Here is a 72,089-nt window from a genome sequence, read left to right as displayed (position 1 = left end):
TTGGTTCTATCGGTTGGAGTCAAAATTAAAAAGTTGATGACGCAATGAGTACTATGATGAACATGAACACCGCTAGCTTCGGTCATGCTAACCAAAGCTGTTACCTTAGCTGGGGTGGCTGTAGCTCAGGCGGTAGAGCAGGTCATCTACTGATCGGAAGGTTGGTGGTTCGATTCTTGGCGTTCCCCTAGTCTACATGCCAAATATCCTTCGGCAAGATACTAACCTCAAGTTGCTCTCTGATGCATTTATCAGAGTGAGAATGTTAGTTAAGAAGTACTAGCTCAAATTCAAATTTTATTTCTCACACACACACAACCATACACAGTATGACATAGGGGTGAAATGCTTGTAGCTGTACAATGCCCGACCATTAAATGACAGAAAAAAGTTTTACAGTATTTGTAATTTACAAGTTACTACAAAATTTACAAATTAACTTAGAAATTTACAGTAAAAAATGTGCAAATAGCAGAAAGAGATTATAAAGATTATAAATTATAGGAAATGTGTGGTGGTGCGTGTGTTAATGTGATGTGTGTGAGAGTCCAGTCTTATAGTGATGTGATGTGTGTGGGAGAGTCCAGTCCTACACCTGGTTCAGGGCCCGAATAGCCTGGGGGAAGAAGCTCCTCCTTATTCTCTCTGTTTTGGCCTTAAGGGAGCGGAAGCGCTTCCCAGACCTCAACAGTGAGAAAAGTCCATTGTTGGGATGGGAGAGGTCCATCATAATCTTCCTAGCTTTGGACTTGCACCGCTTGGTGTAGATGGACAGCAGGTCAGGGAGCTCTGATTGAATGATGCGTTCGGCCGAGTGCACCACTCTTTGCAGATCTCGTCTGTCCTGCTTGGTGCTGTTCCCAAACCAGGTGCAGATGTTTCCCGTCAGGATGCTCTCGATGGTGCAGGAGTAAAAGTTCTTGAGCACCTTCAGTGGCAGATGGAAGTCTCTAAGTCTTCTGAGGAAGAAGAGACGCTGACGGTGACAGGACCATGACAGGTCCTGAGTGATGTGAACACCCAGGTATCGGAAACTGTCCACTCTCTCCACTGGCGTGCCACTGATGATGAGGGGTTTGTAATTCCTCGCCTGCTTTGTAGTGAAGTCCACGATCAGCTCCTTAGTCTTGCTGATGTTTAGGAGGAGGTTATTCTCCTGGCACCAGGTCTCCAGGTTCCTAATCTCCTCCAGGTAGGCCGTCTCGATGTTGTCGGAGATCAGGCCTACAACAACAGTGTCGTCAGCAAACTTGACAATGGAGGTGGTGTCTGATGTGGCTACACAGTCATAAGTGTACAGTGAGTACAGCAGGGGGCTTAGAACACAGCCCTGAGGCACTCCAGTGCTGAGTGAGATGGAGGGGGAGACTTGTTTTCCCACCCTCACTGATTGGGGTCTGTCTGTGAGGAAGTTGAGGATCCAATGACACAGTGATGAGCTGAGTCCTAGATCCGTCAACTTGGTGAAAAGCTTAGAGCGAATTATTGTGTTGAATGCTGAACTGTAGTCCACGAACAGCATCCCAACATAATTCCCTCTGCCAGTGTCCAGGTGACTCAGGGATGTGTGGAGCAGGTGAGATATGGCATCATCTGTGGAACGATTAGTCCGGTAAACAAACTGAAGTGAGTCGATGGTGGCAGGAAGTGAAGAGGTGATGTGATCTCTCATCAGTCTTTCAAAACACTTCATCACAATTGAAGTCAGTGCTACTGGACGGTAGTCACTGTGGCAAGCAGGCTGTTGTTTCTTTGGAACAGGAACAATAATGGACTGTTTGAAGCATGTGGGAACCACTGCTTGGGCCAGGGAAAGGTTGAAGATCTCCGTGAACACTGGTGCTAGCTGGTCAGCACAGGCTCTCAGGACCCGGCCAGGGATTGCATCTGGTCCTGCTGCCTTCCTGGTGTTCACCCTCCTGAAGGTGTTCCTCACGGCATGCTCTGTGATGATGAATGCATTGTCTTCACTGGTGCACTCTGAACGCGCGCAGCCATTTGTTGTTTTAATTGCTGCGGCGTCGAAGCGAGCATAAAAAGTGTTCAGCTCATCAGCCAGTGAAGCATCGGCATTCATCATTGAAGAAGCTGGTCGTTTATAGTCCGTTATAGTCCTCAGTCCTTTCCACAGGCTCCTAGAGTCGCACTGTCGTAGCTGTGACTCTAGTTTTTCCCAGTAGCTCCGCTTTGCCTTTCTGACCTGCTGCTGCGCGCGTTGTAGGACGCAGCCTTGTATAGGTCCATATTACCGGAGACGAGCCCTTCATTGTAGGCAGCGGTGCGTGATCTCAGAGCGTCGCGGATGTTTTTATCCACCCACGGCTTCTGGTAGCTAACAGCTTAGGCGAAAGTGCTGGTGTGATTGGGTGAATGTGCTTTGAGTGCTCATGATAGAGTAGAAAAGCACTATATAAAAACCAGTCCATTTACCAAGTGATTGGTTGTTGTCACCATGACGATCACACCAGTAAAGAAAGCCATATCCGGTTGTTAAGTGATGGTGTGATGAACCCTGCTTCCAGGTTCAAACTACTCTGCGTTTATTAAGGCTGTTGTGTTTTTAACATGTTTTAATGCTTTGTATCTATTTAATCTGAACAAGCTCCTAAAAAAGTCAGTGATCACTGTCGGCCTCTCTTGGTTTTTATTACCACTGTTCATTTTAAAACTCAGTTTATAAAACAGCAGTATATTAATAACTAACCTCGTATTGTGGATGGATTATCTCAGTTGTTCTCCTGACTGAAGTTTGGTCCATTTACAGCTTCCTGCCATGTGATTGTATTTGTCCCTAACCATTGGGAACCCTCACGTTAGCTTTTATTGAGTGTAAAAAAGTTAGTGTTCATCCTCCAGCTTCACTGTGTTTATATTATGCTAACCATAGCTGTGTAGCTAGCCACCACATAGCACATGATTATATACCAACTAGTCCAACTTCAGTAATCCTACAAACGTCACTGCTGTTTAGTTTCCTGTCTTCATTTATGTTGGAAGTGATAGCAGATGTTTGAATTTGTACGTTTGAATTTGTTTTCATCTTTAGATGTAAACTAGCGAGCTAACTCCCTGCTAACTTCTAACTCAGTTAAACTTCATAAACCCTATTTTTCGTTGATGCCTGGATGTTTAACTTAATCGTTACACCTGGTACAGCAGCCACACTGAGCATTTTATTAAAGATGAAAGAATTTAGACAGTTTGTAACTCTCAGTGATGCTGCAGTGTTCGTTTGACTTTGGTACCAGAAGCGGAGTTTGGACCTGGAAACGGCTAATGATGTCAGACTTAATGACCGGATAGACACGGCCACGAAGTGTGGAAGCAGCACGTACATGTGAATCCTGCCCATCAGAAGTGTCTCAGAGGCGTCTCTTAGCTCTGATGTTTATTTCTGACAGAGCAGATGATGAGTGCAGGACGACAGACACAACACTGAGAATTTGGACAGTTTTCAAACTAAAAGATGCACCAGGTGTAAGCAGGATCGGGTCTGTTTGTCAAGGACACAGCTTGCTGCAACTTTTTTTATAGAGTTACTAAAGTTTTTCAGAACATCAGGTTTTGAAAGATATGGCACCTTTAGCTGAAGCCACAAACAACAAAGCCGTTAGCAGATGATTTGCAACAGGAATGAAAACTGTATTGGTTACTTTCACACACACACACACACACACACACACACACACACACACACACACAGGTAAAACATTCACCTGGAACAGCTTACCCAGATGAACCTGAAAAATACTTTAAAAAGAGTCACTTCTCTTCCACTCGTGGAGTGACCTTCCAGCAGATTTTCTTTCTACTCAGAGAAGGTGAATGCACTGCTGCTCAGAAGTAAACATGTTCAGTATGATGTAACATTTTCTATATTGTATGTGTTACTTTTTGATGCTGTCAAAAATCATTGATTGGTTCAGACACTGGGAGATAACCACATCTTTCATTTAACACATTTCTTCGTTCATTGGCTTTTTTCTTGCCTAAAAGTTTTAAATCTATGCAAAATGCTGCTTGTTATAGGATTTTATTAAAGTAGAATACAATACATTTTAGCAACATGTTTTATATATCTGAATATATTTGTACACAACAAAGACACAACTAAAGGTAAATATTATATGTACTCTGTATAAAGTGTCTCTGAATTACTTTTCAGATTAAAATCTTTTAATATTAGTCTTTCAAGGACTAAAAAGAAAGTGTTGCATATCTTTGTTCAAAATATCTGACTGTGAGAGTTTCTTTTTTTATTTTTGCTAATTAACTTTATGAAATAAAAGCAGAGAGCATGTAGGAGGAACTGCAGCTTTCTGAACAAGCGGCCTTGATGATGATGCAAAAAGTTTTTTATTCTTCTGTAAGAAAAATAGATGATTAAAGCTTGTTTTTAATCAGTGTTTACATGTGTACATCCAGTGAGATGTAGGCTTGATGAAAAATCATTATGTAGAAATATTATGAATACAGAGAAAGCAGCAAAAGAACAAATGGTAAAATTTAGTGTTTCTCTTGCTGTACAGATGCTTTGTCTGAAGGCTGAGAAGTAATTTAAAAATATGCAGTGAAAGAAATTTGTTCTTTTGGGTCAAAGGTTAAAAAAAGAGAAACTAGTGCGATAATCTGCCTCCTGAATTTGAATTAATTCTTGTTTAAATTGGGAAATTTTGCCCTAACCCTAACCCACTGTTGGCACTAGAGCAATGGGGTCACCAGAGTCATAAACATCCATCCTCGAGTGACTATGAATATGTACAGAGAATTTCACCCATAATTACAGCAGAATTTTATGCTAATTATTAATTTTATTACCAAATACACCATGAAAATGTATTTTCTCCCCTCTTTATTCAGTCTTCAATTTATTCATATAGCAGTTGGCTGAAGGTGCTTAATGTTGTCAGGTAAAGACCCAACAAGAATACAAAGAAAAGCACTTTAAAGTGCAGCAAACGCCTATTAGTTTCCTTTGATGCCCATGCGAACCAACCGCAACAAAGTTGAACAGTCAGGACCACAAAAGGTTATAGATTAAGATTTCCTAGTGCAGTAATTAAAATTCAAAGGTATGGTTTTGTTCTAAGAGAGCAGCAGCAGCAGAATCCCAATCTTTGACATCTCACCTCATACTGACACAGAAAGAGCAGGATAGGATGCGCTATTGTGGAGCTGGGTCCCAATGATTGCAGGGGGCAATAAAATAGTGTCCCCTCTGGTTTTTAGTTTTAGGTCATTGCATCTCAAATCAACATGGGCCTTCTGCTCGACCACCTGTGTTTTGAAGTTTTATTTTCTTCCACAATTTCAGGTCTAGCGTCCTCTTTTGTCTTCTTGGTTTGATTACTTTCAGCTGTGTCTCATTGCTAATTATCTCCTGTGTATCTCTTTTTCCTTTTTGTCGCATTGTCTGCTTGGATTCAATCTCATGTTCAACCATGTATCATTTGGTGTTTTTGGACTAGGTTCCTTCTTTCATTTGGACTTATTTTTGAACTTTTTACCGGCTATAAAGCTCTTTTTCCCTTTGCAAATTCAACCTCCTCAGATCTGAACCTTTGGTCCTCTGCAAACCTACAAACATCAGCAGCTTGTGATATTGTGTCCTTGATCTTTGAAAGTTTTCAGCTCTGTTTTAGGAATTCGTTTCGTTGCAGTGGTAATTACAACATCACAGTACTGCCACTAATTGTATTGGCTCTCATCTAGGATCTATTCAAACTTCTATAAAAATGAAATTTGTATTCATATTTGGAAATACACCAACAAATGTAAAGAACGAAATGTGGACATACATTAGGAATCTGTATGAGGTTATACTATACAGCGGCTGTGTCTCCATCCTCTTCAGAAAGGAGGTTCTGATGGAATCAAAGCAGCATCAATGTCGGCTTTGAAGTCGAGATGGAGAGATGAAAGGAGTTCTGACCTCTCCTCCCTCCGACACCACCTCCTCCCTGTTCCTCTCTCGCTTCTTCTCTCCATTTCCCTCACATTTACTCTCTACTCCCCTCATCAAACCTACAATTTTCCTCTCTTGCAGGATATCATCATCATCATTTTTCCACCCACAATAAGAGTCTGCGTCCCCGCCCTTCGCCAGTCAAAGGTGGAAAATGACAGTAATAGGTGTAGTTCATCATTCTGGGGGGTATGCGCACTCTTTGGTTTGTGCTGAGCTGCTTCTCTGGCACTCTCAGTTCAAAAATACAACTACCAGTATATTCAAAGCTTACTGATAAATTAATTGGAATAGCATAACTAAGATAGAAGGTTCATTCAGCGTTCATTTCCTAATATCTGCAGAAATGAGAGTTTCTCCCGGGCAGCAGGATGAGCTATTTTTTTAGTCCAAAACACAATTTCCCAGTAAGATTGGAGAGTGTTGTTTTATTCTTTGGCAGCGTACCTGTGTATGATAGTATTCTGAACAGAGGTGTTATGCAGCGATTTCTTTCCAGCTTTTGTCTGTTTCTCCAGGTTTCTTTTTTATCCTCACTGAGTCTGAGTATGTTTTGTGGCTTTGGAGTCACGTTAGCGTCACAGCTTTGCTTCACTTTGGACTGTAAAAACTGAAGACTTGGAGATCACTTTGTAGATGTTTCCAGCTTTGTGCCAATCAAAAGCTCTTAATTATAAGAACTTTGACAGCTCCTTTTGCTAGGCACAACTCGCACCAGCAGATGCATCTTGTAAAGTGAACTCAAAGTTGCTCTAGCCCACACCTCCAGTCTTATCTTATCAAACTGGGTTTGTGAACTTCTGGCTTTCGTTAGCTTTCGCAGAAGTCATTTGCATAGGCTTCACATGCAGTTTCCAGCCTACACTGCTAAGAAAGATGAATCTGTTTATGCTGAACAATAACAACATGTGATGTGAACGTTCATAATGATTACCTATACGCAGTTTTTATCCCACTACAGTGCATCTGCATATGTCACGTTGTTGCTCGGATTAGCACGTCCCGACTCCCACACATGATAACGCAGTGTAAATTCCACAGGTACTTTATCTTGGAGTTGTTGGAAAGTGTGTTTCGTTACTTTTGATGAAGCTGAAGCTTCTGCCGGCCTCTCTAGAAGAACATTAAAATCTAATCATGTGTGCCAGCACAGGCTGAGCTGTTCTGTTACATCGGATGGCTGTGTCCTGACCTGCACTGAGGAAGACTCTCCTCCGTAAGAGATGATGATGTCCAGCCTGTCTGTCTGTAATTGTTTGATTTTGTTTTTCTACCTCCCTAACAAACCAGATTAGCACCAAGAGGCCGAACTCCGAGCAGACCTCGCTCACAGCTCTGAAGGTGTGTGTGTGTGTGCGTGTTTTAGCTCTGTTAGCGAGAGTGTTAGCATTAGTTCGTGTGTAGGCGGGACCTGTGTGGGTTGCAGGGCAATGTCTCGTTGGCTGCCGGCAGGTGTGTTTTCTGAGTGGCGGCTCTCTAATGAGAGCTCGTGGGAAATGACTATAGACCTGTGCTCTAACACGGCTGCAGGCAGAAAGGCCTTCATCTCCCATCATGCCCCCTCACACCTCATCCAGCTGCGGCTCATGCTGCATTCAAGATTTCTTGGAGCGATAGTAAAAGACAGTTTGTTCTGTGCAAAATGTCTTTTAGCTTTCAACTTGTTCAGACATACAAACTGCAGCAATATTGTTGAGCTCAGCTTTAGGACAATCAATGCAGCAGAAGGTACATTTCACATCATGTTCTGAATAGCAAATACACCCAAAAACCAGTCTGGCTCATTTCTAGACAATAAACACACACATTACTTTGGATTCCAGAGGAAAAAACACTGAAGAATTAACCAATTTTATGGTTATTTTATTCGATGCACAAACCAGTGAATGTCAGTTTTCTAATATTTACTTGCTGTGTTTGTTTTTATGACAGAGATGGCCTGGTCCTGGTGAAAACATGTTTGGGATGAAAGGGTTTTAGATGCTCAGTTTAAGCAGAACTGATGTGATGAATAAGTCGTGACACTGCCAGGCTAAATGCTGCAACTTGACAAAAGAATTTAGGGTCATGGTTAGTTCACTGTCTGTCACAGCAGACCCATCAAGTGTAGGTTGCCCTTCAAGCTAATTATCCTAAAATATATATTGTATTAATAAATATTGTTAAAGCAGAGTTTATCCTCGCGTGTGCTTGGTGCTTAGAATTCTGGGAGTTGAAGTTTAGTGCTGTCTTCTTTTATAGATGAATAAGAGCAACACTTTTGTTCTCCAATGAAAGCAGAGATTCATGCTGCCAGTGCATCTTCACATGTCAACTTGACAGAATTACATTTGCTGAGGATCTCTCTCTCTCTCTCACACACGCACACACACACACACAAATCACTGCCAACTTTTCTCAGAGTGTCACATGATGACTCAATCCACCACAGAGAGCTGTCATTCACCCAGACACCCGTGTGTGAGTGTGTGTGTGTGTGTGTGTGTGTGTGTGTGTGTGTGTGTGAGAGAGAGAGAGAGATAATTTGCATTTTAAACATCTCTATAAGGGTTTTTTGTGTTTTATGTTAAACAAGCTGTTTGAGAATTTATGTCCAATCTACAGAGGCATACGTGTCTTTGTTTTTTCTTTTTGTTTGTTTTTTGGTAGTTTGGATGTCTTTTTGGTTTTGCATCATCAGTTAAAAGTATTTTCTGTCACTGAAAACGTATTCTGCAGTCAGGCAGCGCCTACAATTTAAGTCAAAGTTGCAGGACTACAATACTGTTGCTCATAAATGTTTGACCACTGGGCCCAGTGTTAGGTAACCTTTAAAACTTAAGACTGATTTTCGTCAGCGATGTTAGCGATACACCTGTCTGCGTGACAACAGCATTATTTCCTGCCCTGAGTCATTGGACCTTTTTGTATCTGGTAAAACTGAGGCCTTAATGTGCCATAACTGTAGAAGGAGTGTTTGAGGCAAACCTTTATTATGGATGTTTTCTGTTTGATAAAGCGTCTCAATTGTACCGTTGACACTTTTTGTAACTATGTCAAATTCATAGCAATAATTGGTAACACTTTTATTCAACTGGACTTTTATTGTGAAACATTTCCTGGTGTACCATGGGTCATGGCAGCCGGATGGAACTAAATGGAGCGAAAGCAGAGTGGATCCAAATGAATCAAAGACCTATTCATTTTCTTCCACTTTTCCAATTTAGGGTTGCAGGGTGATTGGAGCCTATCCCAGCTGCCGTGGTGTGGGAGACAGGGTACACTGTGCACAGGTTCCCAAGAGCAACAGACTCACGCCCAGTTAAAATAACACCATCAACAGTGTTAGGTTTCTCCCTCCGGAGAGAAACAAACTCCACACAAAAGAGTGGATTTGAACCCAGGACCTTCTTCCTGTAAAGCAGCAGTGCTCACCACCACAACACCTGTGCAAAGACCCATTCACGTGCACTTTCCCAGTTGCAAATATGCACAAACCAGCAGCAGCAGAGGCAGCTTTGACAGTCATTAAAAGTTTTATCAGCTTAGAGATGCTTGAGTTTTGTTAAAAATACAACCCGGCCTGAAGACTACAGCCAAAAACTGCAAACTGGACTGTTTGAAATAACATGAAGGTTATTTTTTTAATACTAACACAAAAATATCAAAATAGCAAAATGAACAAAGTGTCCTTTGCACACTTGTATGTCACGGCAGCTGGGATGCTCCAAAAACACAGCCAGTTATTTTTATTTGGTCTGTTGCGTGCTTATTCTTAATGTGGCAGCCCTTCCAGCACAAGTGCACGCTGTTTCTTCTCCCCTTTTCACTGGCTGAATTATTAAAGTGCGTTCACCTGAGAAGAACCACCTACTGTCAGCCGACATAAAAACTGCTGTTTGTTTACAGCCTCCTTACGGCACTCAGACTGCAGCTCGTGTCAGACTTTAAACCTGCGTGTCTGCCGAGCTGCGTGTTTCGGCACAAACCAGCTGTGAACATTTGAAGTGGATTTGATGAACTTGTTAGCAGACAGGTTTATATTGCCACATCGAACAAGTACAGAGAGACATTATCAGTGATTTGATCACACTGTGACTTGAAGGAAAAGCAGACAAAATGTGAACAAATTGAGAAACAATTCTAGCCAACTCAGCAGCACATTCGAATACAAATACAGGAAAGATAACTAAATAGAACAATAAGCTGCATTTCTTTGCGTGTGTGCTGAATTATTTACCGTGTTTTGTCTTTTTGCATAGATTTTCTCATGTCGGGATTTTCTGGGATCTCAGAGCCACTAAACAAACAGTTACCGGGTCAAAGTGAACCTAACTGACACCTGAGCACTGAATGTACCCGAGAGACTCTGCAGTTGTTATGCTTGCTGCTATAATTTTTTATCTTATTTTTTCTTCATTTATATACTCAATCATATTTTTAAAGGGACTGTTTTTTATATGGCATATACTTCCATTTCTTCTGGGTCACAAATATTTGATGTATAGTCATTCGTGCAGTGAAATGCTTCTTTTAATTGTTATATGAGAGAAACTGGCCCCCCACTGGGATATTTCATTTTCAACCACAATCACTATCTTTATGTATTTCATTTGTATTTGTCAAAAAGGGACGTTAGTTTTACCAACTGTGATATGATTGGTCATCATGATATACAAAAGCCTACTGAGAAAAATCCCAGAACAGAAACATAGCATAAAGATTTAAATTAGATCCAATAGATGAAAAAGTACAGTTTCAAATCAAGCCTCTCCAGCATGCAGAGCACATGTTGTAGTTCCAGTCTGTGCAGCTAAAGGATTTCATGGAACAACAAAGACGGCACAGTGCTAGCACTCAGTGAATAACACTGTAAATAGACATATTTTCTAACCTGATGGTTATTGATCTGCAGTGAATACAGTTCATTCCTGCATGACCACAGGAGAAGGCTGAAATAATTTCAGTTAAACACCTCACTCTGTTACATCATGCCTGTAATGAGTGGGTAATGAAGTTTCTATAAAGAAAATGCACAATTCAGTGAGATCAAGGATGCTCTTGAGAATCCTGATCTCAGTGTCAATGAAACAAGAGCCCTCAGAAGATATTGATGAGGAATATTTAGGTCATGGCACATGGCCACTCACTATTCATCAATAATGTACTCAAAAGATACAAAACATCACTACCACTCTCTGCAAATGAAACTGAAGAAAAGGAACCAAAGCTGTCTTTAATAGGAGAAGTGTGTCGGAAGCAAAAATACTGAAAATGATTCATTGAGTCAAATAATATTTTTAATTAGCAGCTTTAGTTATAATATCCATGGATGGTGAGAGTCTATCCCAGCTGTCATAATGTGCTCTGTGTGTGTGAAACAACTCGGAAAATATCCATCTTGTCATGATGTTTAGTCACTTCCTATTTTATTTTGAAATTCTTCGTCCGTTTACTATAGACAGTATAACAGATGGACACCGCTTCCAGGACATCAGCCGCTGGTTTCTGAAGTCTTGTTTTGAAGCCTTGAGATGAGTTTCCATTGCACAAAACCAAATGTGATGACGAGGGTGGGTCTGACTGTAAAACTGTATGCTCATTGGCTAATGACTTGTATGACCAGGAATTATAAAAATGATTATTTTTGTTCAGTATGATCCAGATTGAGTAACTAAACCCACAAACTCAACAGAAAAGTGTCAGTTTGTCACTAATTGTCTTTTACAATGTGAATTTTTTTATTTGTGTGTTCTCAAACGTGCAGCTTTACAGGACAGCCTGAATATTTTTATTCATATTTAAACTAGCCAATACCCAGACATATTACACATCCTGATTCATTTCAGTGGAAAACTTCAGGCTTTTATAGTTTCTGATTTGATATCCACCCTCGCTTTCTGTTTCATATCAGCAGCAAAAGACATTTAAGACTACTGTGCCCTGCCTCTGTCTTTGCTTTTACTGATAGCAACCAGCAAAAACACATCCCATATTATGTATTTTGCTTGAAAGGGACTTGAAAAGGCTTTTTTTTTTTTAATAATTGTGAGAGATAGATATTAGTAGATGCAACCTTCTTGAATAATTATAAATAATAATTAATGTTAATCAGCCCTCGGTTGGTGGTTGACCTCACTGTTACCATGGAGACTACAACACACAAACTCAATAATAGTGGATGCTAAATAGGTGTGTTGCCCTACAGAATGCTGTGTGTGTGTGTGTGTGTGTGTGTGTGTGTGTGTGTGTGTGTGTGTCTCAAATTTCATTTGAGACAAACATAAGGGTTTTGTATTTGGCAGCACATTAGTGTATGAATTAATGAGAAAGGATGATGACACACACACACACACACACTCACACAGAGAGTTAATGTATCACTAAATACTCAAGGGTGTGTGTGTGTGTGTGTGTGTGTGTGTTGGAGTCAGGGCTGCCTGATTGATTGGCAATATTTTCCAAAGCGGTGTGCTGCTGTGTGATGTCGAGTAGAGAGAAAGTGAATCGTCCCTTTATTGTTCAGCTTTGAAAACACATCTCTCCTTGTTCCTCGCTGCTCTGTTACTTAGTTCACACCATGCCAGCGTATCCCACACCTAAATCCAAAGCTTAAAATAATCTCAAGACAGGGAAACATGTGATGTAGATGTAATGTTAAGAGAACAAGTTTCTATCATCTCATAATTCACTGCCAATAACAGCAGGAAACGCTGCTGTCAAACATGTACAATATTCCACTCATGTAAGATGAAGACAAATAAAAACCAAAAAAAAATATCTAAAGAGTTGCAACAATGATAGACATGTAAATAAATGTAATATAAGGCTTTGTTACCATGATTAATTAATAATTATTATAACTTTAGTATTAGAAAGGTGAACCCAAACCTGGATTCTTTCTGATGGCCGGAAGGGGGTGACTTCTTTTGTGTGACTGCACAGGAGTCTAAGTGAAAACGACCCACTGATCCCTTTACTTATGACCTCAGCAATCACTCTCCTGATAAGTTAATGCTCTTTTGTACCTGGCATCAGGCTTCTTTTGTGCTGAATTTCTTCCACGTCAAAGGCTCTGAGTTTAAAGATGGACCAGAGGTGCTGATTATCAGTATTATGATTATATGAACGTGCATTCATCAACTTAAAAACAATAAAGAGAGCATGCCAGTGAGGGAGCGAGCTGAATGGGAGGACGACCAAAATGCATCTGATGATCGTTCTGAAATAATAATAGTTCCCAGTGGAGCCGCGCAGCCGTGTGCAATAATCACGTTCCAATAACTATAAATGTGTGAATCAAATCACTTACTGTGATGACTGATTTACACTTGGGTGGTCTTACTAAGTGGACTGTGTGCTATCTGAAAAAAGAATTATTGTATAAGATTAATATAAACTTTTTAGTTTTAATTTAACACTATTATTCATTTCACAAGAAATGTTATTTCAATGTATGTTTTAAACTCCCCGAGTTTCTACAGAGCCAAGGTAATACAGCATGTAGGACGCTTTGAATAAAACCTCCTACATACGTACTCACCTTGAGTTCCTGAGTTTCACTAGAATAAATAAACTAACTGTGTCACCCTGAAGTTCAGTTTCATGCAGCAAAGAATATAAATATGAAAAGTAAGAAGCAGTACATTTGTATGATGACATAGTACTGGCAGAGCTGCCTTATTTATTCCATAAGGGGGCAAGTCTGGAACGTGTTCCACACTTTCCATATACATACGATATTTTTGCTGGGCTGGAATGTTACATGAATAAATCCAGTATGCAGTGGAGTGACTTCTCTTATGTGTCGAAGCAGGTTCTGAATGAATATTGTTCGGTCTTTACAAAGCAAGACAGCGAGATGACTTACTACTCATCTCGCTGTTCAAAGTGAGGTGCTGTGAAATGTCTCGTTGCTCCCTGGATTAGAAGGAAATAAAAGCATGCCATATTGTTTTTCGAGATTTTAAAAGTGAAATTTTAACATGGTTCACTGAAAAGGTCCACATGAAGAAATGACAGATTCAGAAGTGAGTGAGCTTTTCAGTGCTCAAAGACACACACACACACACACACACACACACACACACACACACACACACACACACACACACATGTCATCTTTAGTGTTATAGAATATGATGTATATCAGTCACCGCTCATTAAATGAATAACCCACCCCTGCCAGTTCTTTCCATTAATGTTTATTCAATTGATTCAATTTAAACCTGAACTGCCTGAAACTTACATTCTCTCTTTGGACTGCTGTGGATGCTTAAAGAATTTAGAAGTCTGTAAGATCACACACCCACTTTCACACCTTGGCTCATGTGATTAGGTAGATGATCATCAGGGGGTCCTTTGTCCCTCTTTGGGGGGAAACTCCCACTGGGTTTAAATCTGGGACTCTCCACCATTGACCCTTAGAACTGAAGAAGCTTCTCGGATGAGAGATGAAACGTCTTCAAGCAACTCAAAGAAGTCCAGATGCTTTTCTTTCCAAGCTCCTTAGACTACGATGACCTGGATGACTGAGAACCTTCACAGACTTTCTGATGACATGCAGTGAGAAACCAAACGTTTTCAGAACTGGGTCCATCTTTGATATGCAGTCTTTTATTTGTAATATCTTTAGTAATTCAGAAATAAATTATTTTTCCCTGCCATGAACCTAAAACAGAAAACAAAAAGAAGGAAAAAGAAAATTATAATTGTTTTATTTCAATAAGGAGAGATCATTTGGAAGAACTGAACAGGATTTATTGAGCTGCAGAAACTAAGTCTAGATGCTTGTAGTGGTGAAGATGAGACTGAGGCTTGGATGGAGCTCCTGGTTTCTCAGGTGAGGTGGAGCTGTGTGTGGAGGTGGGCTGCACAAATGAGAGTCTTAAAGGGAGAGCACACAGATTTAAACCACGCAGAGTGAGGGCTGATTGGCTCAAAGACGGCAGGCAAGAAGATGATTGGATTAATGTAATGACATCACTGACAGTGTGGTAAAGTGGTAGTGATGTAAACAAAAGAATAGCAGCTGAAGATGCAGGAAAGCAGGCAGATGAGTGATTACAGATCTTCTTTACTAAACTTAAGCATAAGCTTCACTTAAACGCCCCCCCCTAGAAATCCCCATCGGACTACCTGTAGATCTGCTGATTTTATGGAAGGAACCAAATCTAGTGAGAGAGGGAGGAGCGATTGTGATGGAGGGGACAAGAAGCATCAGTTTTTTCAGTGGGTCAGAGCCAAAGAGCAAGCTGTCAGGAGCAGGGATCCTCAGTGTAAAAAGTTGATATTTGATCTTTGTGCATGTCCAAAGTTTCACATGTGGGATACTTCGGATGGGAGATGACCAGATTTATCACTAACTTTCCTAAATGTTTTGATTGTTAAGGGTTTAATAAACTGTGGCTCTTCAGGCAGAGTCAAAGGTCACCTGACAAGCAGCAAAAGGTGAACCATCATGTCTTCGCCTTCCCAGACTGCAGCACCGCCTGATGATGTCGCTGTTATGTCATTGGATGATCCTCCAACGCGTTGATGAAGCCACTTGCACCCCAATTAATTGCAATTAGGCTAAAAGCTCCATTCAACATACACGAAAAACCCGCTGCTAAAATGATCCCCATCGCCGTGGTTACTGTGCCAGTAACAGTCATCGCCTTTGATTAGGTTTGCAGTCTAACTTTGGGTTAACAGATTAGAGGTCCATATATGCTGATTTGTTTTTGCACAGTTTATGTGATTAAATGCCGTGTGCACTCAGTTACAGCTGAGCTTTGGAAGTTAATGAGTTTCTAGATTGAAATCAAATTTTTCATGATGTCTGTTGTTTTACTTCCTTTGAAAATATAAAATCAGCTTGAAGGAATGAATGCAGGGAATTTTTGGCATTATCTACTTGGAAGCAGGTACAGATTACGAGTAAAACTTTTGGTATGTTCAAGGACAATTTGACTTTTGGACTTTGAGACCACAATAATGAGTTTTACTATTACAAAATCAAATATTCTACAAATGATTTTTTTTTCAGTCATTTGTAGATTTGGATCTCTTCAAAAGCCAGATCCAAAACCAACAGTTGAAATTTGGTACAAGCTGTGAAGCGAAGGCAATTACAAAAAATATTGATGTTATTTTGGTTGCTTTTACATTTACAATGGCTTTCAGGCTACTACAAAGAGTGATGTGTAACAAATAACATGTTATATGAACCATTGTTGCAGACTAAATAAACTCTTTGATGGACAGTTTTCTGTGATGAAAACAATGTTAAAGCCTCATTGTGACACAGTGAAGGTAATCACAATTTTCCAAAATAAAAGTAAAATCAGGCCACCAAAAGATAGAAAAGACAAGAATGAGAAACAGAATAATAACAGAAATTACCGGGAAAAAAGAAAAATACATCAACAAAAAAAATTCACAAGCTGAATCTGAAGACCTCCTACTCAGACTCAGAAAACTAAGACTCAGTCTTACTTTTCTTTATTGGATTATAAAACAACGCCCCTCAGAGCTTCATTCTCCAGCCTCAGCTGTCTGTCTTAAAATAATGTTTCACTCCTGAGTGATTTGGTGACCCCTGTAGCTCTTAGTGGTAAATGCAAATGCAAAAGTATTCTGGGAATGGAAAAACAAACTATTGTTTCTTAATAAAGAATTCAAGACCTTTTCACTTTATGCTGCATGTGGCATGAGTCAGTATAACGCAGGTCACAGTGGAAGTGACGAGTGTGTTCCACGATTCCCTGCAAATGTTCAACTGTTCCACTGTTAAAGAATGCAAAAATGATTCTTTTACTGATTTCTATTTTTATTCATTTTGAATGAATGACGTGTAAACTCTGACAGATTTCTGCATTTCTTATTCTTATTTCATAGCTCAAGTCAATGTGGTGAGGATGTAATCATGCTGGGTGTCTTGGCTCACCAATGTGCTGCAAGAATACCCTGGCTGCTTTTGGATAACGAATAGACATAATCCCATTAAATTTTCTTTCTGAATTTCCAGCAGCAGCCACCTCCATTGTAGGTTAAAGACCCTAAAATATTAGAGAGAAAATCCCAACAACCAAACAACCCAGAATAGGTAGCACATGGCAACAGTGGGAAAGAAAAACTCCCTATTAACAGGAAGAAACTTCCAGCAGCACCAGGCTCAGGGACCAGCAACCAGCAACTCAGAAACCAGCCCCAACCAGTTGGGGGTGATGGAAGGAAGACAGGACAAAACATTTACTATGGAAGAGATTAACTAACAATTAAATACAAAAGGGGAGGATTAGGCAGCCTGAGCCTATGGTAGCATAACTAAAGATGGTTTAGAGTCCCCTGATCCAGCCCTAACTACTGTATATGCTTTATCAAAAAGGGAAGTCTAATCTTAAAACTTTCCTTTTTTCCTAATCCTCATTCTTTTTTTTAAATATCCTAGGAACCACAAGTAAGTCCGCAGTCTAAGAGCGAAGTGTTCGACTGGGGTGATTTGGTACTATAAAAATATGATGGGCCCTGATGGTTCGAGACTTTGTACATGAGGAAAAAAATTTTAATTTAAATTTGTTTCTGGATTTATGTTCTCTTTGGTCCTCGTAAGTACAACCTGCTGATAATTCATTATCAGCAGGTTGTTATAAAATAAGTAAATGTCTAGAAGTAATAATAATTTAGTAATTCAGAAGCAGGATATTATTAAGACATTCCTGTATTTTAACTGATTGATGCATGTTATCTGCCTACATGAGTTTCTTCTTTAAGTTAATTTAAAGAAGTCCAGAATGACTGAGAACCTTCACGGACATAATGACTGGTATCATCTGCATAGAAATTAAAATGTATGTCACACTTTCTAATAACACTGTTTCAGAGAAGCATGTATAATGTAAACAGAATTGGTCCTAGCACTGAACCCTGTGGAACTCCATAATTAACCTTAGTGTGTGAGGAGGACTCTCCATTTACATGAACAAATTGGAGTCTATTAAATAGATATGATACAAACCACTGCAGCACAGTACCTTTGATCCGGTCTGTTCTAGTCTCTGTAGTAAAATACTAAGGTCAGGAGTATTGCATGCTGCACTGGGGTCTGGAAGGACCAGCACAGAGATGAAAAGAAGATAAGAAGATCATTTATAAACTTAACTAAAGCTGTTTCTGTGCCGTGATGCACTGACTGAAAATCCTGATGGAAACTCTTCAAATAAACCTTTCCTCTGCAGATGATCCCCCAGCTGTTATACAACTACTCTTTCAAGAAATTAAGAAGAAAAGGTTTGAAATTGGCCTGTAATTAGCTAAGACAGCTGAGTCAAGTAAGGGCTTTTTAAGTAGTGGTTTAATTACAACCAACCACTTAAAAGCCTGTGCAAGATATCCTGTTAATAAAGATAAATTGATAATATTTAAGACTGAAGCAGTAATTAATTGCAAGACGTCTTTGAACAGTGTTGTAGGAATGGGTCTGATGTCTTATCTGGAGAATTTATGTAGGAGGGATTTGTGAAACTGTGGGAGATCAGAATGTAAGAACTGGATCAGTTTGCCTGTTGTATTCATCACCATCTCCCAAACTTTTATTTCTGCACAAGGGCAAACACGGCCTCATTATAAATTCCATAACAGCTGTTTATCTGCAAAAACAATGTTCTAACTTAAATATTTTTGTTACCTAATCTGCAGATGGGTCGCTAGCCCCGGTCTCTTTTGTGAGGGTTATGCAATTGAAAGAAATTATATAAAATACTTCGAATTTAGTCTTCTATAAATATCAGGGATCTATCTCTCTATCTATCTGCATGTGAATAACACACAAACTCATAAGACTGGGCAGCGTGATTGTCCAGCTGCTCTTCTGTCACACTGTTTTTCTCTCTCCATCTCATCCTTTCTTCCTCTTGCTTTTGTGTTGCAGGTCATCCGGCTAACGGGTTAATTAGCTGAATGAAGTGCTTTGCAGTGGAAATGTCAGGCTCACTGACTGCAGTTTGACTTCCTGGATGGAAGGTTAAAGGTCGACGGCAGGTTTAGTGAACCTTTTCCCTGTCACCTTTATCGAAATGTCACCCGGGAACCATTAGCGCGCGCTCTGCCGGGAGACACTTCATGTGGTAGACTGAAGAACGGATGACTTTGCAGACGCTGACAGAGCCGGCGTGCAAAAAGGAGTCCTCCCTTCGAGATTCTGATGATGCTTCTGGATACTGACGCATTTGGGACACCTGGAGACAGAAGATTAAATTCCTCCTGCTGTGGCAAAATTTACTGGGAACACTTCAGATTTTTTTCTAAACATTCTCACTGACGCTCAGAACATGATGAAACATTTCCTGTACCTCTGCTGTCAGTCCCAAATCTCTCCTTGCAATGAAAACTTCCCCATGACCAGGCACATTGAAACATAATTATTGGATTTATGATATTGTAGAGTCATGATCCTCAGAGGATAAACTGTGATGTTTTACTGACCTCCTGACTTTTTCCCGCTAGTATAACCATCAAAATTATTAAACCTTACAGCTCTAGCATTTCAGTTGCGTTCACTTTGTCCTTCTTGACTCGTGTCAGTATGTAATTATTATTACCTATGTATACACGCAAGTTTCCAAAAAACATATCTCTATATGAAATACAGATGAGAGGAACCATGTTGGTGGGGCAGTGTGAGCCTTATTACTCTCAAACAGTAAGGCTCAAACGCAAATCAAACAAATATAAAAAATCTAATTTTATGGTTGTTACTCTTAAATTAATCCCAAACAGAAAAACAGAGTAAACAATTTAACTAATCTGAGGTTAGTTGGGAATGAGGAGAGGCTGCAAAGTGTAAAAGAGGTGATATCAGAAACGCTCACACTCCTGCCAGAAAGTTTGTTTGTACGAGGTATTAAATCAGAGTTTTTCTTTCTCTTGTAAAGACGAACAGATGGCAGGCGGAACATTTACCTTCTTATACTGTCTGAGTCACTTCAAAGACTGACTTTGGTCACCTTATGACGCACAATAGTTTGTTATCTCCAATTGTTGCTGTACTTTACAGATATATTGAAATACCTTCAAGTCAGAATGCTGGAAAGTCACATTTTGTGTTTGCTGTTTGCATGCGTTCAGAATTGAATGAGGTGTTATTGTGAAACCCTGCGGCTCTTCGTTTCAGACATGCCTGTAAACCACGCGCTGATAATTAGTTAATATTATTTTAAAACATCGCCCTTTGTAAGAGATCCTTTTATTTAGGCCTAGTGAGAAAAGACAACACTTGTAAACATACAATGCAAAAATCCACCATATTAAGTTCAATCAACACCCTGCTGCTGCCCATGGCGTCACATTCACTTCAGCGACGCAGGGAAAGAATAAAGCTGATTGCTGCTGCTCAAAGTTTACTGCGTCCTTATAATGTGACTCATTAGGAGCATTTTCAACTGTTTTTCATAACAAACGTTGTTTGGTGTTTCTATAAAAGAGAGAGGAAATCATTCCACTGAGTAATGGACTTGTACATCACTGGCGGCTAGAAAACACACAACAGGATGGAGAAAGAGTAATTCCACAGATCCTGAATTCACAAATTCACAGCTGAGCAATTTGTCTAATAGTTGTTGAGACGTTCCGCTCAACAAGAGAAATGTCAGCTTCATGGTAGCAAAAAACGTGTGTGTGTATGAGCGTGTGTGAAACCAGCAAACGTTGGAAATAGTCCAGGGGAGACGCCCGTGCTGGAGATAGAACAACGCACAAGGATGTTTTCATATTCTCCGAGTTCTGCCATGTATGAAATGGATTTTTGTAAGATGTCGTTTGAAACAAGAGGGCAACATTTATTTAAAATGAAATGTTATCGTGGACGATTCCCAAATTTTGGCAGTTTGACTCTGGTGAGAAATTCTGGAGCAGAATCCAAGAAGCCAGTCAAGACAACCTGGATGGCTCTGTCACTCAGCCGTAAACTGAGGAAGGAAGTGGGACTTGGCATGAAGTGGCTAGAAGAACTCGGGGAGGCAGATTACTGGACGGAAGATTTTGACAGCCTAGGGAAATAAAGCAGCAAAAGAAACGAGTTGATTGATCTGCACACTTACCTAAAACCTGCATTAGTGAAAAAGCGGTTTAAACCATTGGGGGGAAAGGTTACAGTACTTGTAAGTGGAAATCTCAAATATGATAACTTGTGTTTTTATTTACTTTTAGACATTTTTTGCTGTGAGTTTCCCAGAAAGACTAACAAGGACGTGTTGAAATAGAAAGACTAAAGCACTTGTGCGAAAACATGCTGATGATTTTAGAGGGAAACCATTGCCTGAGTTTTTTATGATTCATCCTCTAAACCAGTTATCCAGCTTAGAGTCGCAGGAATGCTGGAGCCTCTGTCAGCTCCCCGGACAGGTCACCCCGGTCCTCATATGAAAGCTCAGGTTCCATTTGATGTTTGATGGGCTGTCAGTTCATGTTATTATTTTTGAAATATTCATTGAAATATTGCTAAAAATTGATATGTATTGAGCACCGGCCTGGCCTACTCTACTGACCTATCAATAAACTGAGGTAGTAAATAACGGAGGAGGACACTAGAGAGCATAAGGAACAATGGCCAAAGAAGCTGACAATTTGCCTTTGGTAATTTAGGTTTTCGATTTTCTGCCCAACACCACAAAGGCGCGCATTATCTCTAAACGACACGCGTATTTCGAAGTTATTTCGAGTTAAATTGGACAATTGTTGGTTTGTCACAATATTTCAAGCTCTTCATTACAAAGTATAAAAGATCGGGCCATTGGCTTAAATCGATCAGGATACACCTAGTTTTTGTCACATTCATCCTCGCAGCCCTCCCCACAGGTGAGGTTTGACTCACCAGCACTTTGCATTCAAAACGGTTTGAAAGAGTCAAGTGACAACACTCAACTGGGCCAAACAGGCAGCCCGACTGACCAGCAGACATCCCACCAGCACGGCTTAAAGAACAGAACTGATGATAGCTCACACCCCGCCGCGGGAGAGCTGCACACTCTTCAATATTATCAACTTCCAGCAGAGATTCATTATTTATGCTCTACATTTCACACACATGCGCGCGTGCACACACACACACACACACCAAAGAAACCTCTGGAGGTTAATCTAATTTGTCAACAGTGTGTGTTTGTGAGTCTGTGTGTTCCAGCAATTTGTCACTCTTTCATACTGCAAATAATTCATTAACTGTCACAGCTTTGGTCTTTTTTTCATGTCACTGTTCCTCCTCTGTTACTCTGAACTAAAAGCTCTGACTCACATTTATTTACCTCACGTTTTTTGTTTGTTCATTCCCGCCGCCGCGGTGCCATGTGTCCCCCGCTCGTTTCTTCTTCTGTGGTTTCCCGTTAACATTTGCCGCTACAACCGCTGATTTCCCCTCAGGGATCAATAAAGTTTCATCTGATCTTATCAATTGATGTTTACTGTCAGCGTCTAATTAATTTGGCTTGTTAGCAGCAGGTAGATTACAGATTACAGTCTATTTATTAAAGCGGGACGAAACGAGGCCGTTGAATGTAAAGCAGCTCCCTGATGGAGAAAACGAGCAGGTCGGCTAAACCGCGAGGCTGCTTTCTACGTGACCTTTGACCTCTACATCAGAGGTTCCCAAAGTGTGGGGCCCGCCCTGTGAGTACAAGAAAATAATTATTAGAATGTAATGTGTTAAATTTGTTTAGATCACAGTAATAAGGAAGGATTGGTCTGTGTTTCAGTTTGGCTTAGCTGTAGGCTTGAGAGTGTGTGTAATTGTTTAGAGGGAAAGGAATTTATTGACACTGGGGGTCTGCTGTCATAAAAGGAGACAGGAAGCTACAGTTGGGGGTTGCTGATGCTGATGCTTGTACCTTTAATAAAAACTCATAATTGCCATAACTTAGAAGTAGGCTTGCAGGAGACTCTCCACCTCGTCTGTAAATGTAAGACAACAAGAGGCCAATGGCCCAGTGGATGCAGAGTGGGGGTCTCAGTGTTTGTAATATGTTAACTCTGTTTTCTATGTTGTGTAGAGGAATTTGGTTTAACCTGGGTGAGGAGATTACTTTTATGACCCCCAGGAAGTCACGTATACAGAGACACACACAAATAGTGCTTTGACTGTTACGACGCACCCACACTTACATGCACATTCACTCACGTGCACAGACATACATAAGGGTACGCGCACACACAGGCACCCATGTGCTCGTGCACATAGACACAGAGTTTGTAGCACACCGGGGGGTTTTATGATGGGGTCCCTTCTATAAAGCTGGGTGTAACTAACAAAGAGGTGAAGATTGTTTCAGAGGGACACCGGCCTTGTCTTCCCTTCTAGAAGTGCATGCTTAAATGAAGATGAATAAAGATTTTGTAAAAATAACTACTGAGTTCCGGTGCCATCTCTGGATCCCTCGACGAATAAAAGAACCGGGGTAAAACTGATTTCGCAACAGCCCCCTAGAGGGGGCGCAGAGCCATTGCAGGGGGGGCGCAGTATGAAAAGGAAAAAAAAAAAAAGAGCGCTTGGACACTGTGGACAGGTTTTTGACGGGGCTCCCACATAAACGCAAAGCAGGAGATGAAGCATCGCCAAATATGTTTCCAAACCAACTTCCTTCCAAGTAGAGCTGGGCGATAAAACGATAACGATATGTATTGCGAAATAACTTTTTCTCGATAGAAAAATTAAACTATTGCGATAGGCCTCATCACTCTTGTCCTCTTAAAAAAAAAAAAAAGAACAGCCAATCCAAATTGGCTGTTCTTTTGGCGCAGAGCCGAACCAATCACAGCCGCAGCGTCACGTCACGTGACTTGTTACGTACAGCACAAGCGCCAAGGCGCACATGTGTATTTGTTTTGCAGCCGTGCAGCCCGGTAATGAAGGAAATGAGTTTGCCGACTAGAGAAAAAATCAACCAAGAGCGTGAGCGAAGGTTACCAAGAAAAACAGATGATGGTTCCAATGCCGGAGAGCTTGTCGAACGGAAGGGCCACAGAAGTTCCGTGGTGTGAAGGTATTTCGCTATTTCAAGTCTGACAAAAACAGAGTAGCGCGACTGTAAATTGTGCCGAAAGCAAGTCTGGAAATACAATAAAGCGGTGCATGCTCAATCTCTGACTGAAAGCGCTAATTAAGTCATTCGGCTTTTGTCAGACTAAAGTCACTGTTAAAACTGTTTGAAAAGCTAAGCTATACAACAAGGAGAGATTGAGAATTTCCTTTAGTTTCTCAGTTTATTTGATATTGACAAAAGTTAGTCAATTTTGTCTGTTCTTCTGTAAAACGACCTAAGATTTATTTTTAGAATTAATATTTTGTTTCTAAGTGGAATTGACAATTTAATAGTCTGTTTTGTTTGTTCTATTTTGAAACTTAAACGCTTTAGCGGCTGCCTTTTGTGTAGTTTGCAATATTTGCCTTTATTTATCTGAAACTGAAGTCTCATGTTCCTTAAGTACATCTACCCTGTTGAACTTATTATGGGAAATAAATATTTTAATTAAAACAAGCTGCTAATTATTTCACATTTTATTTGTGAGCAACGGCACATTTAAATCTTACAAATATAGTTATTTGGCTTATATCGTGATATATATCGTTATCGCCTGAAATGAAAAAAACATATCGTGATATGAAAAAATCTTATATCGCCCAGCTCTACTTCCAAGCCAAAGACTAGAAAATATGGTGAAGCATATCTTCCCTTTGGCTTCACCTGCACAAGTGCCGAGGTAGGTCTCCCCTGCAAAATTAGTTTCCCTGCGTCGGGAGCAGTGCTGGGCTCTCCAAATCACGGACAAACAGTATCCAACATTCTTGATTTTTAGTTCACAAACACTTCTTGTAATGACTAACTACTCCTGACATTTTGGACATGTTAGCTCTTTATGCAGTAAAGTTACAGTGGGATACAAATAATATCAGGCTGATCCTGCCGTAATTTGTTCCCCGGTTCAAATCACTGACAAACAGTATCCCACAGCTGTTTATCTGTTTAAACCCATTTTGCACAGAGAGGCATTTTTTGAAAAATGTATTGATAGCAATGTTGAATATTACTACACAGGAAAAAAAACAAATACACGTAAAATAATCACACCGTGATGCTTTCTAAATGGAGGGACAGTAACTGTGTGTAAAACCTGAAGATAGTCAGATTAACAGTAACAGTATTTTGTCTCTATCTGCCATTCTGCAATTCATCTCATGTAAACAATAATGTGGCGCACAGCGTGATGTGAAAAGAGGCACATACCTTTGACGTTGCGTGACGAACTCTGTAATCCTCGTCCACACATAAACGCAAAAAAGGAGTTTGAAATAATCTCCGTTTTCGGTGAATCGCAACGCCGTTTACGTGTTGACGAAAAGCCCAAACGCATAGAAACAGCTGCGTTTTCAAAAATACCCGTGTAGGTGTGGACGTAGCGTAAAAGAGTTAGTAGTATATTTTATTACTGCCTGTAATTTATTGCCGTTTACTTGTATTTGCTTAATTGTTTACTAAATGTTTGAGGTGTGAAATAAACCGCAATGGAGTTTGTAAACAAAATATGGGTGTGTGTGTTTGGAGGATGTGTTTGTGCGGGGGGGTTAGGTGGTGGGGGGGCGCGAACATTTTTCTTGTAAAAAAGGGGGGCCTGGCAAAAAAAGTTTGGGAACCACTGGTCTACATCCTTCCTGCTCCCAGGGATGCATTCAGCCTAAATGTTGTATATGAAACCTATATATATATAACCTATATATAACATGGATGTGATGTGATGATGAACTCTGATGTGTTTGCACAGCTCATTCAGAGTGTATATCCTCAGGTGTATATATAGTTAGGTCCACAGTTTTTGTAGTTTCACCTTCGTCCACCGACACAGTGGATTTTAATTCAAACAAGCAGGTTGTGGTTGAAGTGCAAACTTTCACTCAAGAGGTTTTATAGAACTTTTGCATTAACTACAAAGGATTTTCATCGCAGCTTTAAAGAAAATCCTGATATTTAAAATTAGTTCATCCAATTCATTTTGAACCTTGGAAAATTAGGGATGCTGTTTTCGCTCTCCTCAATGCAAAAACTCTGTTAAACCCCCTGAATTAAAGCCTAAAGTCTGCATCTCAGTCAGATCTTGACAAACAGTTTGTGTCGCTGCTCACAGTGCAACATTTCTAACACACTAATCAAACATGAGCAAATGCTGTCAAATTAAGCACGACCCCCTGCTCACCATAGCACACTGTTTCTAAGGTTTAAACTTAGATCAACGTTTCACACATTCCTGTTTTGTGGAAGTTTAAGAGAAAGGCTCACTTCGATCTCCATTTGTCCAATATAGAAATCCAAAACAGCTTGGCCTGCATTAGCAGAAAGACTGGAAACATATGAAACAATCAGCCTTGTGCAGTTTGACGGTACTCATACTTTACTTGAGTCTTTTAGATTTGACAAGTTTTAGTTTAGTGCTGCAACAATTCGAAGGTTTAGAAAGAGGCATACAGACTCAGGAACAACTGTATTAACAACGGCAAACTTCGAGAAGAGAACGAACTTCTAAACATGTTCTCCTGGGTGCAGAAATGAGACCAGCAGACTAAACTCACTGTCATGCCCATGACACCAGTTGATTGAGGTGTTGTAATAGTAGTAGATAGTAAACTGCTGATAAACAGATGCACATGGTCAGCAGCAATACTCAGCCAGGACTTGGCTTCGGGAACATGATTGATTGGCATCAAGGAGCATAAAGTGAGCCAAGTGAACCATTACAGCATCACCAGCAGGAGCCTGGACTGCTTAAAGGAGGCAGATTGGATTCATGGATTCATGCTGTTGATGCCAGCGTCAGCAGAAATGAACATTTATCAGACCAGGTTATGTTTTTCCAGGATATGCTGTTCGATAATATTGTGAGGATGTACTTTAACTCTGCAACAGTTCATTGGGAAGTTTAGTACTTTTTAACCGTATGTATATTTGACTGCTGGTGATATGTATAGCCAGGCATTAAAGAATATTAAACTGTACAACAGTCACTGCTGCCAGCTGCAACTCTTATCAGTTAGTTCTAATGTTACATTATGCTTATATACCTTTAAAATTACTTTAAAGGTACTTTTCAAGCCTTTGAAATATCAAGAGTTTGAAATGTTAATTTAAAGGTTCAAATAATTCTGCACTTTCTTTAAACCAGACATTACTCTTTCTTGTCCATACAATAATGAGCAACCACATTTCCAGAATCCAGCTTTGGACAGCAAATATCGTGGTTCCTTCCAAGTTTCTGAAGATTGTATTTGTTTCTTTGCTGCCTTAAAACAGCAATTTCCACTGAGTGGTTTACCCTAAACCAATCCAACACCCTAAAATGAACCATGATACTATCTGTGATGCTAACAGTGTACAGATCGCAAAGTCCAACTCAGTCACAGTCTTGGTGGACAACCTGAATTCAGTTCAGCGGATAATCTTCTGAGTATTCAGTCCGTGGGTCTTAATAAGCCATGCTGTTTAGGCTGTTTCTGCACATCTGCAAGTTGCTTTGTAGCTCACCTCCACCCCAGCTCCTCCTTTCATGTGTTTCTGACTTAATCATTGTTACATTTGTTATCATTAGTCATCCTGCCTCTATGGCATTCCTGAATGACAAGCTGTTCAAAGCCTCTGAGCATCTATGCTAAACGTCTGCTGGAAGCACTGAAGGGCGACGCCATCATTAAAAGGCTGGAATGCTCATCTGTCCGCATACTTTTGGTCACGTGCACCAAACTGCATCTCGAGGATAAGCTGGAATCTGAGCGTTCGGCCCAAACGGGTCTGCTGGGCCCGCAGGTGTCTGGAGGGAAATTTTTAATAATCGTTCCGTGGAATGAGTCATTTGTGCAGCTGAAATTACAAATCATTCCTGCAATTTCTCATTTGTCACTTTTATTTTTTGCCTTACTTTTGTGTACAGTGCCATTGAATTACTTCATTCATTCCCTCGCATTAATAATTCAATAATTCAGTTGAATAATTAATATCCTTATCAGCTTCTTTCCATTTGTCCCTGCCCCCCTGACACCATCACTTTGGACCACTTGGATTAATGCAGTTTAACTTTGCTGAACTCTGATTGGATGTTTCGTGCAGCACAGCTCTCTGGGACTCGTAGTCGACTTCTGCCGTGAAGCACAGTCTGGTACTATTTTTTAAAATCAATGAAGCAGAAATTTTTTACAGCACAGTTTCTCTTTGTTTGATGATTAATGATGATTATCTGCAGAGGACTGTGGGATTATAATGAATCTTGTTGTTCTTCTGCCAGCATAATTAACTTCATTTCCTAAACAGTTAAGAGTCCACCCGTGTGTTTCCTGCTCACACGTTGCTTTCAGCATATCTCGAATGAAAGGAAAAGTTTCCTGCACTCTTTAAACAGCAGCCACTGTGTATGGAAACTAATAAAACAGTCAGTTTCATTCAGTTCACGTTTATCTTATATAAAAAAATCGCAACAATAGTTGAAGGCAGACAAGGTCAAAAACATGGAAGAAAAGGTCACATTTTTAGCATATTGTCTCTGTCTCATGATTTTAGCGTGACACTTTTGCACCTTTATTATCAGTTAATACTTTATAATAGATTTTCACCACGGGACTACAACATGGCTGTCACTGAAACAAAGACAGCTCTTACACATGAGAAAAACTGTGCCCATGGTCTCGTCATCCTTGGACAATAAAAGCTGTGCTCTCTCGCCTTCATTACTATGTACATAAAATCAGATACACTTCACATATCAGTAACAGCATATCACTTTAGTAATATTCTATTGTGAGTAAAAGCAAAGAAAATATTAATTAAAATAAATGCATGAGTGGAAAATGCCATTAATGTCGAGCATGTTTATTTCTGGATCTGATTCTTTTTCTCAGTTAGTTCTAGGTTGTGCACGATATTGGCTTTGTTAAAAAAAAAATGGGTCAAAAATAAAATTTTTAAAAAGTAGCAAATGGTCAAATTTCAAAGACAATATCATAAAATAAATTAGAACATAAGAAACGAGCTCCACTTCTGTTTACTGTTAAGTTGCCTAATCTACAACATCGAATCGGAGTTGAGATGTTTGTGTAATCCGGTGTTTCCCTACCAAATGATCAGGTGTACCATGGAAGATTATCTGCTTCCACCTGATTAGTACTCTAAGCGACCAGCGTGAGTAACGGGCAGAACAATTACATTATCTACCACTAGAGAGCGGTACAACTACCTGCTCTAATTAAATGACTTACCAACTGCCAGTAAAACAGAAGACGAAGAAGAAATTATATAATAGTCATGCTGCGAGAGAGACGGCACAATAGATAAATATTTGAAAAGAATAAGTAGTCAGTCTGACCTGGGTCCTGGAGAAAACTCCGACCCAGATGAAGGCCCGAGCATGACTAGTGGTCAGAAGAAAGCAAAAAGGTATACTGGGGACAAACCGAGCCAATTCCATAATGGCTGGTGCGCAGGCAAAAATGATCAATATGCTTTTTGTGACATTTTTGTTTGGTGGTCTGCCGTCTGATTTTTCTAACGTGAAATATGTGCCGTGGCTCCAAAAGGTTGGGAAACACTAGTGTAATCTGTACAAGCTAAAGGTCTCAAAATGAATGTATTGCAGTAAAAATACCATTTGTCAGGGAAATGTAGAAGAATAAAAGTATAACCCCAGCTGAACTCCTCTGCTGCCGATGACGAAAATAATATTTTTATGATCACACAGGTCTGAATCAGAATTAATAGAAATTCAGTAACATGACATCAGCTAGAATGAGAAGGGAAACGCTTTTTGGGGGCTGCTGATTTAAAGGGAACCACTCTTGATAACACAGTGATATGTTTGCATTTGCTGTGAAATACTACATTTCAAAATGTGTTATTAATCTCCAAACACAACGCAAACAGATCAGCTGACCATCCATACTATTTAAGTTTCTTTGGTCTGCACACAGTAACTAATACACCTGCAAGGAGCTTTGCACCTCCAGCCCAGCTCTTTCTTTTCATGCCTTTCTGCTCTGGTCAGTGTCCACCCCCTTCTCTTAGCAAAACAGCAAATAGTCATGAAAACAATCTGATTTGTGTCCCAAAATGCATTTTTAAGCAAACTGGGCAGAAAAACACCTTAAACTAACAAAGTTGAATTTGATCAAACTCCAGTCTGTGCTATGACTGATAAAACGATTCCCTCCACCACCGGCTCCGGATGTGGGCTTTTTTTAAAGTAGAAAATATAAATTGTATAAACATGGACACGAATCACTACAAATAAGGCCAAAGAGATGATAAATTCTATCTAGAAGCACAAATAAACAGATCAGGGGTCATTACTCAGCGCTGTGAGGCCGTGCTGCAAAGTCACATCCGTTGTAAGTGACGGCTGCTCCGTTCTGTGCACGGATGCACAGCCCTGTGTTTCCAGTGCATGTACATAGAGGGGCAGTGAGGTCCCAAAACAGAGCCCTACGCCAATTATACACGACTGCAGATGGAAATAACCGTCATCCTTTGACTGCTCACACGTTTGTTTGTCAAAGCACGTGGTTCTTTGGGTACTTGGGCCTGATTTCACTGCAGGTCTAAAGGATGCTATACAAGTAAATTAAACTGAATTGCAGTGGTTCTGGCCGAAATTACATTTCTGCACAATTAAATTTGCTTCCTCATCATGTTTACATGTAAAGAAATCTGCGTTTGGAGGACCGGATGGACAAATGAATCACTAAATCTATCAATCCAGTGGCTTCAGCTAATTATTTTCAAATCAAATAATCTGTTCCTTTTCTTGTTTAATTGTTTATTATTTCAAGATCAGTCAGGCCATATTGAAAGGTTCTAGCTATTCTAAGCAAAACTCCTAAATCCAAGAATGCTATTCCTACTTTGGATTATTCTGTACCAAGACCTCTGTTTGACCAACATGGACAGTAAATCTGTAAATAACAATATTCTCTTTTTTTTAACCTTTTTTTTACAGCTATGACTAACATAACTAACAGCAGATCAATGTAAGCAACAGCAGAGACATTACCATCCATAACTCCTGCAAACACTTTGGTAACTGAACAAAGGGAACTTTTATGTCTGAACTAACTTCATAACTGTGATTATGAGTGTGAGTGCAGCAAAGAGCAACAGAGGACAGACAGAGAATATTGATAAGGATATTATAGCTGATCAGCGGGGTCCACACAGGCTGGAGGGTTAATTACTGAGAGGGATGCTGGGAGACGAAGTCGACCGCAGAGGTTTAAACTCCTCTGGAGACAAACCTGCTGTGGCATGTCTTCAGGAAGAAGAGGAGGAAAAACAAACCGAGGAAACAGACAGAAACTAAACAGTATCGACAGAGCTGCTGGCTGTCTTGTTTTAACTCAGAGTCGGTGCCAGACAACCGAGATTGGCTATCAGAGAACAAAACAGATGCTACATATTGAAACTGCTGACAGTTTTCGTTAAAACCTTTTTGCTTTTTTTGCGATATTGCATTATATCCTTCTATTATCTGTAAATTTGCTTTTCTTAGTTTAAACCAAACAGTTTAAATGCTGTGTCATAAAAATGTTGGACCCCAGTCGCACAGGTGTACAGACTGGTTGGTGAGAATTCCCTAACCAGTTACAAGTGGTTGCTGCCGGTCTCTGCAGAGAGGTATACGGTGCTGCTTCAAAACTCTCCTTGTGATTGCTTTGTTTGTAGCATAGTCACGGTCACGGTCACTCCTAATTTGAATGGAAGATGCTGACGTGTCTGCAAACACTCTGCAAATTCAAGTGAAGCTTGAAAAAGAGCAACACAAATGGGAAATGGTGAAATAAAAGTCATGTCTTAATTATGTTAATGATTAGTTATGTTAATGCGACCTCTTAGCCATTGTTGGACTGAGGTCACCTCTTGTAATCGTGTGTTTCTCATCTTTATCTGTCTCTATGTTTCTATTTACGTCTCTCGCTTGATGACTTTTTTGTTATTGTTTCCTGCCTTTATTTCCTCTTTTAACTTTCTGAAGAGAAATGACCCCTGACCCCTGGGCTCTGTGCTCGGTTTTGGCGACATTTCCTGCACTGCCACAGCCACATGGACTAATGGAACAAAATCAAATGCAGGTGACTGACAGCAGCTCGGGGAGCTCTTTGAACCTGGTCTCTGTTTGTCTTCCCTGGTGTCACAAAGACTTCAAGAATAAATAATTGATGATGATCATCATTATTAGTCAGGACTACAACTTGACTGCATTCATTAACAAGCAGGTAGAAGCAAGTTGGAGCATAAAGTTTGGCGTGAACTATATCTCTGTATCTCTTTCCAGAAATATAGTTATAAAAAATGTTAATAATAACAGTTCTTAGATTAAAAAGTGGATTTACCAGTAATTCAGCGTCTTTTAAAACCATGCAGTGAACAGGTGGACGATCAGTTCTCTTTTAGATCACAAACTGCTTCTTTTGAAAATTCTGGGGAGCGCTTTACAATCTACTGCCTTAATTTTGATAAGACAGTCAGGAGAGAGCGAATGGGAATGAAATACAGGAAGTAGAGGCCTTTACACATGAGTGTGTTGACAAAAATGATACAAAATTCCATACTTTTAGGATGCGAACCTGTACAAAGTATAGAAACATGAAAAATGTTGTGTTTTTACAAAAGATTCAAACCCAAAAATTGCACTGAAAAAAAGAAATTAGGATTATTTTCCTATTTGTACATTACTGTACATCACCCTGTGTGTTGAGTGAAATCCTGCAAATTTTTCCTGTGAAATTCGTGTTCGGTGTGAATGGCTGCAGCAAGAATAGACAAATTTCTGCATAAATTTAATGTGTCTGGTGTGTGAACGCGTCTCACAAAGAAGAATTACAAGACTCCATTCATGTTGTCATGTTGTGGGATTTTTATATTTCTGCATGAAGGGTCAGAGTGATGCTTTCTCGTGATTTTCATTATCACCTTTTATTTGGCTGTTGACCCCGTAGAATATAATAAAAATAATAACGTGCTTTCCATTTTATATAAAAAATCAGACATTTAGTTAAGAAATGTGCTCATCCCAGCACACAAACATACATTTAAGCATTTGGGTTTTTATATATTAGTACAGACATCCTCACATACAAGCAAAGGCATGCACCGCGGACAAATCGCATCAGCACATGCATGTTTGGGTCTTTTTATTTCCTCCCTTTCAGAGCTAATTTAAATAATCACGGTGAGAATCAGATGGAAACCTGTCCATCCTGTGTTCCAGCTCTGAGGAGCATCCAGCGTTGGCCGGTTTGGTGCTTTTGCCCTCCAGGACTCTGAGCCAGTCATGTGACTGAAAACTATGGATTGCTCCGGCAGCCAAGAAGCCAGTGGCATTTTATTATTGTGATTATTATTGTAATGAAATTGTGTTTTACTTTGTATTTGACTTCCTTTTGTGAACTGAAATAAAGACAGGCTGAGAAATAGGCCCATTCATTTAAAACATTTCTTCTGGGAGGTAAGCTTATTCAGCACTGAAACCACCCTTAAGGGGCACATTGGAGTGGAAAACAAAATCACCATTGTCTATCATAACGCTATCTCTGTATATCTTACATCTCTATCCTGGGAGAAAACTGCTGAGCTTATTGTAACAGATTCCATAACAGAAAAAATGAAATACATCCATCTGAGTGCAGCAGAAAAAAGAAAAATGGCTGCAAAGTTATAAGGAAGCAACTAAAGTCTGAAAGGCAACGAGCGTGTGTGGGTCCATGCTGCGACTTAGTGATATTCATTGTTGTTGATGACCGCAGCACCTTGGAAATGAAACTGAGCCAAGCTGAAGCGTTATCTGTGATGGTTTTTTTCATTCGCAGCCCAGCAAATATGAATGTGATGACATGACATGTTATGTAAACCCTCATGTTTAATTTGCTAATTTATTTGACTGCAGTTGTTTGAACTTGCAAATCTGCAGTCATCAATGTCTTTATTACAAACACCTGTACACCTGTTTAGTCATGCAAATCTCCAATCAGCCAATCGTGTAGCAGCTGCACGGCATAAAAGCGAGCAGCTAAAACTTGAGAGTTGCTCGTCTAACATCAGGCTGAGGTTTTTGCTGTTTAAGAATTTCTGAGCCTGTTAATCTCGCAGTGTTTACTGTGAGTTTACTGACAGTGCTGGAAAAAACAAAAGGCGTCCGGTGAGTGGCAGTTCTACAAACGAAAGCGCCTTTTTGACGAGAGAGGTCAGAGGAGTATGGGTTGGAGCTGACAGCAAGGCTACAGCAGCTCAGATAACCGCTCTTTATGGCTGCACTGGGCAGAAAAGCAACTCAGACCCACAACATGTCAAAGTTTGAGGCAGATGGGCCGCAACAGCAGAAGACCATGTCAGGGCTCTCTCCTGTCAGGAGCTGCAGTAGGTGCAGGCTCGCCCAGACTGGACAGTTGACTGGACCCCCCCAAAAAGAAAAAGAAACCGTTACCTGGTTATCATGTTTATGCAGATGGCAGACTCACAACTTGGTGTCAACAGCGTGAAGCCATGGAACCTGTGCACACAGTCCTGCTGCTGGTGCACTTGGTTGTTTTTAATACCAGTCACTCACGAGCGTAGTTTCTGCGATGTTTACCGTCGTCTAATGACAGCTTTAACTTGATTACTGGTGTCACTGAACTCCCTGGGTACCAGATCTGATCAGTGGAGCAGTGATGCGGTGATTCATGTTAACACGGAGGAGAATCTCGCCAAACACCCCAAATCCAAGATCAGTGACGATGATGACGGTGCCGCTTTGTACCACTTTTTTTCTTTCTTTTTTTTTTAAACTTATGTCAGTGTTCATAGTGACATCCATCATGATTCATGCTATTCCCACAGTTTACATTCAGGAGAAATGACAGCAATCAGCAAAAACAGGGCTCCCTGGAGAGCTTTAACTGTCAAACAACGCACGCTGAGAAGTCTGATATGAATTTATGTACAGCACAAACAAAAACAGCCTAAAACTGTATACAGCATTTTTAATTAACTCATATTCAATTCAGTTGTATTAATACAGCCTCAACAGTCACCTCAAAGACCCTACAATAATACGTACAGAGAAAAACCCAACAATCATATGACCCCCTGTGAGCAAGCACTTTGGCAACAGTAGGAAGGAAAAACTTCCTTTGAACAGGAAGAAACCTCCAGCAGAACCGGGTATTCAGCTCGTTTCCGTTATTACGTCTTACAGCGAGCAGCACATCCAGGTCCAGTTTATCACAACTACCAACCTTTCTGTGTAAGCATGTGTTTTAGATTTTGAAGATAAAGGCAAACAAAAGAAAATCACAAATATTCCAGAGTAAAGTCAAGCTTTGATTGTTAATCAGAAGACGTTATCTCAGACATGGCAAAGTCGATTTGTATCGTGGCCACTTTGATTGGAAGTGGGCTGGACCAATGAAACTACGTGATAAATGTGGAAGTTCATTGCCCAGACTGTCCTGTCATTATAAAATATATATTTTCTATTGTTGTCTTTTTTTATATCTAGTATAGAAACAGACATTTCTGTAGCAGATAAAAGTTATGTTATGAAGATACAGTTAAAATGTCCAAATCTATTCACTCTTTCACATCTTCCAGTCCAGTGGGCCATATTGGAGTCTTTGCTGGGCTAATTCTGGTTCCTGGGCCTTATGTTTGATATCCCTGTGTTAGATCATATTTTGCAGTTTGCAGAGTGTTTCAGACAAATGTTGCTACCAGGAGAACCCATTATCCCCAAAATGCAAGTGAGTGTGTTAATATTTCACTGTATAACCTGAATCCAGGTGCACCAAAGGAATCTGGGGGAGGGTGATGAGCAGCCCATCACTACGTCCGCTGCAGTGCTGTGCATGATGTTCAGTCGGGAATGTGATGTTAAATAAAGGCTCCGTGGATCCTAGCACATGAGCTATCCTCTACTCTGCTCACCAACCCTCCAATTTCTCTGATCTTAATGTCTCTGTAATTAACCAAAAGTGCAAACTGCTATTTACAGAGACCTTGATTAGCCAGGCAGCAAAGTGGCTACAGTAAATATAGCTCATAAAAGTCAAGCAACATGGAAAATCAACCCTTGTGCAAACAGTTATTAATGTTCAGAACGCCCCAAATAATTAATAGAGCTCATCGGGGAGTTCAACAACTGGTCAACAATCCAATAATATTACAGAACATGTTCATCCTGCAGATGGGACTTTGGCTCGCCGTAATAAAACAATACATGCATCAACTTATTGGACAGGTTTTTCACCCAATTACTGTCGCATGCCTCTAATATTTCCATTCCAGAAGCATACAGCAAATATAGCTCTCTGTCGCTATACCCACAAACAGCCAACGGCAGCGATACCATCAGTGTACAATCCAGCTTCATTCCACTCCACACAGGAACACCCACAGGAGAGTGAACGCTTTTTATTGAAAACTGTGTTGTTTGATCATTTTGTGAATTTCATGGGTCATTTTTGTATCTGCAGGTACTTTTTGTCCCTTTGTGGTAGCTTTGTGTGAGTGTGTGTGTCCATTGTTATTTGTGTGTCATTTGTCTGTTTGTAAACTTTTCATGTGTGTTTTTTGTATCCTTCTTGTTCTTTTCTGTAAAGTTGTGATCCTCTCTGTGGTGTTTTGTTAGAAATCTGTCAAAGTGGACAGGGTACACTTTGGTTGAGTCCAGTATTTCAATGAATCAGCTGTGTTATTTATGAACTTTAAAGAATATTAAAATTTCACAATACAAATACATATATATATGATATTTAATAAATCCAGCAGTGCAGCTATTTTAGATTAGCCATTCTTCAGTAATCCATTCTGCATTATTAGTATGTTTACTTTTAATACTTCAACAAATGCTTGCTAATAATTTTCCCTTCTGTAATATTGCTTCTAATTGATTTTTTATGCAAAACTTGCATCAGTAATTTTACACAGTGCAATTTTAAAGGTATCTGTAAGTCTGCACCACTTACAGTCCAGAGATGCCAGAGTAATCAGAATAAATGAGCATTTCACAGACGATACTGCAAAACATGACAGTAACTCGCAGCTTTTCTCTGGGGAAAATTATTAATTAAAAGAAAATTATTTTTTAAAAAAAAGATTCATTCTAATTTTGCGGCCTCTGCGTGAGAAAAAGGAAAGACTTATTTGGTGTTTTGCGGTAACGGCCTTCCTCATACATGCACGTTAAAGACTGTTTTCACTGCTTCGGGATTAGCTCGTAAGCAGATGCACAAAAACTGAGGCCGGCATATGCAAAATCATAATCCATATGTGCACTGTGTAATATCAGTGTTCAGTAAGCTGCTTTGGATAACAGCTTCCCCTCCACCACATGCTGCGCCGGGTTCATGGGCTCTATCGGGCGTTACGTCCAATAAATAAGATTTCTATAGATTTTCCACTACGGGCTCCATTTTGTTGCCTTTCCCGTGCTGCCTCTGCTGCACGGCGGCCGGGAAGCAGAGCCTCCGCTGGCTCTCATCCGCTCACGTGCCACTTGCCGACTGTAGGTGGCGCTCAGAGCGCGAGAGACGGCAGCTTTCCTCCTCTGTGGCCGGACGGAGCCGAGCGAGAGAGGGAGAAGGAAGAGAGACCCCTGGATATAATTAAAGAGAGAGAGAGAGAGAGAGAGAGACGCGAGAAAACAGAAAGAGGTAGAAACATTAATTTACTGTATGTGCGCGTGAAAATGCAGAGACAGGTTTAAATGCGAGGCTCACAGCGTGTGCGCACTTTGGTCTGTCGTCTTGGGTGCGCGCAGGCTCGGACCTATGGCCGAGACACGACACCTCATAAAGATACATTAAATATAAGATCAGGTGTATTCACATAGAACACGGGGGTGACGGCAGCGAGGAAGTCGCCAAATCTTTGATTTAAAGAGAGAGAAAAAAATGTTGGGAAATCCACGAAGTTGTTGGGGTGGATGCTCGCTCCGCCCCCGCCCCCTCCGGTGTAGTGTATAGAGTGTATGGGTGAGGGAGGGGAAGGATGGGGGAGAGAGCGAGATAGAGACCGGGAGGGAGAGAGAGAGAGAAGCGCGAGCGCACTCGTTTGGATTCACTCCACTTTCTCAGCACTCACGGTGCAGTCGCGCGACCTGCTCCGTGCTGAACCGGGAGGCGGACAGAGTTTGAGGCGGCTGAGCGGTGACCGCGCGTCGGAGTGGGAACTACCCGGAGACCCGCTGCTGACAGCTCCCGGACCTTGTGTTTGTTGCTCGGGTCGTTTTTTTTAAAAAAAAAACAAAAAAACAAAAAACATTTCTGCCCTGTCCCGGTGCTCTGTCCATCTCAACCCCAACATCTCCCCACGCGTGCCACCAGCGGAGGATGCTGCTGCTGCTGCCGCTGTCCGTAAAGCCCGGGCGGCGATAACGTTTCTGCGGAGTAACTGAGTGACCCAACTCCTCCCCACCCCTCCTCGCCCGGACGGGTCTGCCCCCACCCCCCTCCTCCTCCTCCTCCCCGGCTGGACTCCAGCTCCAGCCGCTCCTCCGGTGAGAGGAAGGACTGTCGGGCTGACGCGCAGCGCTGATCACGACACTCAGAGTGGACAGAGATTTGAGAGAAATTGGAGTAATCACCACCCCTGGCTGTCTGACTGGATTGTTTGGTTTGTTTAGAGATTTGATTTTCGGGATTCTTATTTTTCTTTTTTTTTTCCCGGGAGGTCTGGAGCGGCTCCGTCTTGGTACCGAGGAGGAGCGGAGCCTGTAGCCAGGCTGGAGCGCTCAGAGCCGGGGAACCGCGCAGCTCTTACCCGGTCCAGGTAGGAACTTCTCTCCACATACGCGATCCATACACAAAATCTTATTCTTCTATCTGCGCATAACTACATTCATGCTAAATATTTCAAATATTTTGATTCGAACTCCTTCTGTCGGACTGCAGGAGACGTTTTACGCACGAGAATACCCCGAACACATTCACTTTGTATTCAGTTTCGCTTGGATGAGCACTTGTACCTTAATTAAAAAACACATATTCGATGGAGGTTGAATCTCTGAAGGCACACGGGCGTTTGTGTCGAGCAGGGGCTCTTTTTGAAACACTTGTTGGTAAAAAAAAATAAATCCATTTAGCGGGACTGGACCTTCATATTCTCTGCCTAATCTCCTCTGATGGCTTTTTTACCAATGTTACACTACAGTGCTATTGATCCGTATCGATCCCCTCCCCGCTCAGCATTACCTCCGTGACTGTTAGTAATAAAATGCGCGTTCCTGTGGGTCACTTTGGGTTGATAAACCTTTCGGAAACTGGAACTAACCCCACGGTAATCCTGGCTAATGCATTCCGGGAGGAGAGTACAGTAGGGCAGAGTGTGCGCGCGGGTCCTTATAGTGCATATAGGAGCATCATCGTCAACACAGTGGGGCTTCATTACAGCTCGATCTGTAGGAGTTGTGCGGGACGCTCGGTGTTCAGAGAATGTGAAAAGGCAGTGTCTTTATAATCTGATGTTTGTCTTGGAATATAAGAGCTAATCTGCCTTTGGGGAATCTTGGGGCCGCTTAAAGCAACAAAACAGTCTATTCATCCACGGCTGCTAGTAAACGAGACGCGCAGACGTGGGGGCATACATCATTCTCCATATCTGATCCTCTGCGGCACCTGAGGCCGCTTTGAGCACCTGTAGCATCAAATTAAACTCCCTCTTCCTCCGTCCTTCACCCCCCCCTTAATGAGCTTGTTTTCTGGAGCTTACGTGCCGTTAACATGGTGTGAAGGCAAGTGAAGGCGAATAAAGGCACAAGAGTATCAGTGTAAACTATCAAAGGTGGACAGGAGGGCAGCTGATGATGAATATCCACCGCGTCACCGCTTGGGAATCTAGTCAGTCCGGTCCCACCAGTCTCCGGCTTTCCGGTTCTCCTCCTTCCTTCTGTTGCATGTGTGCGTACGTGTATGTGCGCGTGCGTGCGTGCGCGTGTGTGTACGAGAGAGGGGGGGAGAGAGAGAGAGAGACCTGCTCCACATGAAGGAGGGAGGGAGGGAGCGAGAGAGAAAGAGAAAGGGGGGAGTGTATTTACATGCAAACTGCATCTGCCTCTCTCTGACACTGAGCTAAGTACTGGTGGTTTTCAAACACATGTTTCTAGAGACGCTTCTGTGGGAATCTGCCATGTTTTCTCTTCCTACACACTTGACCTTTGACCCTATTCCCCACTACCCCACTGTCATCTCGCTCCCATAATTTCCTGTGAAACTCGTGATGTGAAAGCATCCAGCCGCATTAGAAGCTTCATGTGTCTCAGCCAGTAAGGCGAGACCGTTGTAATCACATTTGGCCTTAAGGTAGATGTTGCACAATAGAGCAGGTCCAGTGTACTTCCTGGAACAACTGGAGAATCCACTTGAACAGTAGTGTTATTTAATAAAAGACTAAAAGCATATTAATGAATTAATGTAGCCGCGTTGCTGCATTCTGCTGTTGGACAAACATAAAAAGCCTCCGAGGGTGAGATTGTGGTTTTATGGTCAAGCTGGAGGGTTTCCCCCTGTGCATTCTGCCACTGTAAGCGTAGATCCAGGTTTATTGTGCAGCAGGAGCAACTGAAGTGGAGATACTCTCCCTGAGGTTTGCGGCCGGTTTCAATGGCAAGCCTACTGTCACTTGAGCTTCTGCCAGCCGCCGCGTTGAGGGTGACGTCTGAGGTTTGATTCCCATCTTTAGGATTCTTCTCTGCCTCCTTTAATTTGGGGGTGATCAGATAAAATGGTGACAAACGTCACGGTCCTCCGCGGCTCTGCGGCGTGGGGGATTAGTCAGTGGGGAGAGAAAGGGGATGGAGAAAAACGAGACGAGTGGGAGGAGGGAGGTCGCACCGAGTCCGTTCTGCACATTTCTGCGTAAAAATTGGAGATCTGTGCGAGTCGCATTGTTAATGCCCGTCATTAAAATAGGAGGAGGTAGAGTGGAAATGGGTTTGGTGTGTGAAATGGACACACACACATGCATTCACATCACTGCTCTGCAGGAAAAGAGACATCCACGCTTCAGATTTCAGAGTTTTCACGGCCGGTTTTCCTTCTTTTTTAAGTTTAGGTGTTACAACGAGCGACCGAATGAAAGAGGAAACCAAAAACTCGCATTAACACGCGGAAGAAAAAAGGAGAAATGGATGCTTTGTCACGTTTTTCCTGTGACACGGCTGGTTACTTGACTAATCCATTGTTTCTTCTTTTATGGTGTCTGGGTATGGCTCATAAGCTCTTAGTCATAACTTGGAAATAACAATCAAATCTTTGGTATCTCAGTGAAATTCACAAACAAGCTAGAAAAGTTTGACTGGCAGTAACATTTTCCAGTTAGCTGATCCTTCGTTTAGTTTGGGAGGAAGAAAACCCTGAACAGGTCGCTCAGAGATGTGGTTTTACAACAGCCATCACATATTTTTCTATAGATTTCTGTCCGAGATGAAAACATGAATCATTTGAAATAAAACAAAAACCTCAGCCAGGGTGTGAAATGTGTTCTAAGACTAGTTTCCTTCTCTTTAGATGAAACTACTTCTGTTCAGCTTATAAATGCACATTCATGCTTCATTTTGAGTCTGTTAGGATGACGGGCTCCGGTTGGCTTTTGTGGTTTGTTGTTTTGTTTTTCTGCGATCAGATGTGTCCCCTCTTCCCACTGAAACCCTTACAGCTCGCGGAGCACACTGAACACGTCGCAGAGGTTTATAGCTGCTTGGTAGCGCGCTACACTCTTGCTCTTCTGTAATAAGGCGAGGAGTCACGGGGGAACTCGGGGCATGGTGCTGTTGCAGCACGTCGGTGATATTGTGGAAACTGTGACCTGATGGTGGTGCTAGAAAAAAACTTTCACCCACATTCTCCTATACGAGGTTGTTTTTCTTTTTCCTCTTTCTAGCGGCAAATATGTCATAAATCAACTAAAGGTGGTTGAAGGCTCGGCTTGAATTTTGCCGTGAACTGCGATGTCATCATCATTCTTATATTCTATTAAAAAGGAGCGATGGTAGAACTCCTCCTGAGGCAATCATAAACACACCCACTGTTAATTTCATGTAAATCAGTCCGGCTGACATGGAGATGCTTTACAGCCTGGCAGATGGAAGGTTGTCGTTGTTTCCTGTCATAAATGAGACTAAAAGCACCCATATGGAATGATATAGCCGTATTGATTTCTCTCTCTCTCTCTCTCTCTCTCTCTGTCGGTTAATAGAGACGATCATTAAAGTGAGTTAAATGTTAAAAACTCGCTGCGTGTTCTCACTCTGAGCAGCAGGCATCATTTCAGGCTGCGTCTCTGCGTGTTCACATAATGCAGCCGTGCGGTGATGGTCGATAAACTGTCACAGGTGCCCGAGGCGGCGTCTTCAGGTTTCTTTTGTTCGAGCATTTTACAGTGACGCTAAGCAGAGAGAGAAGTATTGAATGCTGCTTTAGAGAAGCTGGAAGCAGAAGACACTTGTCACATTTTCTTGATAAATGACTAAAGCGATTTAATCAGTTCTTGGTTGATTAACACTAATCTGTTAAACTTGCACAGAGCCTCTAAGCTTTGCCAGCAATCGAGTGCAGAGAAGAATTAAACGTATGTATTAATGGGGCTGTCCCGATTACCATTTACTGGGCTCAGGAGCTTCAGGGGTAATTGACGGCAAATATTCAAAGCCTTGGTTGGAGGAGTGGGGCGAGCTGGGTGCGCTGATCGGCACCAGCAAAGACACGCTTCTTTCGGCTTTATTAAACACAAAAGCAACGCTGATTTCCTCCATATTTACACATAAATAGGTTTGTTTGTCTTTATTTTCCTCCAACGCAGTGCGCGCCTTTGGATGATCAACAAACCACAAACTGACTGAACAGTGTAGAACAGGTATACCTGTGTCCAGAGCGCTCAGGTGATATATGATGTGTCTCTGCAGTTTTAAAGAACGGTTCAAATCAAATCTTTACAGGAGAGACATATACGCTGTAAAATGCAGTATATACTGAAACAGGAACTTCAGTGTCACCACATTCTCGATGATACCAGATTAAAGCACGTTTAACGTTCTGCAACACATTCGGCATCCAAGAGTAAGAAAGCATCATTATCCCAGATCTCTAAAAACTCGGGGCACCTCGTAGATAATCCGCCAGAGCCGTTTACCGCGAGTGGTCAGCGATGACCAAATCATAAAGATTGCAGCGGTGAGTCACAGACTTGGAATATGTAACGAAACATAGAGATGCATGGACCGCTGAATCAAAGCTCTGCAAAAGTGAGGAGGCGGCGTGCATAAAGCACACATGATATGTGCTGAAAAGGTGTTCTTTGAATGCCAACATAAAGAACAATTGTTATGAGCGCTCTCGTAGCTTTCATCACTGAGACCTTGTTTTCTGACAATGCTTTGTGACCAGAGTGGTGAGCCAAGTGTCAACACGTCATTGTCCAGATTAGGGGAACAATTTGTTCAATAAATCAGAAACACCCAATGAAAAACAAGCATCAGATCTGGTCCAAGGCGAGGTCCCCAAACCCAGGATATTACATTTAGTCATTCAAGAACTAAATGCGTAATTGTAGAGGCTTTAACCAGCATTTTTTTTTTTTACAGCAGTAACAGTAAAAGCTTCCCCTCACACCTTTGGCCACACCCTTTTTATATCGAGATTCATTGGAGCCTTTAAAAAATAATCTGAGTTTAGATTAGAAAAAAACCCCTCAAGAATCCAGCAGGGTGGGCTGGAAAGAAGTGAAAGCAGCTCACTGATGTTATATAAGCATGTCAGTCCGTGTTATCCGGTGCTTATAAAGCAGTGGTAGTTTGTTGTTATTATCTCCTCCTGTCGCAGTCTGACATTCATGTGGAATAAATATGTTGCCGTGGATTTAAAACCACGTTCAGATGATGCCCGATCTTTACTTCATACCAGCCTGCTGTTCATCCACCATCCGCTTCCATAATCCCCTTCTGCTGCTGCTCCCAGAGGATCACTGTGTGTGTGTGTGTGTGTGTGTGGATCAGAGGTTGGCACATCCTGTCAGTAAAAGGTCAAACGTTTGATCCCTGAACCAGCCAGTCGTGCCACAGTGCCTCAGACCAGGAGTTTCGGGATGGAAATTGCGCAACAGGAAGAAGAAGCAAGCATACAGAAACCAGCCGTCAGCGTGATGAAATCAGTGACTAAATGTACACAAATCCAAATTTTCCCGTCTGACAGTAACACGACGATCATGTGACGTAGCTCGAGTTACACGGCATGTTTGTGACTCATAGTGTAGTCACAGTGTTTTCATTTTTAACCCCGAATACCTGATAAGTTACAAGGCTGTGTACACAAGGTGTGGACACACCGATGATAAACCACAGTGCACAGCACCTGCTGCCTGTGAGGAGAGGTGTAGAGGCATTATAGACCCGAAAACCATTGATCATAACTGGATTATTTTAAGATCTTCTTCTCATATTTGTTAAATTGTTGTTTGCTGTTCACACAGTTCAGTGAACAAAAGGCTTCTGAGCTTTAGCTGCTTTTGTTATAAAAGTCTTGCCCCCGTACTGCATTTTGACGAACGTGTGCTTTGGTCAGGAAATGACTTTCTTTAAAAAAAAAAAGAAGGAAGAAAGAAATCACGCAAGGCAAAAAGCGGGGGATGCCTCCAAATCAATGCAGTTACTTAACTTGCATAAATAAGTTTAAGCTCCGTCCTCTCCGGCTTTCATTCGCAGCTCTGAGGGCAAATGACCGGAGCCACTAAATTAAATGTAAATATTGTGTCCAGATTCTTTTTATTGAATCAAGAAGCACTTCTGAGTCAAACTGCAGGACTTCCAAAGATTTACAGCGCCCAGCAAATTCACACTGAACATATCCAGGTGGTGTCGGGAGGCAGAAAGAACCTGGCAACCCCTGATTGTTGCATTTGAAAAGGGAGGATGTGTGTCTTCGTGCGCGGTAATCTGGATCAAACAATGGTAGTGAATGGAGTCATTAGAGTAATCCCCATTGTGTTGGAAGGCAGGGAGACCACACACACACACACACACACACACACACACACACACTCTGGACTGTCCAGAGAGCTCACGTCAGCCGTGCACATCCTACCCATCTGAGATCTGAAAACATCAAAGGAGCTTTTGATTTTCTGTGTTTGTGTGTGATGTTTAATTCAGGCCTGCTCTGGTATGTGTGAACCTGAAGAGCTGGACATTCAGGTTACTGCATTTTGTGTAGGGAACACTCACCTGCGCGCACGCCCAGGTACAGCGGCGCGCATCTGCATGGAAACTTTTGCGAACTGGTTTCCAGTTTGGCCGCCGGCCATCAGCTCCATGCCGCCAGATACTTGTCATATTTTTGTGGTTTGTAATTGGTCTGATGGACTTCCTGTGTAATTAGACAAAAACATTACCGCAATTAAAAATGATACCAGGGATAATTCTGCCTCTTATGTAACACAAAGGACTTTATGTTTCTGTCACAGTCACGCAGCTTCTCTTTAGATGGATCTCTTAAGAAAACCAGTTCAGTAATGACTTCATTGAAATATTCTGCAGCAGCAGAGGGACATCAGCGCATCGCACAGGGCTGGAAACCACTTAAGTTTATACACACTTACAGTTTTGCATATACAGTTTTAGAGCTGCCGCAGTTCATTGATAAGTTGCTCAATCAATTAGGCAGTATCCTGTTTGTTTTTGTAATCGTTTAACTTCAGGCTACTGTGATGACGTTTCTAAAATTTGACTGAACAAATTGTGTTAGCATATCAGGCACATCTATAGCTGGGTGAATAGCTGAATTTTAATTCAAATCTTGGTTTTTGGGTGAATAAAATAGAGCCTACTGAGAGACAGTAAAGCTCACTGGGTTTCTCAGGTGGTGACGGGTCACTCGATCCACTCGCAGCGGCACCAAAAGTTGATCTTTGGGTTTCCATCACTTGCTGTGCAGGTCTAGCAAGGTATTCAAGTCTGCTGTCACCTGGGGCTATCTTCACGCTCAGCTGCGCCTGCCGATAGTTTACAAATAATTTGTGTTAAATTATCGAGATTAAAATGTTCAGGATTATGATTGTTGTGTTGATCGACAGTCACAATCAAGTGTTGGACATATTAGCAGTTCAGCACAAGTCCAAATGCTGTGGTGTAACAAGTCAGTCGTAATTCTTTGTGTGACCTGCAGAAAAGTGGAATTAAAGAAGCAGCGATGAGGATTCATAATCAGACTTCCCTTTGATGCCCTTTTTTCTAGATGCTACATTTCAATCGCAGCTGAAAAGGGTGGATTATGAATCCGTGTGTGAAATGTGGCGTGTTAAGGAATAAACGTGGAACAATGACAACAGGGATGCAAGAATGTTGTGTTTATTTCAGAGAATGTGTTCTTTAAGGTTTTCGTGACATTTCGTCATTCATTCCTTGATGCGTCTGCAGTCAGTGGGACATGTGTAGAGGTACCAGGGCTGTTTGTTATGGAGATACATGCAGTATGATGTGGAAGGACAGGCAGAGAGGCAGGATGGTTGGAAAATGCCATTCTTTAGATACGCCCACTCGTGCAGCGGGAGCTCATCCCTGCAGATGCACCAGGGAGCACAGACAAGCTGAACAGCTCAAGTCACAGGATCTTTAAAGTTTAACCGGCTCTGCAGAACAGCACTAAGGTCAGTAGTCCAATTTATGTGTTAGAAGTTGTTTCTGCAGTTCAGTGTGTACTTGTGCAGTCATGTTTTTTTTTTATATATTTTGCTAGCCACCTTTTTACTCTGTTCTATTTTATTTCTTTTATTTTTCATCCATGAAAACTAATGAACAGATTTGTTTTATGGTTTTGTTGGATTTATGGGATTTCTGCATCAGTGAGCTGCATGCTGTCTGGATTTGTCTGATATTTAATTAACAGGATTAGCAAAAACCGGAAATTTCATCTGGTTTTTCCATCTCTTAACCCATTCGTGGATGGTTTTCAAAATAGATTTCTTTCAAAGCAAATGACAAAAAACATTTTTTTAAAATTCTATGATCATTTTTTGTTACATTTTCTGAAATTACATAAAATATGTTGCAGTCTTGTGTTTGGAACAATGACTGTCGTTGATATAAATTCATTTAACCACCGAGACCAGTCAAGAATTTCCCTTGGCAAACACTGAAGTAGCGTTTTATTCTAGTTTGATTTTCCTCACGATGGATTTCATTTTCTCACTGATTTATGATTCTAATTATCTGTCCTGATTTTATCCAGCAACCTGTTACTATACGCAGGATTTTGAAAGTGTTACATCAGTTTTTAAAGGTTTTAAAAGTTTGAGAAGTACTCAGATATTTAAGTAAGTACTCAGAGAAGAAAGTCAAGTCATAATTTAAAGGTATTCTTATAAGTCTAAATCAAATGAATCGTATAATAAGTGATATTACTTAATAGTCTGCACATTCACTAAAGCTTTCAAAGAGTAAGAAGCGTGTTTGTCTCGAAGCATTTCGCTCCGACTGGAGTCAGTTAGCCGATCTGTTCTGTCATCTTTCAGGAGGAAATACGTTTTACGGTCTTTTTTGCTTTCAAACTGCTACTTAAATAAAACACGATTTTTCATCGAACACGTTACTGCATTTTATCGACTTAATAAACCGCAGTGAAAATACTATGTTTAGACAGAGTTTATGGCTCAGCTGCAGCTGCGTTTGAACTTACAATTTTACGACACACTTGTAATTGTTTTACATGCATATTGGAGATATTCGTACCAAGTTTGGCATTAGAGCACCCGGGGGCGAGGCGTAGAGAGGGGGCAAAAACCATAATGTGGCATTTACAGTGGTGGTAATTTAATGCAGCTGTGACTCCACGGGGATGCAGGTAGGACATTAAAATGGAGACACACTCTGAATATTAACACTGAACACACACACACGGTCACAGGAGGTGGTCCGAGGGCCTTTAAGCTGCTTTGTAATGTATAGATGAGTGCTGTTGTCTGGACACGCCCCCTCTCTCGCTCCCTCTGAGTACTTTATTGTGAGTCTTTGTCTCTCGCCCCTTCCAGCAGCAAACACGGCGGCAGCGAGCCTTACACATGGAAATGTTACTGTCCTTAGCCTTTGTCTAATGTCTTTGTAATGTAACACACACACAAGTGGCTCCAGCAGCTGAACTGGCTGTCCCGCTTTCTACACAAACATGCAAACACACGCACACACACACACTGCTTAGTGAGAAAGCTCGAGACTGTGGGAAAGAGAATGAGCTGGGCGATCTCTGGCTCACCCGTCCCCCGAGGAAGGCGCACAAAAACGCACACTACATGTGAACAAACATGCGAACATGGAATCCACGCTGGAATTCGCTGCTCTTTGAACCTAACTCCCAACTTTCTTCACATTTTGACCCTTAAGATTTTTTTAGCATCAAATTTTTCTCACGACTTGAATTCTCTCTTTTTTTTAAACCCCCCACGATCCGTGGAAACAACAGCAACAACAGAATCCCCTGATCTCACCTGAGGCCTTGAGTGGCAAGCGTGCAGAAACCAAACGCACCTACGTGGTTTGTTTGTGCTGAAAAGGCGAGTAAAGCAAATGGTCTGATTCCATTTCTATTTTTATCACGAGGCGTTAAAGCAGCGCTCACGTCAGGTACCACGAGCTGTGCTGAAAAATGTTGTCAGCTGCTACTTTCTAAATGAAAATGTTGGCCCCAGAGAGCCCCAGAGGGGATATTGGCACTGTGATTCAGCGTGTTGCAGTTTACATTACAAGCGTGTCGTGAACTTTGCAAAAGATCGCTTATCTGCAATTTTTCATGAATTCCAAATTGAATCTATAGAAACAAAGATGTTTTCAATAAAACTGCTTTCTGTGTTCTCGGGTAATGTCTCACAGGGCAGGGGTTCATGTTTCCATAGTCTCATTAAAGGCGTTTAGAAGGAAAGATATGTTGAACCCAGTAACTGCCTATCATCCCATTTATCTGCTTTATATTCATCTGTTGGCAAAGCATGAGCTCACCCTTAAACAAACTGTTTTCAGGAACAGCGCCTTGTGTATTTACATGAGGTTTCATGTAAATACACAAGGAAATGAAAATACTTCATGAGCATTCATTGCATTGACAGTAAAGGAAGCTCACTTATCAGCGATCGCTGCCGTCCCGTCTGTGTGCGTCTGTATCAGACTGATGAGAGTGAGGCTGCTTTGGTTTTGTGGAGCCACTCTCATGTGTTCAGAGCTGCATTAGCAGACTGGACACCAGCCAGCCACCCGAGTCGTTTTTGCTCCGTTTCCACAGTGACGTGTGAAATATCACAGGGTCAAAGGTCAGGGGTCAATAGTTTGGGGTATTTGGCAGCTCTGAAGAAAATATGTGAGAAAAGAAACACACGGGCATCATTTACACTGTAACAGACACACTAACACTCCCAGCCCGACATGCACGCACACGTTCGCAGTGGTGCAGCGGTAATTCGGTGCCCGTGTGTCACAGTGGGGAGGGGGAGGGCGAACGCTCAGATCAGTGTCAGGTTTTTGTTGCTGTTCTCTGTTTTGTATGAAACGAGTGGGAGATGGATAATTAGGCCCCATCGTGCAAGTGTGAGACGTCCCAAATCCCAGGTTGACCTTTACGTAACGTTGTTACAGAATAACAGAAGCTAATATAAAAGGCTCATTTGCAGCCTTTTGAGCCTGCTGCCACTTTGAAATTTATTTTTGATTTTAAATTTTAAAAATTGTTTTTCCGTGCAGAAAAATAAGGGTGGGAGACTCTGTCCACACTACAATGCCATTAAACAAACCAACAACAGAAATCATCGGTCCATAAAGTCATCCGTGATCACATTCCTGCTCATTTTCACTTAAAATCCTGCTCAGCTGCTTGAGTCCAAACATATGAGAATACTCTTAGTTTTGCAAGACAATCGTTTGTCTTTTATTTAATGGGGAAGAAAATGCTTTCAAGTTTAAGGCAGATAACTAAAGTCTCACTTAACAGGCTGATGTCTGGTGTGGATGTAGCCTGATATCACCACAGTGCTCTGCAGGGTAACACTTTCTTTCTGGGTTCGTGTGAACAGATGAGATGTTCTGATGTGTGTAGGGTCGCGTGCTATTAAAATAATATTGTCCTGGTTTTATGTTGGATTTGTGAACAGAGAAAGTTCACTCCTTCCCTCTCACACAGACACACACACACACACACTCCATCCTGTAGGACAAAATAAACTGTGTGCATCAGAGTTGCAGTTATTTGAGGGTTCCTGCTTCCTGTTCAGCATGCTGATCCATGTTGGATCTATGTATGTCGGTGTGTGTATGTCTGTGTGTATGTCGCTGTGTGTGTGTGTGTGTGTATGTATGTCTGTGTGTGTATGCCTGTGTGTGTGTGTGTGTTTGTGTGTGTGAGAGAGAGAGAGAGAGATAGTCTCTCTCCAAATCAAGTGCGTGAGGAGGAAAAGTTAAAAAAAAGCACTCTTCAGATTAACCTCTGCGACCCGCAGCCGAGAAACTCCTACAGCACGAAAAACAGAGTGGAGTGTCTGTCTGAGATTTACTGCCAAGAAAAGATAATGTGTAGAGACAGAAGAAAGAGAAGGAGAGGTGGAGTGAATGAGGAAAGAAGAAAGAGTTTATATCAAGAAGAGTCTGGCTCAGATGTAGCGTTATGAACACCAGGCCATCAGGTATGAAGTCAGTTTGAGTAAAAGCATTCAGACTTGACGGCAGAGTTGGCTCTTATGAGTTTTGTAGAAAAAAGGATTTCTTCGGAGAGTCTGCAAGGTCAAGTAAAGTCTGAAATTTACTTAAACTTTAAACTAATAAACTCTTAGTTGAAGGTTTGCGTGTCTTGTGTAGTCATAAAACAGTTACTTGAAGCATTCAATCATTGATGACTTGCTGAACCTGTTGTACATCATTTGTATTATGCTGGAAAACAAGCACTATGCCCAACAAGTAGTGTTTGATGAAGGCGACGGCAAATGTTTTACTTTATGTCTTGAATTGCTTTCAAAGGAACAAGATCTGCTCTTGCTTTTAATTCTGTTTGACATTTAAAAAGCTTAAATTTGAGTTTATTATCCCTGCAAACAGCCTCCTATGCTATAGGCTACTCAGAATGTTGGACTTTAGGTTATATTACAAAATAAACATGTTTTGAGACGCACCAAAGACATGAAAATGATCCGATTTTCTACGAGTGCGGTCCTCCCCACGTGTTGAAGCACATCTTACTTTTTTATTCTAATCATGTGGCACATTACCGCTCGCTGCCTCTTGTCAGTATTTTTGGTTGCCTGCAGCCGCGTTCCGTTTGTCTTCCTGCCAGAGCGGTCGACTGGTAGCAGGAGGAAGTCATCACTCTACCCTGCTCGGCTGCTCTCCCCACACCGTCTCAGCCGATGAGTTCAGACTCGAAAACTTTCCGCATTCGGGTCCGGCAAGTAACCGTTGAGGATATGTTTAGACGCTGAAGGAGATGAATTCAGCCATCTTTTCTTGAGTGGCCCTGAAATAAATCTGAGCAGCAGCTCTGCAGATCCTCAGTTATCAGTCTTGTTTGGTGCCGTCTGAAGCGGAACATGAGTCTTACTAATGTGTTTTCTGTCTCTGTCCCTTTCAGAGCGGTGTTTTCTGGCAGAGACATGGCGGCGCCGAGGTGTGAAGCTTTGTTCTTTTTAGCTGCCGTCCTGCTGGTGTCTTGCAGCGCCGCGCCCACTGACATCCTCTATCGGGTTCTTGAGGAGCGACCGCCCAACACGCTGATTGGCAGCCTGGCGACAGACCAGGGCCTGCCCAATGCCGGTCATCTCTACAAGCTGGAGGTGGGTGCGCCGTACCTGAGGGTCGACGGCTCGACCGGTGACATCTACACCACCGAGATCCCCATTGACCGTGAGACGCTGAGAGACTGCCGCAACCTGTTCGAGGGCGACAAATGCTACCTGGAGTTCGAGGTGTCGATCACTGACATGGTGAAGGGTATCGGCACGGGGCCGCGGCTCATTGAAGGTCGCATCGAGGTCCTGGACATAAATGACAACACGCCGCAGTTCTCCTCGCCTATCCTGACTCTGTCCATTCCCGAGAACACGCACATCGGCGCCCTCTTCTCCATCCCCATGGCCACTGACAGAGACTCGGGGAGCAACGGCGTGGCAGATTACTCTCTTAGCAGTAGCACCGGATCAGACGCTGACCAGCTCTTCAGCCTGCAGGTCGCCGTGGACGCAGAGGAGAAGCTGCCACAGCTGGTCGTGATGGGCAACTTAGATCGTGAGATAAAGGACTCGTATGACCTGAACATCAGGGTACAGGATGGCGGGAATCCTTCGAGGGGCAGCAGCGCTCTGCTGAGAGTTACGGTGACCGACCAGAATGACTGCACTCCGAAGTTTGAGAAAAGTCACTACGAAGCTGACCTACCAGAAAACAGTCCACCGGGACACTCTGTACTGCAGGTCAGCACACACATAGTGCCGTACAATTCATTTTATCTGAACCTGTTGAGCTGTTAGCTCTGATTTATTATCGATAGCTAATCAGTCATTTATCGACCGGCATCCTGTGATTAATGTTTTTCAGTGTAAAATGTAACTTTAAACGCTTAAATTTTGGATTTAAAGGTTTCGACATATCAATATTGGTTTTTACCTCTTCACACCCAACAGATCATCGGCTTTCAGTTGTGTTGCTGCATGCTAAATGGGCAGGTTTTCAGAAACTAGAACTTCCTTAATGAAGTCACTTGTTAGTTTTGGCAGTAAAGCTTTGCTGTTAAAACCTTTTCCATTTTGAAAAATTCAATATGAAGTCCAAGTTGAGGACAGTTTTTATTTACTCCAAATTGTTCCCTATGTGTGATTTAGGGATACAAGTCTCAACCATATGAGATCCCTCCATATGGGAGCTTTTTCATTTACAGTCTATTATTATCTAAAATATCACAAGTAGATGATTTTTATTTTGTTATTTTAAAAAGTAGTAAAGTTCATTCTCTCCAGGCAAAACTGCGTGTGAGCGCTGCTGCTGCTCAGGAGTCAATCCAGAGTTTTTCTTGTCCGCCGAACATTGCAGTGGAACCTTTGGCCTTGTTGGCGATAACACTGCAGGACAACACGGAGCAGCGACTGCACGTAATATGCTGCTCAATTATCCGTACAGACAGATGGTGCAGCGGAGGTGAAGCAGGGCGTGGGATCGCTGTGTGTAGTCACATATTAACCACTGATTCAACTTCACCTTTGAGCCCCCGGCTGGAGCGGCGGTACGTGATGTCGCCGTCAGCGAGCAGAGCAGGAAGGCCCGGTTTGGCTCGGTGACTCCGCAACATCCCGACAAACCCACTTCACCATGTCATCCTCCACTTTTCGTGCCCCTTCTCCCAGACTGCAGTGCGGCCAGCCAGCCTTCCAGCTTGCTGTGCATGACTTAATCTGAGTCAGTCATGAGATTATCCACGGGGCTTATTGGTATTATTGCTCTGGATGTGGCTCATTGCATTTCAGAGAGCCACAGAATTCATTTCACTTAACGTGCGTTTGAGGAGCGATGCTTTAGAGGCAGCGGGACATCGCTGACTGACGACCCTGACCTGCTTAAATCAGCCAATGGCAGCACAGACATGTCTATCAATGTCTTTTGACTTGTTTTTTAAAGGAACACACTGCTGCTTTGTGATTATTGTTAGCCTCTTCTAATGCTGTTTCAGTATCGAGTCACCTTATTTTAGACGTTCAGGCAGCTAGATTGTTATCTCAGTAAAAGTAACCGTGAACATCGGTGGGTCTAACTTTGATGATTTTCTAAAAATGGGCAAATTTAAGTTTAAATCACTAGATTTTTGAAAAAAAAAAACCTATTAATCTGGATAAAAATAATGCAATAAAAAAGATTTGACTGATATTCCCTTGTTATGTAACCTAAAGTACATTCCCTGGAACTTTTCTTCTGTTCTTATATATTTAATGTGCGGAAAAGCCCAGCTACAGAGCCTGTGTGGGTGTGGTTTTTGATCCGATTTTTTTTTACATTCAAATGTTGCTCTTGTGCCTGATAGGTGCACTGAGGTACATGACATCCCCACCTTGCAACGCTGAATTCACTGATCCTTTCTGCACCACTACGTTTAAAGCTTTTGAACTAAGCTCCGCCTACCTGAAACCCTTCAGAAATGGAAGCTAACCAGAAGGAAATCAACCAGAGCAGCTCGAAATTTGGCATCTTTTCTTTTAAAATGTGGCTCTAATAAACCACGTCAAGAAGCTGAGTGAGAACAATAAATGTTTTTAGAGCCTTTAATCAAGTAATAAGCAGAAGACAGATCCTTCAAATTTAGCGCTTATTAAAGACCAAAGAATATTGACAGGGGTCCCTAATGCGTAGTCACTAAAATCCTAAAGATGATTTAAAAAACAATATGATGTTGACAAGCTGATTAATTAGTTCAAAAAGCAGCCTCGAATGGTTTGAAGAGTCCACACTGAACTGCCACGTCATTATAATGTAATTTAGTCAACAATAAACTAGACAGGATATAAACTGTGATAGATTATCTCTCTGCGTTAAGTGTCTGGAAGCTCATTTCCTCGGGAATAAACTCTTTAATAGTTTGGTGGAGGGGGAGAAACCAGGCTGATTTGGAGAATGTTGGAATAAATTAAATGTTTACTGTTGTAAATCAGCTGAAACATTCAGATTCTGGTTCACTCAGTCAGGAAACCAGGCGCTGTTGCAGGTTAATTGTTAACTGGTAGATAAAGAGTGTTTATAGTTTCTGTATGCCTGGACAAAGTGGCCTTGGAACGCAGCCAGTGCAGCTCTGTCCCCATCACAGTGGCACAGGGCTCCAGCAGCACCACTGTTCAATACACAATTCTCAGAAGCTGTCAATAATTCACCGCTGTTTGGTGATGTCTGCTGCTTAAGGCCAGAGCAAAGGAAAGGAAATCAATGGGCAGGAGAAATTATAATTTCACTTTCATGCTTTCTTTAACCTTAACCTCTCTGACTTGGATCAGTAGCTTCTATGGCCACATCATGGTGCTGGTGGTGGTCTGTCACAGTTTGTGAGTTTCTTGAGCAAACAACATATTTATTATGTGGCAGTATGAACTGGAGTCTGTGTGAAAAACAAGAGTCTTCAGAGATTCTGTTAGCAGTAGCCTTTTAAACCCTGATTTCCTCCTAAAAACGGATTTAAATGGTTTTTGATATGATATAATCTGTATCTTCATTGAACTTATATCATGTTTACATTATATTAGATTTTGATTACTGACGTAGCTGGTGTTTTTAGGGGCTTTAAAGGGTGTTTCTTATTTGGATAAATACGAAGCTACGACCAGAAGCAGTTGGCGTGGCTCTCCCCAGCACTAAACAAATCTGCCTGTCAGCTTTAAAGCCCAGTCTAATACCTATAAAAATGAATGACAAAGAATCTAAATCTTGATTTGTGGCCTGCTGTTGCCCAACAAATTATAAAAGTTGGCACTTTTTGTATTTTTCAAAGTTTTTGCACAAGCAAAAATGCTAATGAGTCAGCTAACAACATGCTGGAAGGTGAATTTATGTTACATTTGAACAAAATCAGGCTAGGCTAAGGCTAAAACCAGGCTGCTAAGCTAAGCTAACGTTTATTCAACTGTAGCTGCATCTGTGACATTTCCACCGATGACTGTTGCTTCTCAAATGGATTTCTGTGCTCTTGGGCCAAACAACTTATGTTTGATTGGTTCTTTAAAAAATAGCCCTAATAATCTTATCCCATTGGCAGATTTCTTTTTTTGTATTTTAGTAAATCATAATATTTTGGACTTAAATTTAAGGGAAATATATTACTGAGTGCAAGCTTGGCTAAGAACCAGCCCAGCTTTAAAGCTATAATGCCCTAAAAGAAAAAAGAAGAAAAAACCCCAACATAATTACATTACTCTGTCCCGGGTGAAGGCTGTACAAACACTGGATCAGCAGCACCTGGGACATTTAAATCAGCTGTTCAAGAACTGCTTGATTTGAAACAACCCTACATTTCTGAACGGCAGCCGTGGCATTGAATGACTGCAATTAAAACAGTTTAGATCTGTAGATGGGACAGGTGTGTTAACGAGTATTTCCTAAGTGATATTTTGCTGACTTCTCATGTCTCCTAATTGACTAACTGCCCCCATTCACTTTAGGTTTGGACTTATGAAGTCAGCTTGTGGCTCATCCTGTTCTGTCCTATTCAGTCTCCTAATGGGCCCTGAGGAGTTGGGGCTTTTCTGATAATGAGAGGAACATTAACATTCACTCGTCTGCCCATTAGATGCCAATGACCCGCTGCACGGCCGTTAGATGTTGTTGTGTAGGGTTGTGCAATCAGCTTTGATCGGGTATTATCTTTCGCAGCATACAAACTCCTCCCCCTGAGGAGAATATAAAGGGCCTTGTACTGTTGCATTAGTAATGGTCATGACTCTTCATTAGCCAAAGAAGCTAAATAATCATTAAAATTTAACAGAGACTTTAATGGAAACATGACGTGTATTTCAATGACGACACATGAAAAAGAGCGTGGCGAATGGTGAATCATTCTTTGAATCTGAGATTACTCCAGACTTTTATTCTAAAGTTGAATGTATTAAAATATAGAATATTTATTGTTTGTCATGAAACTGCAAACCTGCCAAAAGATCAATGTTTTGATGATATTTTGATTTTCCAGTGTACCAAATGCAATTCTGAACAGGTAAATGATCTGATTCTTATTGTTGTTTTGGAAAGTGTTTGGCTAAAAGATTGAATCTGTTTCTTTGTTTCTTTCTCTCTTTTGTTTTTTTCCAACTCTTGTAGGTCAAAGCCAACGACGCAGACACTGGACTCAATGGAGAGATAGACTACAGCCTCCATCAAGCATCAGAATCTGTCCAAAGGCTTCTGCGCATTGACCGCGCAACAGGCATCGTCTACGTCAAAGGTCTTGTGGACAGAGAAGAAGAAAACTTTCTCAAGTTCTTTGTGGTGGCAAGAGATCGTGGACCGAATTCCAAGAGTTCCAAGGTCCTTGTGACCGTACACGTCAAGGACCAAAATGACAATGCACCAGCCATTGAGATCCGTGGTATTGGCTTGGTAACACATCACGATGGTGTGGCCAACATTTCTGAGGATATGCCCATTGGTACACCAGTGGCACTGGTCCAGGTGTCAGACCGTGATGAGGGGGAAAATGCTGTGGTGACATGTGTTGTTGCTGGTGATGTTCCATTTCAGCTTCGTCCCGCAAGTGAGTCAGCCAACGATCGGAAGAGAAAATACTTCCTGCAGACAACAACCCTGCTGGATTATGAGCGTATTAAGGATTACAGGATTGAAATAGTCGCTGTGGATTCTGGAAACCCAGCTCTGTCCAGCACTAACGCTCTCAAAGTCCAGGTTACAGACATTAATGATAATGCACCAAACTTTTCCCCTTCAACTGTTGAGGTGGACTTTGCAGAAGGCAACCAGCCAGGAGACAAAGTTCTAGACATTGTGGCGACAGATGCAGACAGCGGCACAAACGCAGAGTTGTTCTATAGCATCACTGAGCCAACCGCCAGAAGGCTCTTTAAAATTAATTCCAGCACTGGAGAAGTTCGTGTGAATCACTCATTGGATCGGGAAGAAAAAGAGCGTTATGAATTCCGTGTAATTGCAGCAGACAAGGGTGTGCCTAGTAAAACCGGCACTGCCACGGTGGTGGTGAATGTTCTAGATTGCAATGACAATGACCCGAAGTTTACACTGAATGGCTATAGCTTCTCTGTCATAGAGAACATGCCTCCACTCAATCCTGTTGGTGTAGTGACAGTCAATGATGCAGATAAGGATGAGAATTCCCAAGTCAGGCTGTTTGTGGAACAGGACAATGGCATGTTTCTCATCCAGAATGGCACAGGAACCATCCTGTCAAGCATCTCCTTCGACCGTGAAAAGAAGAGCACCTACACGTTTCAACTAAAGGCTGTGGATGGTGGTAACCCACCTCGATCCTCCTATGTGGGTGTGACCATCAATGTCTTGGATGAAAATGATAATGCCCCATATGTTACCAGGCCGTCTAACTCGTCCTTTGTACACCTACCGGTTGGGACCCGACCAAACACACATGTGGAGGTGGTAAAAGCTGAGGACATTGATGCTGGACTCAATGCTGAGCTAGAGTATACCATCATAGGTGGAAATCCATATGATCTGTTCCAAATATCTACCAATGATGGGGAAATCACAGCAGCGCAAGAATTAACCCCCAAGTATAATGGGCTACATCGGCTGGTAGTGAAGGTTGTTGATAAGGGCAAACCTCCTCGTAACACCATTGCACTAGTTCATGTTTTTGTAAATGAAACGAAATCAAATGTCTCCCTCATTGAAGCGCTGGTTGGACACAGCCTCTACACCCCTTTGGACAGGGACATTGCCGGAGATCCCAACTATGCCTATTCTCAGCAAAGCAATATTCTGTATGGCAGTCTTGCCGGTTTTGCTGTTGTCATTTTAGTTATAGTTGCCGTGGTCCTCATCAGACGCTGGGTACAGAAGGATACCAAGAGTGGTTACCAGGCCGGCAAGAAGGAGAGTAAGGACCTGTATGCCCCAAAGCAGGGCCCTAAAAATGGCAAAGGGAAAAAGAGCAAAAAGGGGAAGGCTCCAAAACCAGCTAAGACAGGAGAAGACGATGAGGACGCCAGTCTACAAAAAGGCCTCAAATTCAACTTAATCAATGAGAATGTCAATGACAGTCCCAGAATCCACCTGCCCCTTAACTATCCACCAGGGAGCCCTGATCTGGGGCGCCACTATCGCTCCAACTCCCCGTTACCATCCATCCAGCTGCAGCCACAGTCACCGTCTGCCTCCAAGAAGCACCAGGCTGTTCAGGACCTCCCTGCCACCAATACCTTCGTGGGGACGGGCGACAACAACTCTACTGGCTCCGACCAATATTCGGATTACAGCTACAAGGCCAACCCACCCAAATACAGCAACAAACAGGTAGGAGACTACGCAAACACAGCAGTGTACCCCAGGGATATCCATTGGACCAACCGGGTGTGGTAGTCACGCTGAGACTTATTTGGCAAAGCCAATGTTCTTCCACCAAAGCTGCACTGATTTCCCTGCACATCACCCACCTCCTCACAGCTGTGATTCCTTTTATTTTAAGTTTGGTTCTGTTCACCATTTGTGTTCTGTTCTGCTCAGTTTTGGGTATTCACTTCAACATGGACACCACAAAGCCACAGAATGAAGGATTGCAGGGCTAGACCAAATATGGGCTTACCAATTTGTCAGTTCCTTACAGTAACCTCTCTCCTAAAACGGACTCTGTTGATCTAAAACATATTTACGGGAGGATATTTATGTTTGAGGTAATGGGTCTTTTTTTTTTTTTGATGATGTTTTTGAGCCTTGCATTCAAATGTTTAATTTCTGCAGAATTTGATTAAAAGTTCCTGTTATAGCGAAATATGTGATATTTCAAAGAATTACTTATAATGTTATGTAAATCCAAGTTTGATAGCATACATTCGATTGAGCCCCCTGTTCAACTTGGAAATCCCATATGGGTCTGTCCTTAGCATCTGTGTTTTTCATTTGTTTGTGTTTCATTTTACCTTTTTTTATGGTGGATTAAATGAAGGACATTATGAGTTTTTCCCCATTTTATTATTCGCAAATGTTCTTGGAGTTCTTTGAGCACCCATTGAAAGGTTCATGCTGACATCCTCATTATGTCTGAATGTGTTATTCTTTTCTTTTTTTCTGGAGAGCTGACTTGAGGCTTAAAGCTGCTCTTTATGGCCGGATCAGCTTGTTGAAGTGTGACAAAGAGTGACTGTGAATTCCTGAGTTAGTTTTCTTTCTTTTTTTTTAACCAATTTTTATTGTTTCTTAGCTTTCTTTTGCCAGGAAGTAGACTGGCTGAGCAGCACTTTAGTGTTTCCATACAGTTCAGACCAATTTAAGGTAATTTCAGCTCAGTCAGGGAGCCAAGCAGCAAAGAAGAAAGAAAGGAAGAAAGGGAATAAGAAGGCTAAGGGAGTGGGGTTATAAAGAGCCTCTACGCTATGAAGGAAAAGGTACACTAAAACTAAATACAACCATTTCCGAGCCACAACGCTTCCTGTCAGGTCAGCTGAAAGATGACTTTTAATTTTGCTGTGTTCCCAATCAGTGGGGCTCAAAAGTCAATTGTTTGCACAGATTAATGGCAGGTAATTTTCCAGGCACCCGCTTTCGCCTTCTTTTACCCAGAGTGCCTTGCTTTATTCTATTTAATGTACAAAAAGGGGAGTTGGGAGGGGGTCTGTGAGACGGGGGCCATTAACTGTGTGATTGTGATGAGCGTTCACGCCACATCGGCTGTTTTGTGGCTTCATGTTGATAGACCTGCAGCTGTGAAAAGTGAAAATGTCACATGCGCCGTAAAAACCAGACAATCAGATTAAGGTGTTGTAGTGATGTTCAGACTGTACATACATGTGAATGTGAAACATTTTGTTTTGTTTCTGCTTTTTCATCTGCTGTTTATGTTGCTACATTACAATTTGTCTCGTGTGAGCATAACAAGGCCATTTTATTGTTCCACCGGCTTCTTAAAGACTTGTGTTGACTGTTTGAAAACATGTACCAAAGACTCACACACACCTGCATTTTCACTGTCATCGCCATCATCAGTTTCAACATCATCATATGTGTGTGTGTATATATATATATATATATATATATATATATATATATATATATATATATATATATATATATATATATATATATATATATATATATATATATATATATATATATATATATATATATATATATATATATATATATATATATATATATATATATATATATATATATATATATATGTGTGTATATATATATATATATATATGTGTATATATATATATATATATATATATATATATATATATATATATATATGTACATATAGATGTATGTATATATATATATGTATAAACACACGCAAAGCTGAGAAACTGTTTGGTCAGTCTCGCAGAGTCCCTGCTGGTGTTGGCAGCTTGCTAGCGCTCCTGCTGGTTTAACATTTAGCCTGTTAACATGCAGGCATCACACTCAAATTTAAAGCCACATCAAGTCTGTTCCATTGCACACCTGCTCAGTCATGTACTCTTTTTCTATGGGGACATAACTGTACAGTGTTTTCATTTCTTTTTTACACTTTAAAGCAGAATTTATTTCAATAAACTTGTTTCTTAAATGTTTAAGTGACGCTTTCTGTGCATTCACTGGGTTCTTGAATTGGGAATATTGGGAATGCTGCAAGGAGAGGTACAGTATTCTATTTTCATTTTCATTTTTCATATATGGAGAGAAAATGTATTTGGCCCAAGATGTTCTGAGTATGGTTTCTGCATGTTCTCAACACATTTCATTAATAATGTCAAGACAAACAATTAGGTTTTGCAGAAAACACTGATTTTAGAGCTGGATGACAGAATGGTAACATTTCTTTTCCCTTTTTAGATATTTTTTTAAATTCTTTATCTTACCATTTTCTCAATTGTTTGGTTTTATGCTCATAATTCTGATGTTTTAACAACTACGTTCAGACCTCACAGTTACAGGGAGCACAAGGTGATGTAAAAAAGTCCCCAAATACATTATCTACTAAATTATAAGGTAAGATTACATCTGAGGATAATTAGCAGCCTTTTGCAATATGAGCATGCTAACATGCAAACCAAAGGCTAGCTCTATCGGACGTTCTATAACAATGACAGTTTGTGTAGCACTCAGAAATAAGTGTAGATTAAACGCAATACTGAGACATTAAAAGGAAGACAAAAACAAACTGAAAACATACATTGCATGCTTTACATTCTTTACAGATGATTAACAAGCAGAAAAATGATTTTTGTGTTTGGTGAAATGAGCATTTCTATAAGCAAACACACAAAACTAGGAACCACTCGCTGAAAATAGCATTCTTGTTAGCATTTCCGATGGAGGTCTATTACATGAGCTTTACAGTTTGAACAGTGCTTGAAATTTACTTTAGCCCTTGGTTCCAAATATGTTTTCTCTCCATAACAGCTGACTGGAACACATCAGCCATTCTGTCTGTCACTTTAAATTTACAGCTGCCTACCTGGTGACCTGTGGCCTACATGCATGCAAAACACACCGAACACTCTTTCAGACTTTGAACCTACAGCAAACAGCACAGAAAGGACTGAGATCAAAACAACTCCAAGCAGGTGCTGAACCCGCTGGGGTCAAAGGTCAAATATCACTCAAGAACAGCTATTAGCAAAGAGGAGCAAAGAGGCCAAAAGTTAACAGTTCTCCCCGACTCCTCCCTGTGTCTGGTCTCTACATTAACAGTCCGGCGGCGTCCTTCCTGCTTTTACGCTGACCAGCTCAGCCGTTTCTATGGCAACACAACGACCTCTGCCTGTGTGTGTGTGTGCTGACTCATAGTACTGACCAACCTCCCTCTCCGTCCATCCAACCCAACACAATCCTTCCTTCTATGGAAAGCTCTGGCCTTTGAATGAGGAGATGTGTGTTTGTATAAGCTCTGAGCTAAATGACTTCTGGATTACATATTACCATCTGTACAGCTGAAGCGTTCCAGTTTTAGTTTGATACTAAAATTGTGTTGAATACATTTATTTATCAAATACCAGATGATTAAAGTACTTTTTATTTTATTTGAAGTTTATAATCCAGAATAAATAGCAATAGTGCTGAATGGACGTGCCCAGAATGAATTCAGGACAACAAAAACATTTCAAGCCAGGACACATTTGAAACATTGGATAAGAAACTATAAACATCTTCAAAGAGGTGTGCAAATGTCTGCTGTCAGGTCGCGCTCTGTGTGTGTTGTTGTTGTAGTGCTGTTGCATATCTCTGTGCCAGCAGCCCAAGTGTCATATCATGGCGCCTATCAGCTGTTTAAAGGAGAACAAAAACTGTTTTCACAACCAGCACTTCGTTCATATCTGCACTTTCACTCTGTTGTTTGAGTTTGATTCATGATCTGAGCGTTATGCTCTACAAGCTTTATAGGCTGTGCAGAAGGCTCTTATGGCACATTTAGTGTGTCTTAAATCCAAAGACTATATCGTGCTTCATTTGAAGTGCTTGTGGGAACATTCTGCAACTTTTTTTAAAAATAGTCTCAAATAGGCAAAGCAACAATTCCACTCATTAAAAGCTGCAGCTGTTTTTGGAGGGTCGGCTTTTGTGAGAAAAGACGCAGGAGTCAAGACATCGGAAGAGAACCGTGTTGCTGTTGGTTTCAAATGTCCAAGCCTGGCTTGTTGCGAGAGAGGCAAGACACAACAGGCTAATTGTTCAGAGAACCTCTCCAGGAGAGTTGAGTGGAGTTTCGAGACACGCAGAGAGAGCTTCCCAAAATTGGCGTTTGGAACAGGGTGGTGGTAGGTGTCGTGCACAAAGTTGTAATTGTCCAGAAAAATATGAGCAAGTACTAGACTATCCTCATTAACGCATTGTTTGTGCATCTTAAATCAGGTACTAGAGACGATCAGTCTGCTGGAGTGGCTCCAAATCTTGGTTTATCTGGGTATCAGTCTTGACACTGATACCCAGACCCTGACAACCACCTCCAGCTCTTCTTGGTTGGAGCTCTAGGTCTTCCAAGAAGCATATTTCTATAAGGAACTCCTTACAAACATGAGTTGTTTTCAGTCGACATGCCTGAAAACAACTCAGCTAGCAGGCATCCAGGAGGCAGATGCTCTGCTGTGGGCCCGCTGTAGTCGTTAGGAACATGGCATGAAAATAATACTGTTGTTTCAGTTTTTTTTTCTCATATTTATTTCCAGTTTTGAAAAATATCTGATATTCATTCCTCCACAGGGTGGGAAAAAACAGTCAGATAGCAAAGGTAGAGAAGGAAAAAAAATCGGTCATTGTTTTTTTTCTGTTTTACATTTTTTTTTATCATATCAGGGATAACTTACATCAGCCACCAAGTTAAAAAGCCCTGGAAACGCAGGTCCGTAGCTTAGAAATGAAATTTTCTTCTTGAGTTATTGGGGTGAAAAGAAAAATATTAATCTCTTTCACCCACAATAGCAATCAGACCATCAGCCCCATTCATTCAGTGTTTCAGCTTGTCAGCTTAACAGATGAAATCCATGAAAATGACACACCCGAAGCCACATGATGAACCAAAATCTGGTTTCCATCCCACTGGACCTGTTAATGTTCACACTCAATAATCAGCTCGCTCACTTCATTATACCATAGGCAATTCAGAACAGGTGTTTTTAATCAATAGCATGTGTTCCTGTAGTTTGACTGACAGAAGACTTCCTGTTTCTCTGCGGTCCAGCTCACTGTCAGGAAAAGAAACTGTAATGGCAGTCATTAGGCGGGCAGCTAGCAGCTTTTTCTCCCCCAGAAAATTACTGTAATTTCATGGCAGCGGCTAAAATATCATCAGGCTGGGACAGAGTGCCTGTCATCAGTCAGGTTCAGCTGAGAGGAAGGCAAGGTTATGGATACTGCCACTGTACTCACACGTTACTTCAGCTGCACACTTTCATTTGCCAAAACACTCATGTAAAATAATCACAGCTCTTTTCAGTATTTTAAAGTTGCACTAGTCTTTTGTGGTTGAATAGCTTCTCTAGAAGATTTGTTTTTAAATAAACTCAGGATCTTCACTCATCCATACATAATGCTGATACATTAAGAAGATATCAGGACCCAGCTCATGTAAAATCAGCAGTTGTGAATATTTATGGGTCTTTCCCCTATAGAGATCACATTTGATGACCTCCATGTACCCTGTAGTCTTTATCAGTAAAGACATGGTTTGGGCACCATTAGAATAGGTCACCCACATTAACTTCTGATGCACATTCAGTCATTTTATTCTGGAATCTGGCCTGAAATATGACAGGAACAAAGGTTACCAACAAACGTTGCTCATGGGGGAAAGAGTTTAACAATTTAGCTACAGAAATAAGTTGGACGACATCAAGAACATAAAATTCCACCTTAGGTCTTTTGATACTTTTTATTATTAGTATTAGTATTACTAGATTAACAAAAACCAAAGAAACCAAAATAAATATGTCGTTACTGCATGGGAAGGTTCAGGTGTTTCCTTGAATTTGTCACCTATCTATATTATTCCTATTAGCAGTAGCGCTCGTACTAATTATTTGTTACTGACTGTTCATTGTTGTGAGCATAATGTTTTGAAGTTTCTACCCAGGAAGGTTGTGTGTACTCACTGATTAGAACAGCTACTCGCAGTGTTTATAGTGGCGAAGGTGCTGGTCCAGAACGGTTGGGGAGTTTCATCACAAAGGGCCTTTGTAACACTAACACAAACACAGACATACAACACACACATTCCTAAGGCGTGGGTGTCTGTGAGCACAAAGTAATCCTCTCAGCTTGTGTGTGTGTACGCGCACACACATCGAGACATGTCTGACAGGTAGAAAACACCTCACTCCTCAAATTACATCAAATTATTGGATTCATGAAGACACCCAGTTCCAGCTCTCCTTGAAATAACTGATTTAAACAGTTCACACTCTGTTTGGATGGCAGGAGATTAGCATGTGAACGTTTCGCTCAGGTGTTCATAGGACACATTAAATGAGTCTAAGGTGCTGCCGGAGAGTCACCTCCTCCAGTTTAAGAGGAAGAGAACCGTTCATCTTGTTTAAAATTCTAAATATTTGTCCATTTATTTGTGCCACAGGATTTGGATACCTATAAGTATGACTACATTTAACTCTAATCTTAAAAGTAGAAAAAGCATCTGTCTAATAAACCCAGACTGAGAGCAGGTCCCACAGAAAATCAGCCTCTGAGCTGAAGGCTCTAAGAACAACAAGCCAACAGTCTGACTCTAGTAAAAATTATAATAATTACACTATGAAATCTTATAATGATTTAGAAATGCAAGATTCAAGAAGTTTATTGTCATATACACTGCAAAACACAAAGCAAGTGGTTACACAAAGCAATGAAATTCTTACTTTGCAGCTTCCCTTCAAACAACTAAATAAACAACTATCTAAAATAAGAATAAACTTAACTCTGAGCGTAGAAAATAATAGTAAAATAGTAAAACAAGTGCTTGTGTAGCACTTGTAGCTTTTGTAGCTTGTGTGTGGGTGTAGTCAGAATTTAAAGTGCGAGTAGTTGCAAGACTGTCACAGTGGTAATATATACAGTATATGCAATATTAAAATTGTTTATTTTGTATGAAGTTGTATTATATAAATGTACAAAATTGCAAATTTACAGCTCAAAGATAAAAACAGAGATAGAGCGTACCTCAAAGTGCTGTGAACTATTAGCAGCAACCCACATTAGCTTTGAAACATTACGCAAGCTACCAAAGAAGTCATGATGCAAAACAGCAACTTCAGTTTGTCCCGCTGTACCTCAGATATCTGAAAATATACAGGACAAATATACAATCACAGAACTTCCAAACATGAAGGGAAAAGCTCTGTATCATTAGCACCACTCATGTGGTTTAAGCTAACCTATCATGGTGGCTAGTTAGCTTGCTAACACAGCTTGCTAAAACTCCATGGTTTTAGGCACAACAATGCAATGATAGTTACTTCATGGATTCCTGTTCTTCTTATGATAAATGATACATCTGCTGACATGGCGGAAATGTCTGTCTACAAGCAGCTACCACACCTGTAAGTAAGCCTTTGGGAGATTAGAAAATGTTAGCATGCTAACATATGAAAACAAAGGTGATGAACAAAACACCTCCTGACCATCATTATTTCAGCATATACTTCCCATATCAGCTGCCAAAGCTTCACAGAGATGCTGTTTTTACATCCACATACCATGTAAAAAAAATAAGCAGGTTGGGGCTCAAATTTAAGATGAAACCAATAAAATAAAAGTAATTTTGAAAAAGCTAGACCATTTTCTTCTGTCTTAGTGTTTAAGTAAAGGAGAGGAATTAAAAGTTTTAAAACAGTTAAATAAATGATTAAAATAGAGTGATGGTGTAAAAAAAACCTCTCATGGTATCCTGCCAAAAGCTTATTTTGAGAGCCAAAGGACCGCTCAGGAGCCATTCACAGGAGCCGTTTGGCCATTTTAAAAGCAGCAGTGACAGAATGGGGACTACAACAATAACCAGCAACATTTTTCAACCACTTCAATCACAGTTCAGTGCTTCAGTGGACGCCACCAGAACGTTCCTCCTTGCTCTCAGGGAAGAAGAAGAAGAAGAAGAACAGGACAGGAGTGAAATCATCTTCAGAAAACATAAAATCATCTTAGCCTTTTCAGAAGTGCCAGTTTATTTTAAACAATCCATAGAGAGCCGAGAGAGCCGTGAAGGAACTCTTATTCAGCCTCTCTCTCAATCTCTGTCTATCTCGGTCGCCCCCTCAGGGCTGTGATTGTGTTCGAGCCACTGAGACGACTCAATACAAAGATCAGTGTGTGTGTGTGTGTGTGTCTGTGTTTTACTTTTATGTGGCGCCAGAAATCAAAAACACAAGAAACATAATTTTGTTATTGTGTTATTGTGTGTTCAGTGCATTTATATAGATTTCTATATATATATATACGTGTGTGTGTCTGTACGTGTGTGTGTGTGTTTGTGTGTGATGTCTTGCCACCTGCTCCAACAACACAAGTGAAGTGGAATGGAAACCTGCCTCAGGGTTTACACACACACATGCACGCACGAACAAAACAGGCGACAGTAGATGCAAGCATGACGAGAGGAGGGGGAGTGTGGGCCCAGTAAAGAGGAAAAAATGAGGAGGTGGAGGAGATGATGAAGCCGAGTGCAAAACACACACGAACACACACGCAGACACACTCAAACCTCACACAGATACATGCTCACTCCACATATCAGCATGTATGTTATAACATACATGCTGATAGGCTACGTTCACACTGCAGGCAAAAGCGTATCAAATCCGATTTTTTTGACCCTATGCGACCCATATCCGATCATGGTATGACAGTGTGAACGGCACAAATCCGATATTTTCAAATCCGATCTGGGTCACTTTCGTATGTGGTACTGAATCCGATACATATCCGATGTTTTAGAAAGCGACTGCTGTTTGAACGGTCATGTCGCATTAAATCCGTCTTTTACGTCACTGACACAAGACAGACGCCAATTATCAGCGCCGGAGAAGACATCGCGAACGCTTCCTGGCCATCCAGCGTAGATGTCAGTGAAACTGTTGGGAAGACAACGTGAACATTTTATTTGTACTGTATAATCTGCAGATTCTGACATAAATCTGCAACTATCCTTTGAAGCACCGCTCCTCTAAAACAGCGATAAGGATAATTATTAGGTTATTTACATTATTATGTAAATAACAAAATAACTTAAAGCAAAAATTGGGAAACGTAAAGTCCGAAGTCTTTATATTAAGGGCCATCAGTCAAACAATATTGTTTGCTCTGGGTCTAAACAGAGCGAGTTGTGTGTGACATCTTCTTTTGCGCATGCGGGCCGCTTTGAGGGTTCACACTAGAGCGCGTTTGCTGTCGCATTTTATTTGTAGTGTGAACAAGCAGACAAAAGAATCGGATTCGATCAAAAAATCGGAATTGAGCATTAAGACCTGTAGTGTGAACGTAGCCTAAGTGTTATGTTTGTGAGTGTGTGACTGGGCTGGTACCAGGTGGTATGACTCAGGAGAGAAGAGGGCTGCAGACGTGCACCACATGAATACACATGCATGCACATACACACCTGTAGGCGGGGTCAGAGGTCAGATGCTGTACAGCTGCTCTGCACACCAGGCTGCTGAACTCTATCTGTCTGCAGGAAAGTACGCACACACACACACACACACACAACATGGCTGCTTATTGTTATCATCATCAGCAGCAGCAGCAGCTCGGATGCTGCCTGCAGTGTGACTGTGTTGTGTTGATAGAAGCAGAGCAGGATAACAGAAATGCAAAAAGATGGGCAGGGATTGGTTTGGTTCACGTGTTGCTGATCCCGATCTTGATGTGGACTCCACACTGACACGATAAAGCTGAAGCCTGCTTCATTTTGAGCAGATTTCGGCTGCCACAACTGGACATTTGTCAGAAATAACAAGGAATTTTGTCATTCTTTTCTTTGGTGAGGGGCACTTTGACAAAAGTCAGTTTTCCAAGCAGAACTGAAATCCAAATTGGCAAAAAGTAAATGCAAATGAATGCAGTTTTCCATCCACTACTGTCATGCGACTAGCAGAACTTAATTCTCCAGTTGTTGCCAATAAGCCACCACAAAAGAAGAAGAAGACAGAGCAGAGATTCATTAAAAGAACTCCAGTCAAAGCTCAAACGATGGAAAAGCTCTGCGGAGAACATGACTTCTTCCACTATTTTTTCTGTCTTAATTGGAATGGGGTTCACCTCTGTGAAAAACTGAATGCACGCTGGCTTTAATTTAAAAAATGCAATTGACGAGATTATTGGCGTGACAGGCAATCTAAAAGAGGAATAAATATTTTGACACGTGATTTCTCGCATCCAAGACCGAAAGAGCATCGGGATCAGGAGTCACGGTAGCAGTAGCATCACTACTGCGTAGTTGCCAAAGTAAGAGTAACAGTAGTATCAGTATTAGTAGTCACAGTAGCCGTAATAGTATCAGGATCAGTATTTTCAGGAACATAGTGCAGTAATTGGCAGCAGATGCTAAGTGACAATCAGGACTGTCAGCAGCGAGTCTCTGGAGAGTTGTGTTAGAGAGGGAGTGCAGCTCGATGTGTTAAAGGACCTTCTGCCAAGTGTACAGTCACAGGCAGTCACCGCGGCAACCGCCTCCGTCTGCATCCTGACTGACAGGTGACGATGAGGGAAGTGACAGCTACCGGAGCGAGCGAGAGAGAGAGACAAACATGACTTCATCAATCAGGAAATAACACATAATCACCAGCAGCCCTTTGCTTCCTCTTGTTATTTGATTATAATGCCATCCTCCAACAGTAATTGATCATTACACAGAGGCTGTGGTCTGCCCTGTTGCCTTCATTTGTGTTCAACTTCCTGTTTGGTGTTTACTTCCTGCAGCTCTCTCTCCCCATCTGTCAAATAGCAGCCTCATTGTTTGACCTGACAAACAAAAAGGAGAAGCAGCAGAATCGGTGAGCTGAGCTGCATCCTCCGTCGCTGTCTGTCCGCTCGCGGTTCGTCTTCTCGCTCTGATCCGAGCACAAACAGCAGAAACACATTCACTGTTTACACTGATGGCTGCGCGTCACAGTGAAGAGCTGCAGGTACGGCGTTTTTGAAAGTAGGAAAGCAGTACAGATTTCCTAGTGTTGAAAAACAACAAGAAAATAAAACTTTGAAACGCTGGTATCTGAAATAGTCTCTCCAAAACACAATCCATCGACTACACCCACGTTTAACCCGTGCGCTAGCGAAGCAGGTTGCATTTTAGTCCCGTGCTAAACAAGTATACTAGAAGGTGGTTTCAGAACACGTGACTTGAATGCAATTTAGCTTTCAAGTTTTATTTGCCCAAATAAATTTCCTAACAGTCACCAGGTGGAGGGTAATCTGATTTGGGTTAAAGTATTAGTTTAAAAATATTGCACTAGCATGGACTGAAGATTATGTTGCATTGTCAGTTATCTAGATTAAATGTGCCCAACGTTTCACATAATGACGTTTTCCAATTGTAGCTCTAGTATCCGTACAGACGGAGCTCACACTGACAAACGTATGGTGCACAGGCCTGAAACTGCTCACTTATAAAAACAGAAATGAGGGTTACCCCTAGTCGGCCAATCGGGAGAGAAGGTGGACTTTTAAGGAGACAGGAGCTGAAACTGCTTTTTGAGACACAGGATGAGCCGATGAACCAGTATGATATAAATCTGTTAGTCTGCAGAGTTACTCGAGTAAAGTCCTAGAATAAAAATAGACCTGGAAATGAGCAGGATAGGTTCACTGTAAAACCCTCAAAGCCTGCGTGGAGGTTTTTGAGGGTTTCATGTGATGAAAAAAAAATGTCTTCAGGTATTATAGCAACAAAAACGAGCTTTAGCTAAAGCTAATATGTAGCCTTCACCAGCTGAGTGCTGTTCCTGTTGTTTCTCGCCTACATCGCATGTTTTACAGCAAGACAGGATCTTAAGTCAGCCTGGCTTTGATTCTGACCGAGTGTGTTGGTAGTGAGAAGTTTTCCTTTGATCCTCATTTCTGCTCTTCATCACATTCAGTCCACTTTGTAATCTTCATCTCAATCATCCTCATCCTCTGCCTCTGTACACACTTTTACACTTTGCAGACTTCAGGTTTAAAGACTGTTTTTAGCTCTGTGCTGCTACTTTATGTCTCCTCCTCCCTACACACACACACACACACACACACACACTCAGATACAGATACACACACGCCTCTGCCAGTCATAAAATCCCTGGACCCTGCAGGGCAGAGCGTGACGAGGGCAGAGGGCGGCTTGCTCTGCGTGTGTGTGTGTGTGTGTGTGCGTTGGTTAACTGCTTCAGCACTGAGGCAGAAAATGACGCAGTGGTTGACTGAGCTCAGAGAGGTTTTATAGAGCAAAGGGGCTTCCATCCTTGTTGGCAAAATACTTCTCGTTCATCTTTCCTTCCTCTCGTTTTTCTCCTGCTTGTCCTCTCTCATTGTCTTTCCTTTCTCTTATTCCTTCCACCTCCCTCGCCTTCATCCACCTTTTCTCATTTCTCGGGGCCTCTCTTCTTCTTTTCTTTCACTTTTCCATGCCCTTTTTTCCTTCCTTATTATCTTGCTTTCTATACTTCTTTTCATTTATTTCTTCCCTTCCTTCCTCTTTCTCTTCCCTGTCTTTCATCCTGTCTTTCCTTTCCCATCTCCTCACCGTTTTCTTCTTACTCTCCATTTCTGCCTCGCCCAAACTTTCATTCTCTTTCTTTCCTTCTCTCTCATCGTCCCTCTGTCTCCTCTCTTTTTATTTAGTATGACCACCTCGTACTTCACCTTGAATCACCTCTCCTTCCTCTGCTCAGACTGTGGAGAGGAGATAAGAGAAACAGAAAGAGGGAGGGAGATGTTGTCGTTTTTTTACTCGGCATTTTCTCTCCATATCATCTGAAGTGTCTGTTTGGATAGG

General features: G+C 41.5%; 1 protein-coding gene across 1 annotated transcript; it reads left to right on the top strand.

The window, feature by feature from the left end:
* Positions 1-37,960: 37,960 nt before the first annotated feature.
* LOC116329693 (protocadherin-1-like) lies at positions 37,961-59,941 on the top strand. Its single transcript, XM_031751761.2, has 3 exons — positions 37,961-38,745; positions 51,558-52,395; positions 56,768-59,941. Exons 2-3 carry the CDS (start codon positions 51,580-51,582, stop codon positions 59,015-59,017), a joined length of 3,066 nt encoding a protein of 1,021 aa, XP_031607621.2. The 5' UTR covers positions 37,961-38,745; positions 51,558-51,579; the 3' UTR covers positions 59,018-59,941.
* The last annotated feature ends 12,148 nt before the right edge of the window (positions 59,942-72,089 follow it).

The sequence above is a fragment of the Oreochromis aureus genome, linkage group 2, assembly GCF_013358895.1.
Source record: "Oreochromis aureus strain Israel breed Guangdong linkage group 2, ZZ_aureus, whole genome shotgun sequence".
NCBI classification, from domain to species: Eukaryota; Metazoa; Chordata; class Actinopteri; order Cichliformes; family Cichlidae; genus Oreochromis; species Oreochromis aureus.
Note: the sequence above shows the minus strand (reverse complement) of the source record. Positions and strands in the feature narration are given on the sequence as shown.

Excerpts from the sequence above, each read along its gene's own strand:
- LOC116329693 (XM_031751761.2), top strand. The coding sequence starts at position 51,580 with ATGGCGGCGCCGAGGTGTGAAGCTTTGTTCTTTTTAGCTGCCGTCCTG. Across the intron at positions 52,396-56,767 it reads CGGGACACTCTGTACTGCAG|GTCAAAGCCAACGACGCAGA; the intron begins GTCAGCACACAC and ends CAACTCTTGTAG.